The sequence below is a fragment of the Ctenopharyngodon idella genome, chromosome 15, assembly GCF_019924925.1.
Source record: "Ctenopharyngodon idella isolate HZGC_01 chromosome 15, HZGC01, whole genome shotgun sequence".
Classification (NCBI taxonomy): domain Eukaryota; kingdom Metazoa; phylum Chordata; class Actinopteri; order Cypriniformes; family Xenocyprididae; genus Ctenopharyngodon; species Ctenopharyngodon idella.
Window position 1 is genome coordinate 19,855,020 of NC_067234.1, and position 60,948 is coordinate 19,915,967.

General features: G+C 36.5%; 1 protein-coding gene across 1 annotated transcript; it reads left to right on the plus strand.

Moving 5' to 3' along the window:
- Positions 1–29,988: 29,988 nt before the first annotated feature.
- Positions 29,989–58,791, plus strand: LOC127495575 (TRPM8 channel-associated factor homolog). The gene is made up of 7 exons (XM_051862500.1): positions 29,989–30,509; positions 30,688–31,679; positions 31,772–31,866; positions 32,383–32,596; positions 32,690–32,929; positions 56,422–56,759; positions 57,102–58,791. The coding sequence occupies exons 1-7, from the start codon at positions 29,989–29,991 to the stop codon at positions 57,342–57,344; spliced, it is 2,643 nt and encodes an 880-aa protein (XP_051718460.1). The 3' UTR covers positions 57,345–58,791.
- The last annotated feature ends 2,157 nt before the right edge of the window (positions 58,792–60,948 follow it).

Genomic DNA, 60,948 nt, shown 5'->3' on the forward strand with positions numbered 1-60,948 from the left:
GCTAATGCAGTTACTAAACAGTTTTAACCTGATGAGGAAAATTAAGAAATAAACAGTAATAGTTTTTGAGTTTTACATACTTTGTGTTGAAAACATTTCTCCAATACAATTTCAAGTCATCTGCTAAGGATTTTCTATTAATAAAAACAGGATTAAATAAAGGTAAAGTTGATTAATTGGACAGATGGTGTGGCCAAAGCATGCCACTCCTGCCAATCTGATTTAAGCAGTACTATGCTTAATTAAGTAAATCTCTTTAGATTTCAAATAACGTTTTTGCTGTTTACTGTTCAGTATTCTATGCTCATGTTTTAGTTCTATTTTACTCATTTAATTAATAATATTTAATTGTGTATTTATATATCCTCCACTGTCCGTTCTGTACATCCTTTAGGCGTACAGATATAGTATAAATCGAGACATTCTACATCCCGCATACTGGCACTCATCCACTAACATACTAACAATAACCACAAAAATATTTTACTTGGGTATTATAAAAGCACAGTCTCTTGGAACTGTTAGCCGAACGGCTCTTTTTTAAGTGCTATTCTGTTACTCCTCAAGCCTTTAAGGATGGTACAGGTGTTATAAAAGCAAGCCCAGTTAAACAAATAATGTTTCGTTAAACTTACGAGTAAATATTTTGTGTCAGATAACTACTAGTTAGCAATAGTACATGTTAGTATGTTTTGTTTATTATTAGTGTAATATATGGGATAAGCAAGACAAGAAGTCTTGCTTATCCCAATTTCTTAGTTAAAAACTCAAATTTCTTAGTTGAAAACTCAACTAAACCGGACCTTTTTGTGTCTAAATAAACTCACCGGCCACTTTATTACGTACACCTTGCTAGTTCCAGGAGTACCATTCCTGAGAGATTTTGCTCCATACTAACATGATCGCATCACGTAGTTGCAGCAGATTTGTCGGCTGCACATCCATGATGCGAATCTCCGCTCCAGCACATCCCAAAGCTGCTCTGGATTGAGGACATTTGAGTCTAATGAACTCATTTTCAAGAAACCAGTTTGAGATGAGCTTTGTGACATAGGGTGTTATGCTGGAAGTAGCCATCAGAAGATGATACACTGTGGTCATAAAGGGATGCAACAATACTCAGATAGGCTGTGGTGTTTGAACGACGCTCGATTGGTACTAAGAGGCCCAACGTGTGTCAAGAAAATATCCTCTTCACCATTACACCACCTGCAGGATGGATCCATGCTTTCTTTTCTTTCTTTTTTTATGCTAGATTCTGACCCTACCATCTGAATGTCGTAGCAGAAATCGAGACTCATCAGACCTGGCAGCGTTTTTCCAGTCTTCTATTGTTCAATTTTGGTGAGCCTGTGTGAACTGTAGCCTCATTTTCTTGTTCTCAGCTGACAGGAGTGTCACTGGTGTGTCTTCTGCTGCTGTAGCTCATCTGCTTCAAGGTTTGACGTGTTGTGTGTTCAGAGATGCTCTTCTGCAGACCTCGGTTGTAACGAGTGCTTATTTGAGTTACTGTTGCCTTTCTTTCAGTCTCCTCTGACCTTTGGCATCAACAAGGCATTTTGTCCCACAGAACTGCTGCTCACTGGATATTTTCTCATTTTCAGACCATTCTCTGTAAACCCTAGAGATGTTTGTGTGTGAAAATCCCAGTAGAGCAGCAGTTTCTGAAATACTCAGACCAGCCCGTCTGAGAAACAACAACCAAGTCACATTCATAGTCACTTAAATCACCTTTTTTCTCCATTGTGATGCACAGTTTAAACTTCACCAGATCATCTTGACCATATCTACATGCCTAAATGCATCAAGTTGCTGCCATGTGATTGGCTGATTTGATATTTGTGTTAACAAGCAGTTGAACAGGTGTACCTATATATGTACTCATATGAGTATACACTGATCAGGCATAACATTACGACCACCTTCCTAATATTGTGTTGGTCCCACTTTTGCTGCCAAAACAGCCCTGACCCGTCGAGGCATGGACTCCACTAGACCCCTGAAGGTGTGCTGTGGTATCTGGCACCAAGATGTTAGCAGCAGATCCTTTAAGTCCTGTAAGTTGCGAGGTGGAGCCTCCATGAATCCGACTTGCTTGTTCAGCACATCCCACAGATGCTCGATTGGATTGAGATCAAACTTCAAACTCGTTGTTGTGCTCCTCAAACCATTCCCAGCAGAAAATTGCCCAAAGCAGGGATTCCTAGTCCTGGAGGCCCCCCAACACTGCATGTTTTCCATGTCTCCTTAATCAAACACACCTGATTAAGATCATCAGCTCAGTAGTAGAGACTCCAAGACCTGAAATGAGTGTGTCAGATAAAGGAGAGATGCAAAATGTGCAGTGTTGGGGGGCCTCCAGGAACGTGGTTGGGAACCACTGGCCCAAAGCATCACACTGCCTCTGCCTGTCTTCTTCCCATAGAGCATCCTGGTGCCATGTGTTCCCCAGGTAAGCAGCGCACACTCACCTGGCCATCCACGTGATGTAAAAGAAAACGTGATTCATCAGACCAGGCCACCTTCTTCCATTGCTCCGTGGTCCAGTTCTGATGCTCATATGCCCACTGTTGCCGCTTTATAGTATATAGTATATATTTATATTATAGTATTAATATTGTCATACATTGTAAATGAAACATTTACAAACATTGGACTTTAACTGCCTAGAATATTCAAAATATACCTTAATCATTCCATTATATTATTTGTCATTTTTATCATTTTATGGATTGTAAAACTGAAGAGAGAGGCAGATGGCGTTTAGAAATGATGCAGGCCAGATTCGAGTCTCACCGTCAAATCTACTATAAAACTGATTCAGTTCATATGCAGAAATTATACAGTCAGAAGGAAAACTTTTTATTCCCATCTCTGCAGGGTTAGTTCACCCAAAAATGAAAAAAAGTGTCATCAATTACTCACCCTTGTCTTGTCGTGTCTTGTCCTGTTTGCGGTCCCTGGTCTCTCCTAGTCTTGTCCTGCAAGCTGAGCTTCCCTGGCCGCTTTCTCAGTGCCTGTTTGTGCCCAGAGAGTCGCTCTCCCTGTGCTGTGTGATCCTGGCTGGTCCTCTCTGTTCTCCTCCAGTCTTGCGGTGCTCTTCCAGTACTGCTCCCCAAGTTACCTACGGTCATCCCTGGGTAGGACTCAGCGGCCGGTCTCTCAGCTTGCCTGTCATTGTGCCTCATCCCTGCCTACTGTTTGGACTGTTTTCCCTTCTTCACAATATCTTGTCTTGTCTGCTGTTCTGTTAATAAACCCCCCTGAACATTTATTCTGCATTTGAGTCCTCCCTCACAGATTCTGTGACAGGTTTACTCCAAGTTTTCTGAAGAGACATGATCACTTCATATAATGAAAAGATAAAAGTTATATATTTGTGATGAACAAATAAAGTTAGACAATTATATTAACAACCAAGCTGTTGAAATGGTCGGAAATTTTAAATATCTTGGATTTTTTTCTGGAGAATCATTTGAACTTAACTTGAAATATGGACTGTATCTATAAGAAGTCTATGCAGATACTGTATATTTTGAGGAAATTAAGTAGATTTGGTGTGAGTAAAGATGTGCTTGAAATGGTATATACAGATCTTATTGAGTGTCATGAGGTAAAGACAAATTTTCATGTAAAATATTTCATAATTCCTGTTCAGTTTCTTTGACAGAAGGCAATTCTTTTCCTTTTAATATAAAGTGAGGAATTACCCCAGAGTCACTGTCATATCACTGCTTTTGTGTTGTTGGCTTTAGAAATACTTGATATCAACATCAACATTTAGCAATTAGTAATTAACTGTGTTCAGAGGCAGATAACAAGAAACCAGTAAAAGAATGTGAAGATTTAGGTGGAAACTTTAATAGCTCATCATATAAAAAAAGATAAATAATAAAAATATTTTACAGAAATAAATGTTTAGTGAAATTATATATAACAATCTTTGTCACCCTCTACTGGTAAACAAATTTATAACATCTATCTCTTCTGTAGACAGACACTGTCTGTTTTGCACAATATATCTGTTGTCTATACTGTAAATATTCTCGTCGCTTTATAATACTAATATTGAACCACTGTACTCACATGAACTGATTTAAATATGTTTTTAGTACCTTTATGGATCTTGAGAGAGGAAATGTCATTGCTCCCTATGTAGGCCTCACGGAGCCATCGGATTTAAACAAAAATATCTTAATTTGTGTTCCGAAGATCAACGAAGGTCTTACGGGTGTGGAACGGCACGAGGGTGAGTAATTAATGACAGAATTGTCATTTTTGGGTGAACTAACCCTTTAAGGGACTGCTGCAGTAGCTAAAGTTTGTTGTTGGCAAGTCCATTGCCCGTCTTTTTGTACAAAAACAAAATGTCTCACACAATGTCATATGTTCACTCCATCACACATTATACAAAGCATCTATTAATCAAAAGCAAATCAAGGCCATATTCCCATCTTTATTCCAGGATTTGTGATATATGTTTTGACATAGTTTAAAAAAAATTTTTTCATGAGGCCAAATGTGCCCCTAATTAAAACCCCATGAAGAACATGCATGTTTATGAATATTAATGACCAGTGAATTCAGGTTGACTGGAACACTTTTTGCCATAGAGATGACTGGGAAAAAGTTTCCTGATCAACCTGAATATATGCCAAATAATGAATGTTTGTGTATCAAAATAAATTGTCCATTTATATCACTGATTATCATTGTATATCCAGGTACACAAGTCACACATGGTCAAAACAACGCATGGCAGAGAATAACAAAAGGTTGCAAAAATCTTTATTAGGCCACTGATTTTGGACATTATTTCTTTCATTTCCAGAGGGATGACCCCGTTTTAAATCTTCATAAGGTGAGGTAACAGAAGAACATATACATCATTGAAATGGCAGCTGCATTTTTTTTAACAATATGTTATTTATTTATTTTCCCATTTATTTGTTATATGCAGAGCTCTCTAATTCAATTCTTACTAGTGAAAATGCAATGATAATGATCTGATATAAGCATTATATAGCCTATAAGAAATAGGCCTAACTATTTTTGGTGTTGATTAAAATCATTATAACATTATAGCATTATTGATTATGCTTTATAGTCAAGAAATAGGGTTCAACGGGGCTGAAGGCGCGTTTGACTTTATTCTCTTTTAAACCACTAGATGGCACAAAAATTCAGCTAAGCACTAATTTGGCTGATCCTTGACACTTTCCGGACAGCAATGCAAAGTTGATTCTGCGCTCATTTTATCTAATATGTAATGTTTTTAAAAATGTTGAACATTTATGTAGCAAATGAGAATCGATCAAATTATTGAATATATTTTGTTAATGTTTTTCAGTTTTGTTCAAGGTAGGCTAATTAAAGTTTTTTTTTTTTTTTTTTTTCTCCATTAACGGAACTATGTATTTTGGGTAAAATAATAGTAGCCTATATAAGTAATAATATATTTTCTGTATTTTCAAAATGAACATATTTAAATGACAGTATATTTGTTGAACAAAAATGAATTATTTTATGTAGGCTAGGTATCAAAATAAACCAAATATAGTACAAACTTTGCTAAATTGATTGTTTTAATATCGGAGTACTGAAAAGCACATTTTTCTTAATGTGTGCATTTAGCCCCGTTGTGAAGGTACGCTATGAAAAGATAAATATTAAAGCGATATGCAGCTATTTTAAAATGGCAAAATACTTATTTTGTTCAGCATTACAAGAGTTTTACTTGCATTTTCCACTCACAAAATAATGCTGAGGCAATTTGGGCTATAGAGTGTGCGATATTTATCATCTACGAATTGTCATTTTAACGATATATGAGCTGACATTCGCTATCGAGTGAAGTAATGGTCATTTATTATTGTACATTTATCTTCCAGGTTCTTGTGGTGAATGGACAGATTATCAGTTAAACATTTATTTGTCCCCATTAAATGTAAAACTAAAACGACAGATTACATTGTGGGGTTAACCTGATGCAGCAATCCATTTGTTCATAACAGTAAAACATTTTTTTTTCTAAGCAAGGGCCTAATGGTTTCCACTGCATACACTGTACACTAATATTAATGTACCTTTAAGCTAAAAAATGTTGCCGTTGTATACTGTATGACATATTAAAATAATTCAAAATGTTTTATTTGCTTACAGAAAACTACTCCTCTGATAATTATTCAAGCATGTAGTACTTCTTGACCAAAGTGCAGCTAAAATGAAGTGCTTCTGTAACATTACTGTATTTATAGTGTATTAAAAGGTATACATTTAATCACTTCTGTGTTTCCAAGAAATGGACCTCTTGCCATTCTTAGATCTACCAGTTGAACTATAGGAATAAAACAGTAAAAAGGAAATAATAATAATAATTTAAAAAAAAAAAAAATCATAGTGAATGCACACAGTTTGTAGTCATTTTCCAATGTTTATTGATATGTCAAACTGTTTAAAGACAAACATAAGTGCCCAAGAGTTCAGAATAGCAACCTCTGTCACCCCGGTACTTCTCCAGTTTGTGCCACTATGAAGAAAAAAAGCAGTTGATTATTTAAAAAAAAAAAAAAGTATCTGCGTAGGGGCAAATCAATTATAGTGTATAGTGTTTCTTGAGACTTTAAGTCACAGTGTTTCTTTACTTCATTTAGTTTGAGTCTTTGCTCCTTCACTTCCGTCTGATCTAAAATGAACACATTAAGAACGTAGAATCAGTTTAAGGAGGTTAAATGCGAAGATTCAAAAGAACACTTAACACAAAAAACAAGGCATCAGGTGTCTGTCTGTGTGAGTATCAAAGTATCTTTGATCTGTAAAGGTCGGTTTTGTCATTTACTTGAATCACTTGTTGATATTAAAATGGCTATATTATGATGATTTATTCAATGTAATCTGCATATGTTATATACAAGGCTATTATAACTTACATGCATTTCTCATATACTGCTTATTAATTCAAAATATTATTGAAGAATCAAGAATAGACACCAACTTCTTTGTTCTTCAGTAACTTCACATTTTGCTCTGGATGGTTCTGGATCACTCATGTCTTCAATCTCCTTCAATCTTCAATATTGACTTGTTGTCATTAATAAAATAAGATCGCGTGGATGTTTGAATTGAGATTGCGATCTTTTTACGATTAATCGTGCAGCTCTAGTAATAAGATAACTAACCTATTCAATTAAAAACACATTCATTACACATCAAGGCATTTGAATTACAGGTTTTCTCTGAAATATAATAATTTTAACTAACCTTTTTCAATAAAAATGTTGACAAGATGTATGCAAGCGGTCCTCTGCCTAGATGCACCAGGATTGTCACGGCAACTCAAGCTCCCAACCGTCACTCAGAAGTTAGAAAATGCAGCTCTAATATACACTCGTTATGATATATTAGAGTCATGAAAAAACTATATAAACACACGTACATAAATAAAATAATTTAATATTTTTGTGATCTTAGCTGTATGGGATCACACTCTCCCAGACAAAGAAGATAATATTTCCAAATTTTCTTAAAACAAATTTACTCTTTGATTACTCTTTTCTCAGTATGCACATGCCTCACTTAATAATGTTGGGTTAAAAATAACCCAACAAGTAACCCAATTATGGGTTGGTAGGCTATAACACCTTCCCAGAATTGAGTTAAAAGCCTATACAAATATGGGCAGAATACACATAAATTCATAACAATAAAACCTCCAAGAAATAAACATAACTTTAATAAAAATATACAATGTACATTGTATGCATTGATCGAGAATTGCAACAGGAACTGACATCATCGTTCAGGGAAAAACTGGACGTGTAATACACAGGGGCGCCCCCAAGGGGTGGCCAGTGGTGACCATGGCCACCCCTGTATAAACTGTGGCCACCCCAGTATGATTTTGCAGTGGGTACTATTAATTTAAATGCATAATGTAAATTCACAAGTTCATGAAGTGAAAGAAAATAAAATGCCCCCAGAAAGACTGTAGATTGATTGGTGCCACCAGAGTAGCCTAGCTGTTTCACTGCCCCCAAGAGTCTAAATAGAAATGTCTACAGACCTGAATTTCAAATGTTATTAATAATTACTGTGAAGAGGCTAGGGGTGTGCAATATATTTAGTCTGCGATTTTATCATAATTGTTGTTTTAACGATGCACAATCGATCTGACATCCCTCTACGTGATGTTGTCGTGTAGATTAGACTAGTGTTGGTGCGCATTTACAGTGCACGCTTGACTTGTCCCCCTCAATGTCTATGGTGGTTACGGCCCTGCATTAAAATGTAATAAAATCAGGGAATATCAGGGGCACCTGTCACTCTGAGGGACCCCCTTGCCACATTCCACCTGCAGAGTACATCAATGCCAGACAGGCTCTAGTAAGTTTTAGAATATTTTAAATCCTAATGTTAATATTTCCTGTGTCACAACCATAATGTCAACACCCTCTTCCAAATTCTGAGAAAATTATGTGAAATTTTTAGATCATTTTATTCTCCTGAAGCATATTCTATTAGCATCAACAGAGAAAACAAAATGGTCACATGAACTCCAGTTGTTTTGTGAAAGAAAGGCCTAATGTGTCACCACCATAGATTTTCTTTCTGACGGTGGTGGCAGGACAATGACGGAGTTGACATGGGCGCTCGGGACTCTTTAGCTCTGCCCACGGCAGGCACGCCTCCATGAGCTTTTTTTTCGGAAAGACTCGGTACAACGTATCTATCTTTTATAAATGTGATAAAACTAAAGACATTTTAGAGATATGAAGGATGCAATACTACTCTACAGATACTCAAGATTAACATGAAATTGGTAGAAACTGTGTGTGTTACCTACCCTTTAAAGGGTTAGTTCACCCAAAAATGAACATTCTGGCATTAATTACTCAGTGAAAATTAATTTGTGTTTTTGGTGTCTGATGGTGTTGACACAATATAAGTGATGGCAAGGTAAAAAGCACATTTTGATAAAAGAGAGAAAAGTTGGGAGGTTGTATCAAAGCATAGCTCAATAGCTTAGTACATATATGTAAATGTAGTTTAATTTGTCTGAGTATAAGGTTTTATTTTTATTTTTTTCAATTTTGCACCCTGTTTTGTCCCACTTCTCAAGAATCAGTGATTATGTAAAGCTAGCACGTAGAAGATTAGATAAAATCATTCTCAAACAAAATCGAGCATTACATTTTCTGATGTGTTGATATGGAAAAATTCACATATTAATTCACAAGTTCTTAAAAAACGGAGAATATGGAGGGTTAGCTAAATTAACTCTCTTACGAAATACACCATTACAACATTTTTCTGATGTGTTAATATGGAAATATGATCCCAGGAACTTATGTGGTGTCATAACTTTACACACACACACACACACACACACACACACACACACACACACACACACTCTCTCTCTCTCTCTCTCTCTCTCTCTCTCTCTCTCTCTCTCTCTGTAGTTGTTTTTTTGTTTTTGAAACGAATGGCTGTGCTCTGTTTTTCACCAAATCATTTGCACACTAGTTTTTTTTAAAGCTCCATATGTAAAGTGGGAGGAGTTGGACCCAGATCGAGGGGGCAGAGATGGGTAGGTTTAGGGATATGTAAAGTGGGAGGAGTTGGATCTGGATCTGGATCCAACCTCGCCCCCTGGATCTTGTGTTCTGCAGTGAGGTCCATCTCACTGTTTGTGCCATCAGTGCATATTCGAGGTATCATTACTTTATTATTTTACAAGTCCTGAACAAACGAGAATGTAGAGGGCTAGATAAAATCATTCTCGAACGAAATCCAGCATTACAAAATTTTGTGATGTGTTGATATGGAAATATGATCCCAGGAACTTCGCACCCCAGGCAACTGTATGTGCTGACAGAGCATATGGCGGTGTCATAACTTTATTAATGCGAAGTTCCTTGGATTACTATACTGCGGTCAGGATTTGTAAAGTTTCCATTGATGCGTCGCAGTGTAGATAGACCGATGTCTATGGACCGCTTCAAGCTGTTGCGGTGCGGCGCGAAACAACAACGGTCACGGCTGTTGTTGACAACACTGTTAAAAAAAATAGCCTTAAAATATGAAATATGAGGAAAAATTGCTAGATTTATGTTGCAATATAAAAAAAAATATGTCGTCACCATGCGAAAAGGGTTCATTGCATCAGCTAAATCCAGCAGTAAATATTTAAGTAAATGTTACTTAAATAGTATGCTGGAAATGCATGTGTTTACAAAGCCTTGTCTAGATTACTCCCCAGATAGCATCAATGATCGAAATAATGTTGAATCAATGTTAATGTGTCAAAGTTAACTGCACTGAATCAATGTCACTTTTGCACCCGCAATTAATGTTGAATCAATGTTAAAATTTCAACAAAAAATCAATGGTAATGGCATTGAATCAGGGTTACAATGTGATGTTGGTTCAACATCATGCTTGCACTCTCAGAAAATGAAACACAAATACAACTGACTTAAAGCTACACAGCCTGAAATCAACTGAAGATAAAAGAAGACAATCAATCTCTCAAGAGTTCTTTTTGAGAATTAACAGAGGTTTAGATGTTGATGTTTTATTGAAAATGTTTGGTCACCATTTTGGTGGTCAGTGGTTCCTTTAGTTGGCAGTTTGACTTTTGGCTTTTTGTGTGAGTTTGTGAGAGTCATGAGTTGTATACTATGGTGGCTCCCAGCATGCATTGTGGCATGAAGGATGTCACCATTGTTGAGATTCATATGCTGATTCTTGATGTCTGTGTGTCTAAAGATTTTTTTTTTTTTTAATTGCACTTTAAAAGTCAAGGTTCAGAACGTCTGATCTGCAGCAAGAAAGTATTTTTGGTGAATGTTACCCATTAAAAACAAAAATGCTCTTTTGCTCAGGAGAGCAATTAGTAAATGACTTTGCTTTATGATGATGAAAACTACATCACTCTATCATTTTGTTTCTGGTTTTATTTGCAACAAATGATGTGTTTTGGCAAACACTGTTACAAAGACCACAAACCCACACAAAAAGCCAAGAGTCAAACTGCCAACTAAAGGAACCACTGACCACCAAAATGGTGACCAAACATTTTCAATAAAACCAACATCTAAACCTCTGTTAATTCTCAAAAAGAATTTCTGCTGAGATCTTGAGAGATTGATTGTCTTCTTTTATCTTCAGTTGATTTCAGGCTGTGTAGCTTTAAGTCAGTTGTAGTTGTGTTTCATTTTCTGAGTGTAAGCATGATGTTGAACCAACATCACATTGTAACCCTGATTCAATGCCATTACCATTGATTTTTTTGTTGAAATTTTAACATTGATTCAACATTAATTGCGGATGCAAAAGTGACATTGATTCAATGCAGTTAACGTTGACACATTAACATTGATTCAACATTATTTCGATCATTGATGCTATCTGGGTAAGGATAAGACGTGCAATATATTATTATACAAAATACGTTTTTGCTACAAATCCAAATTAAGTGAGCTACTCAAGTTATCCAAGTAAATTAACAAACAAATATTTATTTGTAAAAAATAATAATTTTTTTATGTTACACTTACAGCACCAATGATTCATTTTTATCAGTAAGTATTTCTGTTGTGTTTGTTTTATGTTTGTTCTGCGATTAGTATATAAAGCTTACAAAATCAATGAGCTTTTGCGCTAAACACGGAGACTGGAGCTTAAAAAAACGCTAGTGTGCAAATGATTTGGTTGAAAAGCAGAAATGGCACAGCCATTTCTTTCAACAAAAAACAACTAAAGTAAGTGTGTGTGTGTGTGTGTGTCAGTGTATTTCTGATGTGTTAATATGGAAATACGCTCCAAGGAACTTCGCATTAATACAGTTATGACACCGCCATATTCTCTGTCAGTACATAAGTTCCTGGGATCATAATTCCATATTAACACATCAGAAAATGTTGTAATGGTGTATTTCATAAGAGAGTTAATTTAGCTAAGAACCTTATACTCAGACAAAAAATAAACTACATTTATGTATCTTATGTACTAAGCTACTGAGCTATGCTTTGATACAATGAAAATATGTGAAATAAAATTTTTCTAGTCGACTAGTAGCCTAGTTGTTCATTTAAGCCATTAGTTGACTACACTGTAAAAAAAAATAAAAATCGTAAAAAAACGGTCAATGACTGTCCGCTACAGCTGCCAAACAAAAACCTTAAAATTAAAGTAAAATATTCTAATTTAAATAAAGTGTAAAAAACTTTAACAGAAATTTTCATTAAAATTTTTATACAGAAAAACACTGTTATTTTCAGGTATTCCCTGAATTATTACAATAAAACACCTTCACTGCAAAACATAATCTTAAAAAAAAAAAAAAAAAAGCAGTCAAATGACTTTTAGCAACAGCTGCTAAACAATGTCTGTAAAATAAACGTAAAACATCTTAATTTAAATAAAGTGCAAAACACTCTTACAGAAAAAACACTTGTTTTACAGATATATTCTAAATTGTTACTAACAAAACACATTCACTGTAAAATGTGAATCTCTTGCATTCATCCAGAAAAACCACACGTGAATGAATTTACATAACTATATATTATTGCTTCTGAAATAAAGCAACATACAGCACAACACCAATGTTTTCTGGCTCGTCCTGGACTGAAGCACAGGCTCTACTCTCCAGCACAATGGTGACCCACAAAACAGACGATACAGAAACCCTTTAAATCCCAACAGAACATAACAGATTTCTCAAGATCTCAGCATCTTCACTTATTACAATCCAGACTTTATTTCATACTGAAGTTCTTATTGAGAATTAACAGAGATGTTGATGTTTTATTGAATAAAATAATAAAGTTTGAAGTCACCATTCTGGTGGTCAGTGTTTGCTTTAGTTGGGCTCTTGACCCTTGACTTTTTAATATTAGTATTTCTCTGGTTGCTTTAGCTGTGTGTTTCTGATACATGTTTGTTATAGTAAAAAAAAAAAGAAAACAAGAAAAATTCAGATCAGATGGTGTTGATTACTTTTCAAGTGATGGTATATTGTAGTCTTTATAAACTGGTCTGATTCATTGATACGATGGCAAGGTAAAAAACACATTTTGATAAAAGAGAGAAAAGTTGGGAGGTTGTATCAAAGCATAGTTCAGTAGCTTAGTACATGTAAGATGCATAAATGTAGATTTGTTTGTAAGGTTTTTTTTTTTTTTTTTTTTTTAATTCAGTTTTGCACCCTGTTTTGCCCCACTTCTCAAGAATCAGTGATTATGTAAAGCTAGCACATAGAAGATTAGATAAAATCATTCTCAAACAAAATCAAGCATTACATTTTCTGATGTGTTGATATGGAAAAATTCACATATTAATTCACAACTTCTTAAAAAATGGAGAACATGGAAGGTTAGCTAAATTAACTCTCTTACGAAATACACCATTACATCTTTTTTCTGATGTGTTAATATGGAAATATGATCCCAGGAACTTATGTGCTGACAGAGCATATGGCGGTGTCATAACTTTATTAATGCGAAGTTCCTTGGAGCGTATTTCCATATTACAGTTTTTCTCGATTGTTTAAACATTTCTTGAAACTATGCCTCATATTCTCAAAACAGTAAACACAAATCCATAACATCTCACCCAATTCCCCAAACATCCTATTTTCAGGTCAAAATGAAGCTTTACACTCAAAACCATTCACTCTTGCTGAAAAACCAAACTTTGCCCTCAGACATCACACACAAGCCCTCAAAAACACACACACACTACAACATAGTCTTACACACTGGTGAGATAAATTCAAAACAATAGTACAAAAACCAATAATAAGTTGTCACTTGTAGTTCTCCCCCTCAAGGAACTTTTCACATGATGAACATGTGTATACATTTGCACATTTTTTATTCCTTAATGTAATGTACAGTACAATACACCAAACAACAAAAAATATCCTGCCCCAGCATCACATCTTTGGTCTGGGACAGGCCAGAGAATCTCGTCAACATCACAGGCTGTACTGGCCCTATCCAGGCAGCGGGGGGAAAATCCTCTTGCATGCCTGATCCACCCCTGGCACGCATCAACTGAAATGTCTAGTCAGGCTTCTTCCATTCCATCGTCTCTGTGTCCTACAAAAATACTGATTACTGTAACTGTAACACATCCTTTTTACAAAATGGAAGCAGACAGAAACTCTATCTGTATGTAAGGCACTTTGATGCATGTGTTGTAACACTCAAAAGTTACAGTAGAGTACACTGAGGTGCACCTACCTGTTTTCCTCCCTGAAGGTTCTCATGATCAAGGTGATGGTGAAGCAACTTAAGTTTAGCTGAACTCATTGCCCAGCCTCCCTCATAGTCATACCATGGTCAACTAGTGGCACGAATTTCATCTGAGACTCCTTGTCTCCTTGCACCTCATCCTTATCCTAGTCCTCCACTCTTTACCGCTCTTGCTCATCCTCTTCCTCCTCCTCTCTGCACTGTAAAACTCAATAAGTTCAGAATACTCAAAACATTTGAGGAAACTTATTACCTCAAAACATTTAAATTAACTAACTTATTTTTTTTAAGTTGGTAGAACTTAATTTTTTTGTGACAAGTGGGGCAGGGCCAAGAGCCATGGAGGTGGAGCAAGGCTAGTGTGGTGCACAGGTGTCTCTCATTAACAATCACATCACTGGCATTCCTTTGCTCCCACTCAAGCACATATAGTTAACTTACATAAACATCACATTCAGATCTTGGTTAAATGTTAGTCAACAAAAAACACATGCTATTACAACTATCAAAGAGACTGTCAATATATACTTGCATGTATGTAACCAAACAACATACAATATATGTGGTCTTAAAAGTTTTGCAGCCCATCCTCAACCTAACCACACGGTCTACTCTTCACCAGAATGGTAACCCTACAAAACTAACGTAACAGAACCCCCTGTCAATTCCAACATAACACAACATTAAACACTAACTTATGTCTCCCTATGTTAATCTTATGCAAAAACACACAAAATAACACTTCATTTCAACATTTACACAGTCTGATGCGAAGCATGCTGGGAATTAGAAATCTGCTGCAACTCAACTCAATCATATTAAGTTAGTGCCATAGTGCCATGGGCAAAACAATTTAGTTTACTTGAAATATGTCAGTGCTGTGAACTCAAAAGTAAAAGAAAGTTTTAAATACTCATAACAGTTAATTTAACTGAATTAATTTGTTTAATTTAAGTTTGTCCTACTCAAACGAATTAAGTATTTTGAGCGTTAGGGTTTACAGTGTGGTGTCCTCAACCTTTTCAGTCATGTCTCTCTGGATCCATTGTTCCAAAACTGAATGAACTGACTCGGGCTCTTTTATCTCTCTATTGAAGGTTCTGATTGGTGTGTGATAATTTTTGACTCTTAGTGTTTCCACATGGGTAACTGTGTGCTAATTGAGCTCAAGTTATGCTGACTTGAGTGAACAATATTGAATGCTAGTGCTTTCTAAATGACAACATGGTATAGGCAATGAGAAATGAAGGGATTTGTGTGTAGAGTTTTGCAGTGACAGTTCAACAAATCTGATTCATGTGTCAAAAAGGGGAATAGTGTTTATAGTTTAGGGAAATGGGTGTGCTTTTTGATAAACGGTGTTATGGTTTTGAAATTTTAGTTCTGTAACACATCAGAAATACACTGACACACACACACACTCTTTAATTGTTTTTTGTTGAAAGAAATGGCTGTGCTGTTCTCTGCTTTTCAACCAAATCATTTGCACACTAGCGTTTGTTTAAGCTCCAGTCTCCGTGTTTAGCGCAAAAGCTCATTGATTTTGTAAGCTTTATATACTAATCGCAGAACAAACATAAAACAAACACAACAGAAATACTGTAGCTACACACAACTCTACACACAAAACATGCACACAACATGCAAAACGCCACACAAATCTTTCTAAAACAGACACTTCATTCAAAATGATTTTTAACTATTCTAAAAATGGTATTTTTGTGTAGTAACTCTACACACAAACATAAAATGATTAGCCACATACAGTGTAAAACACTACTGTCTTGTGTCTTGTGTCTTTTGCTTGATCAGTGTGCAGTGGAGTGTACAGGAGTTTGTTATAGCACTCACATGTACATTTGCACAAATACACTGAAATGGATTTTACAGAGGTATTGAAGTGAACTGAATCAATATTGAACTGACTTGAGCTATATAATGACACTATTGGCTTGTTAGAGATGCTTTACAGCAGAATTTGAATTTGTTACTATTGTGAAGCTGCTGTGAAACAATCTATTTTATAAAGTGCTTTAGAAATAAAGTTGACTTTCTGACTTGGCTTATGCACATTCAGTGTGTGTGTGTATATGTGTGTGTGTGTGTGTGTGTGTATACATGTACACATAAATATATATTTTGATACGCTACTCCACATAAGAAGAATAGACATGCCAACTAGTTACTAACCCGATGCAGGCACATAGCTGAAGTGGACTGATATTGTCTTGGTCTAGAGCGAGGTTAGGTAAGGTGTGTTTACCTAACATGAAAATAAACAGGGCAGACAAAAATCTGCCCCAATGGCTCTCCATGAGAGCGTGCTGCAGTTCCATTTTTCACCACAGATTTACATTGGAAATTTGTGGGGAGCTGTAGAGCTAGGGAGAGCTCAGGGTCTGCCGCCCCGCTTAGTATGATGAATACATGCCTGCTGAATCCATATGCTTCATTTTAATATATCCTGCTCACTTTATGACTTAAAATTGTCTAGAAAATACGAAAGGAAATATCTGTAAACATTGTATATATGTATATTTACAATATTTTGATAATCTCAATATTTCGTGCAGCCCTATTTATGATCATACTTTGTCATTTTTAGTAGCAACTGGATTAATGGCTGTAATTTAACATACAATCAAGACTGCAAATATTACAGTTTACAGTTGAGCTTGTATTTTAAAGCAGTAGAAAGCACGTCATTTTCCCACTTTTATCCTTGTCACAGCAACAGGGACAAGGTAAAAAAGCAAACAAAATAATAGAGGTAAAAAGTGAATTTTGTAATTGTTTTCAAGTCTCTTGTTGAGTTTTTACGCAATACACACATATTTAACCTGTGATGGTGGAGAGAGAGACTGAAGGGTGCATTTCCTATTTTCTGTGCGCTCTTTTGAACCCATATCAGTGCATTGCCACAGTAGGATATCTGCTCCAAGTAAACTATTTAAGAGTTAGCCAACATTTTTCAAATGCACAAACCTTGTGAGCAAATTTGGTATATTACAGTTTTACACACATTTTCAAAACTTGGCCTTTTTTTCAAAACTTTACACACAAATCCAAGAATTGCACACATAAAATGCAAAATGCCTCACATTTCTTGCTAAATGAAGCACTGCATTTAAAAAATATCACAAACACATCTCAAAAGCAAACATTTGTCTTACGTTGCAAACACCTTTGCCATAATATTCTATTTTTGGATATATCATATACACACTTTTCAATTCAATTCAATTCACATTTATTTGTATAGCGCTTTTCACGATACATATCGTTTCAAAGCAGCTTTACAGAGAATGCATGTCAACATTACAATTTGGAGACTGCAGTTAGCTAATAATGTAATAATTTAGGCGATTAACATACAATCACTGTTAGCAATGTAATTGGAGGTAGAAGCAAAGAGCTCCTGGAAAAATGAATTACATATTAACAATAATTAGGATTTATAGAATGTGAATGTGCGTGTTGATCCAGATGTTGCATCTTCTGAAGTCATCGCAGGAGTTGGCGCCGTCTCTTCCAAAGTTTTAGTCATCTGAGGTCTTCTTAAGAGACTGGATCCAAACTGAAACTGATGTACTCTCTAGTCACCTCGGGACGGGTGTCCCGAGGTAAAACAGAAAAGCAAATGGAGAATAATTAGCATAGCTGCTGTTCATAACAGTAAGCAAAGATAGTCATGTGCAATTGATCTGATATGAGATGGATTATGTGAATGCTTGGCTGAAGAGATGTGTCTTTAATCTAGATTTAAACTGGGTGAGCGAGTCTGAGCCCCGAACATTATCAGGAAGGCTATTCCAGAGTTTAGGAGCCAAATGTGAAAACGCTCTCCCTCCTTTAGAGGACTTAGCTATCCTAGGTACAACCAGAAGTCCAGAGTTTTGTGATCTTAAAGAGCGTGAAGGATTGTAGGGCGATAAAAGGTCGGTTAAGTACACAGGAGCTAAACCACTTAGAGCCTTATAGGTCATTAGCAGTACTTTATAATCGATACGGAACTTAATAGGTAACCAGTGAAGAGATGATAAAATTGGTGTTATATGATCATATTTTCTTGACCTGGTAAGAACTCTAGCAGCTGCATTTTGTACCAATTGTAGCTTGTTTATTGAGGAAGCAGGACAACCAGCTAGTAATGCATTACAGTAATCTAGTCTAGATGTCATGAAAGCATGAACTAACTTTTCTGCATCAGAAACAGATAACATATTCCGTATCTTAGCAATGTTTCTGAGGTGGAAGAAGGCTGTTTTTGTAACATATGAAATATGATTTTCAAAGGACAAGTTGCTGTCTAATATAACACCCAGGTCTTTAACTGTCGAGGATGGAGTAACAGTACATCCTTCTAAATGCAAATTGTAGTCTGAGAGATTCTGTGTACAGGTTTTTGGCCCAATAAGTAATACTTCAGTCTTATCTGAATTTAATAGAAGAAAATTACTAGTCATCCAATGTTTTACTTCTTTAACACACTATGTCAGATTGGATAATTTAGAGTTTTCATCTGGTTGTGTTGAAATATATAATTGAGTATCATCGGCATAGCAGTGGAAACTAATTCCATGTCTTCTTATAATATTACCAAGTGGCAGCATGTATATTGAAAATAGCAGAGGGCCTAACACAGATCCTTGAGGCACTCCATAATTTACTATTGTTATCTTAGATTTTTCCCCGTTTAAATAAACAAAATTGTGACGGTCTGATAGATACGACCTAAACCACCGTAATGCCTGTCCCTGGATACCAATGTAATTCTGTAGTCGATCTAGGAGTATTTTATGATCTATAGTGTCGAACGCAGCACTGAGATCAAGTAACACTAGTATTGAGATACAGCCTTGGTCAGAAGCTAGAAGTAAGTCATTTGTAATTTTAACGAGCGCAGTTTCTGTGCTATGATGAGACCTGAATCCTGACTGAAATTTTTCATAGATAGCATTTTTTTGCAGGAAGGAGCACAATTGGACCGACACCACTTTTTCTAATATTTTCGATATAAATGGAAGATTTGAAATGGGTCTGTAATTTGCCAATACATTTGGATCTAATTGTGGTTTCTTAATGAGAGGCTTAATAACTGCTAACTTGAACGGTCTTGGAACGTGACCTAGAGATAAAGACGAGTTAATAATATTGAGAAGAGGCTCTTCTGCTACAGGTAACAATTCTTTCAGTAGTTTAGTGGGTATTGGATCTAATAAACATGTTGTTGGTTTAGACGCTGTGATAAGTTTATTTAGCTCTTCCTGTCCTATAGTTGTAAAGCACTGCAACTGTTCTTGAGGGACGATAATTGAGGCTGAATCATAAAACTTTGTCAAGGGTTGTACATTTACAACCGTATTTCTGATGCTTTCGATTTTTTCAGTAAAGAAATTCATAAAGTCATCGCTACTAAACTGTAATGAAATGTTTTGTTCTGGTGATGTCTGTTTTTGTGTTAATCTAGCCACTGTACTAAATAAGAACCTTGGATTGTTTTGGTTATTTTCTATGAGTTTGCGGAGATGCTCGGCCCTGGCTTCTTTTAGAGTCTTTCTATAACGGGACGAGCTGTCTTTCCACGCGATTCTAAAGACCTCTAAACGAGTTTGTCTCCATTTGCGTTCTAGATTACGAGTTTCTCTTTTGATAGCGTGAGTAATATTGTTGTACCATGGTACAGTATTTTTCTCTCTAACCTTTTTTAATCTCATCGGTGCAACAGTATCTAATGTACTAGTGAAAGTGGTGCACATACTGCTAGTAATTTTCTCAAGATCATTTGTGTGTTTGGGTACAATGAGCAGGTGAGACAGATCAGGCAGTTTATTTGTGAAATTATCTTTAGTTGTCGGAAGAATTGTTCTACCTAGTCGATATCGTGGCGCAATTTGACAAATATCAGCAGTATGCAGTACGCATGTTACAAGGTAATGATCAGTGATATCATCACTTTGCGGTAGAATTTCTATATCAGTAGGATTGATTCCATGTGATATAATTAAATCTAGTGTATGATTAAGACGGTGAGTGGGTCCAGTGACGTTTTGTTTGACCCCAAACGAGTTTAGTAAATCTGTAAACGCAGCCCCTAACGCATCATTTGTATTATCTACATGAATGTTAAAATCTCCAACAATCAGCGCTTTATCAACGTTGACCAATAGGTCTGAGAGAAAGTCTGCAAACTCTTTTAGGAAATCAACATAAGGCCCTGGAGGTCTATAAACAGTAGCCAAAGCAAGAGATAGTAGCGACTTTTTATTTATATCTGAGAGTGTAACGTCTAGCACGTGAATTTCAAATGAGTTAAACCTGTAGTTTGTTTTCTGGGTAACGTTAAGAATCTCTCTATAGATTGTTGCAACACCACCGCCACGGCCAACCGGACGGCATTTATTTTTATAACAGTAGCCAGGTGGACAAGACTCATTAAGACCGAAATAATCATTTGGTTTAAGCCATGTTTCAGTAAGGCAAATTACATCAAGACTATTATCTGTGATCATTTCATTTATAATAACCGCCTTAGGTGTCAGCGATCTAATGTTTAGTAGCCCTAGCTTTAGAAATTGTTTTTGTTCGGTAATTTTGCGAATTTCTGGTTTGATCACGATCAGATTTTTTCTAGATCCTTTATTTTTATAGTTGAACCTCACTATTCGGGGAATAGACACAGTTTCTATAGACTGTATTACACTCACATTTCTATCAATTAAGTGGGTAGAACACAGACTGTGATTTGAGGTTTGACTTACTAGTCATACGGTGCGAAGCGTCTTGGAGATGTTCTCCGACAGAAGATCAGCTCCGATTTTGCTGGGGTGCAGGCCATCAGCACGGAAGAGCCTAGGTCGCTCCCAGAAAAGATTCCAATTATTTATAAAGAGCAGCTTCTGTCCAGTACACCAAGACATTAACCATTCATTTAAAGCAAATAATCTACTGAACCTTTCATGTCCACGTCGGTACGTCGGAAGCGGTCCGGACACGATGATCCTCGTCGCGGGCGATGTGGCTCGTACCGTCTCGATCAGGCTCCTGAAGTCCTGCTTCAGCACCTCCGTCTGCCGCAGCCTGGTGTCGTTCACCCCCACGTGCAGAACAACAGCTCCGATGCTCTCAGCGCCATTCAGGATCGCGGGAACCTGCGCAGAGACATCGAGGACACGAGCACCAGGAAAACAGTGACTGCGCACCTTACCTTTGGTTGTGGTAGCGTGGACGTGACGGACGATGGAGTCTCCGATGACCACGGCGTCTCGTTCTGCTTCGCGAAGAGGGGAGAAGCGGTTATTTAAATCCTAAAGCTCTTCATTCATGAGCTCCTGTGTACATTTCTGTACAAGGTTGAAAGTAATTGGCAGAGAGATGTTGAAAAATTCACGGTAAACACGAAAACAAGACTGAAACCAAACTTTATTTTTTTATTGTAAGCATTTGTGGTTGTGAATGCAGTATTACACAGTATAAGAAAAGAAATACATCAACCATGTGTAGTTAGGCAGAAACAATGGCTGTGTTTGAAAAGAGAAATCAAGATACTACCTGTTAGAATTGTGTGTTTAAAAAATGTTTTATGAAATTGAGTCAAAGGCTAAGAATTAGTGTATGGTTTTGCAGATTTGGTCCGTGGTTCTGGTGTTTGAGTGTCAGATGTCTTAGACACACAGACATCAAGAATCAGCATATGAATCTCAACAATGGTGACATCCTTCATGCCGCAATGCATGCTGGGAGTCAGGAGTTGTATACTATGGTGGCTCCCAGCATGCATTGTGGCATGAAGGATGTCACCATTGTTGAGATTCATATGCTGATTCCTGATGTCTGTGTGTCTAAAGATTTTTTCTTTCTTTTAAATTGCACTTTAAAAGTCAAGATTCAGAATGTCTGATCTGTAGCAAGAAAGTATTTTTGCCAAATATGCTCTTTTGCTCAAGAAAACAATTAGTAAATAATTTTGCTTTACCGCGATGAAAACTATATCACTCCATCATTTTGTTTCTGTTTTTCTTTGCAACAAATGACATGTTTTGGTAAACACTGTCACAAAGACCAGAAACTCATACGAAAAAGCAAGAGTCAAACTGCCAACTAAAGGAACCTCTGACCACCAAAATGGTGACCAAACATTTTCAATAAAACATCAACATCTAAACCTCTGTTAATTCTCAAAAAGAACTTCTGCTGAGATCTTGAAAGATTGATTGTCTTCTTTTATCTTCAGTTGATTTCAGGCTGTGTAGCTTTAAGTCAGTTGTAGTTGTGTTTCATTTTCTGAGAGTGCAAGCATGATGTTGAACCAACATCACATTGTAACCCTGATTCAATGCCATTACCATTGATTTTTTGTTGAAATTTTAACATTGATTCAACATTAATTGCGGGTGCAAAAGTGACATTGATTCAATGCGGTTAACATTGACAAATTAACATTGATTCCACATTATTTCGATCATTGATGCTATTTGGGGAATCATTCAAAATTCTACAAAATCAGATGTTACCGAAACAGCCTGATGAATTCTTTACGCAATGTACTGCTCCCCCAATCCGACAGAGCAGCTGTTGAATGAATCAACTTATGATTCACTCAACTGAACTCTAAGTTCCATTTAAATGAATTTCTTGTTAGTTCTATTTCTATATATGTGGAACATGAAAAAGTTTGTGTTGGTGCGAACATTCAGTACGAGGTACTTCAATCTTAGTTCACCCAAAAATGAAAATTCTGTCATCATTTACTCACCTTCATGTTGTTCCAAACCCCTAAGGCTTTTGTTCATCTTCAGAACACAAATGAAGATATTTTTAATAAAGTCTCAGTGATTTTATTCACATATAAACATTAATCTACTCACACATCAGTTGTGGTAAACGGAAGCTCAAACGTGCTTGCTTAACGTGCGAGAACCAATGAGGTTCATTCTCGTGTATTACGGAGCATGTTTGAGCTTCCGCAAGAAGCAATGATGTTTGTTCTCACTGTTTTGGATATTGATATTGCTATTTACCTGTTTCAAAGAAATATTAATTTGCTTGCTTTTAAGATAATGCCATATATGCCTAAACATAGAAATTCTTAAATGCTATATGAGTGGAAGGTACCTAAAAAACTTAGTTGCATAGATGGTATATGGTATAAACAATTGTATTTGACTTGCTTTGTTTATGAAGTTGTGAAAAACAGAAACAGGTGTAAAATATGTGTGGGAGAAAATCGAGTTCAATGAACTCAATGTTTGTAACCAACAACAAAAGTTGGTGGGGGAAATGAATTTGGTAATCCCCAAAAAAGCAGTATAAAAAGACTGAGGAGTGAAGCACAGCTCAGATGCTGCCTGCATTAAGTGTGAAGGACATCTGATACTCTATCGACGGACACTTAACAGCATCTCCAATATTGCTGATTAGAGTTTGACTTTAGAGCTTTTAGTTTAGCTGATTTTAAGTTTTATTTTACTTTGCATTAACTGTTTTGTATTGTAACTAATACAGTAAGTGATTTCATTGTTACTATTGCCTTCCGTGAGACTTAGAACTACAAAACTGAGCTTCGATAAAGAACATCCACAAGAGAGTCTTCTACGTCATTCCTAAAGAGCTTCAACCTGCGGGCGGGTGAGTACTTTATGATTTAGGCTAGATTTGACTAACCTTACCCTACGTGACTAATCATAGGGTTAAAGGTGTAAGACAAAAAGGTCACACCGAAGAACATTACGCATCAAGCGTGTACGGTTGAGCTTCTGGTTATGTTCGCTGATCAATATTTATATGTGAATAAAAGCATAAATTAAATCTGTTTATCATATAAAGCGATCGTGTCTCTTCAGAAAATCTGGACTAACTCAAGTAGTTTTTGAGATCTCTTTATGAACGTTTTGAAGCGTCAAAGCGGTAGCTGCGTCGCTGTCAACTGAGGGACAGAAATCACTCAGATTTTATTAAAAAACATCGTCATTTGTGTTCCGAAGATGAACGAAAGTGTTATGGGATTGGAACAACATGATGACATTTTCATTTTTGGGTGAACTAACCCTGTAATAAATATTCTCTTTATTGAGACATGTTCTTTAAAAGCCCTTTTTAAATTTCCACCCTCATGCAGGAAGGGAACATAACAAAATACAAAATAAGCAAAAGTCAAATAATCAAAATCAAATCAAAATAATCAACTCCAAATGATATAACCAATTAACTCAACATAATGAGATCAATTAAATTAAAATTAGCAATCTGTTACAAATACACAAAAATACAAAATTAACTAAATCACATACATTACTTCCAAATCGATTCACCACTAATCATAATGATAATAATAATTGTAATAAACCCTCATGTGGTGCAGAGGAATCCAATGTCTAACCTTGATTTCGTTCTTCTGAACTTTTACTGAATCTTTCAGTGAACTGTTTAACAACTGTTCAGCAGCAGAGCCAAACGCACTAACACTCAAGACACTCCCCACACCATTCATCCCGTTACATCTCAGCAGAGGAGGGTTAAACAACAAACAGCATTACCAGCTTCACTTATTATAACCAGATTATTTGCACAAAGGTTCTTATTAAGAATTAACAGATGTATATGGATGATTTATTGAAGGTAATAAAGTTTGATGTCACCATCATGGTGAACAGTGTTTGCTTTAGTTGGGCTCTTGACCTTGACTTTTAATGTTAGTGTTTTTTTGGTTGTTGTCATTCAGTGTTTATAAAACAACTGTTATGGTGAATGATCTATTGGTTCTGTACTGATGATGATTTCATCAAACATCCATAGGTTTCATCCCAAAGTTTATGACTGATCAAAAGTATGGCTTATCGTTAAACATTGTTTTATAAACATTGAAACTAAAGCTTAGATCACATACATTTTTAAAAAAAAATATTTGTCAAAAACACTTTTTGAGCTGGAATAGGTCTAGACACAGAGACATCAAGAATCAGCGTATAAATCTCAACAATGGTGACGTTCATGCTGCAATGCATGCTGGGAGCCATCATAGTTTAACTCATCCATGGCAGCATTGCAGCATGAAGCATGTCACTGTTGTTGAGATTTACAAGCTGATTCTTGATGTCTCTGTGTCTAGACATGTACCAATTCAAAATGTTTTTTGCCAAATATGCTTAAAAAAACTGGTTTATAAAAGGGTTCATTTCTTGAGGCTTCACTTAATACCACCTGGTGGTCAAAGAATGTAAAACAATCAGATAGGTTATTACAGATGATCTGATGTGATCTGTGATACACTGTGTTTTGCACCAGTTAAGGCTTAGAAATAACAATGAAGAAAAAATCAGTTTCCCCATAGACTAATCTGTTTATATGAATATAATGTGTATTTACAATGATTGTATAACATAACTGTGTAATAAATGTATTGGTTTGAAATGAATGGGGCTATCAAATGTGTGTAGCCTAAATCAATTTTTTGGTCATAATAGGCAGGAGGGGCGATATTATTATTCTAAAACCACACATACAGTAATTCACATTTTTTTACAGAAAATTTACTGTATTTTTTATAAAATATTTTTTTCTGTTTTCTTAAATTACGAACAAATGTATGTAAAATTACAAAAATAATCAGTAATTAAATGGTAACAAAGTTAAATAATAAAACGGTCAAATGAATGGAAGCCAAAAAACCCTGTAGAATTAAAGTAAAATATCCTAATTTAAATAAACCAAAAAACACTGTTAGAAATTCATATTTTACAGTGTTTTGTTAACAACAATTCAGGATATACCTGTAAAACAGCAGTGCTTTTTCTGTAAGAGTGTTTGCACTTTATTTAAATTAGGATATTTCACATTTAAGCAGGGCTGAGCCTGGTTAGTACCTGGATGGGAGACCTCCTGGGAAAACTAGGTTGCTGCTGGAAGAGGTGTTAGTGAGGCCAGCAGGGGGTGCTCACCCTGTGGTCTGTGTGGGTCCTAACACCCAAGTATAGTGATGGGGACGCTATACTGTCAAAAAGCACCGTCCTTTGGATGAGAAGTTAAACTGAAGTCCTGACTCTCTGTGGTCGTTAATAATCCCTGGATGTCCTTTGAAAAGAGTAGGGGTGTAACCCCGACATCCTGGCCACATTTACCCATTGGCCTCTGTCCATCATGGCCTCCTAATCATCCCCATATATATACTGATTGGCCTCATCACTCTGTCTCCTCTCCACCAACAAGCTGGTGTGTGGTGGGTGTTCTGGCGCAATATGGCTGCCGTCGCATCATCCAGGTGGATGCTGCACATCGGTGGTGGTTGAGGAGATTCCCCCTTCCATATGTAAAGCGCTTTGAGTACCCAGAAAAGCACTATATAAGTATAAGGAATTATTATTATTATTATTATTTATTTTGCAGACTTTGTTTGGCAGCAGTTTTTTTTTCTTTATGTTTCGCAGTGAAGGTGTTTTATTATAATAATTTAGGGAATACCTGTAAAATAACTGTTTTTCTGTAGAAAAATTTTAATGAAAATTTCTGTTCAAGTTTTTTACACTTTATTTAAATTAGAATATTTTACTTTAATTTTAAGATTTTTGTTTGGCAGCCGTAGCTGACAGTCATTTTACAGTGTATATATGCACTGGGCACCCACCGGCAGAAACATAAAGACAATAAAAGTTCAAAGACAATATTATAAAGATGGAGGCACGCTTGTTTCTCTGACGCATAAGGTCTATATTATATGAAAAGCGGCAATTCCCTATTATTCATTATAGCTATTGTAATGTATTTACAAATATATTATTCTGAATATTTTCAAATATAGCCTACTGTTATATCATTTAATATATTGATCATTCATATAGGCCTATAGAAAACATATTTTCTTTCCGTAAGCGTAAGCTGGGCGTATACGGTATGATTTTAGCTCGCAGGCGATTATTTACTCTCGGGAGAAATCTCGTGGAAATGGTCGCGGCTCGCATCGTTACGATAATTTTTAAACATGTTTGAAATTAATATTAATTTTAATATAATAATAAGATTAATATTATTACAGCCCATATGGCTGTCTGCACACAGTTACCTGGGGTGTGAAGTTCCTGGGATCATATTTCGATATGGATTTCGTTTTAGAATGATTTTATCTAGCCCTCCATATTCTCGATTTTTTAGGAACTTCCGAATTTATATGACACCGCTAAAATGTTTTGTGGGCGCACACAGGTAAGCTACCTGGGGTGTGAAGTTAGGATCATATTTCCATATCAACACATCACAAAATTTTATAATGCTGGATTTCGTTTAAGAAAGATTTAATCTAGCCTTCTACATTCTCGTTTTTTGAGAACTTGTAAAATAATAAAGTAATGATACCTCGAATGTGCTTTGACTGCACAAACAGTTGCTTGTTATGCCATTTTATTACTTTATTAGAATTTGCAACAGATTAAAGATATATTGGCTTCATCGCTTAACTTATTGACTAAAATATCTAAAGCGAGCACGTAGACTAGATAAATCAATTCTCCACTGAAATCCATATGGAAATCCATAATCATATGGAAATATAATCCCCGCCCCTCAAGCAAATGTTGAACAAAATATTATAAAAAGCGAGCACGTACCCACAGAAAGCCACGTTCTCGTGATCTTGCGCAACGTTCCCTAAAAGTTCTGTAAATGTGACGAAAATTCCGAACCTTTACAGAACATTAGGGACATTCTTCCTGAAGGTCCACATCGTGACCGTCTCGGAACGTACTGGGAACGTTACTAGACGACGTCCTTAACACCAGTGGGGACGTTCTGAGAATGTTCTGGGAACGTAAAATTTCTAGCGGGGTAACCTGTAACCTGGTAACGTTCCCAGAACGTTCAGAGACGGTCTGTATTTTCTCATGGTATGGCATTGTAAAGTTTCCCTCTTTTAATACTAAAATGGTGCATGAAAAACACAAAAATTTATTATACAACAATTTATTATAAAATACAGTAACTCTCAATAACAGTAACACATTCAATCTGCTTATATGTAATGAAGACTGCAGTTAAGGTCATTATCAGTCTGTCACTGCAGGAGAAGTCTTTCTTCTTTTTCCCCGGAGTCCAGTTAGCAGGACGTCCTGCTGCATCTGTAAAATGAGGGGAAACCATAACTGAACATATGTTATTGGGTCATTTTGCGCTGTGCTGAAAAAAAAAAAAGATAAAATTGTTGTTAAAACAATGTTTTCTGGTTGCACTTTATTTCAAGCGTGGGTATCTGCAGGTCGGAGTAATGGGCGAAAGGGAGGGGGCGTTTGAACGGTCTGTTAGAGTGTGGGGTAGGGTTAGGAGTGTACTTACAGTGTACTTACCTATGAAAGTACTCAGTAATATAAACTAACTACATGGGTTAAGTTTAGGTTTATGTGGAAGAATGATAAAAAGGCTGCCAAATAAAAATACCATTAAACTACTCTTTAGTTCCATGAAATTGACCTCAAATCAAAGTACTGAGACTTGAATTGAATTGAGCTCACCTCCTACATAGAAGCTCTGTGACACGTCTATAGTCACTCCACCATTTGCCTGCAAAAACACAACGGTGTCTTGAAGGTGCAATAAGTGATTTCTGAGAAACGCTGCTGAAAGTGGATTGGAACGAGCACCAAAACACACTTGTAGCCAATCACCAGTAAGGGGGCGGAGCTATCAAGGGGTGTGATCCTTTTGGGTAGGGGCATGTTTGTTTTGGTTATTTTAAATATCAACATTACTGTACCTTTAATATACACAGGCTACTGTAACCAAACTTGCTGCTTGTTGTATGTAAGTAAAGCAAATGATACAACTTTATAATGCAATTCCTCTAATAGACAACTACAGATAACCACAATAGAGATTCACCTTCTCACACAGATGTTCCCACAAATACAAGGGGCTGTGGAAACAAACACCTGAAAAACACAATGTATTACCATTCGTAAATAAATAAGTCAAGAGAAATACATCTACTACACTAAACTTTCAAACTTGCATTCAAAACTTTCATTCAAAAAGTTAGTAAGGTAATAAATTAATACTTTATGCATTAAATTGATCAAATTGACTGTAAAGACATTTATAATATTACAACAACAACAAACAAAAAAATTCTATTCCAAATAAATGCTGTTTTTTTTTTTTTAACTGCTTTTGAACCCTGAAAAAAAAAATCTATCACAGTTTCCACAAAAATATTAAGCAGCACAACTGTTTTCAACATTGATAATAATTAGTAAGAAAAGTTTCTTGAGCAGCAAATCCACATATTAGAATGATTTCTGAAGGATCATGTGATCATCATTATGAACAAACAAAATGAAAAAAATAGCATTTATGGGCATGCTCCTAGGGTGTGCTCCTTATGGGCCATAGTCATAGCCACAAACATATTCACACAATAGTTACTGGTTTATCTACAGATAAAGGTGAGTGTGTGTATATTACATATATATCCACAATTGGGATGGGATGTAAAGTTTAAATTGTTTATATCAGATTTTTGTATATTATACAAAATAATTATTTTTGTATTTTTCTAAATATATGCAACTTATTTTTTTTTTCTCTTCTCATTTTCTGTCTTTGTGTAGGACTGAAAACCAATCGGTATCATTTTTCTGCATGCACAAGCTCTGGTTGAACAAACACAGTGTTCAGACCCTGTACATCTGATTGTTAGTTAAGAGTGATTGATTTGAATTCTCTTACTAAACATAACTAGTCCACCATGGCACGTGAACAGGACTACTGCACTCTCATGTCTGGGCTGCAGGAGCTTGATTTCCAAGCGGAAGCAGTGCCCAGCGATCTCGTACTAATAGGTGAACATGCCTTTCCACTTGCCATGAATCCAAGAGGTCAGGTGCTGATGGCTGCATCTCATTACGGTCAGGGACGTATAGTGGTGTTGGGGCATGAGGAATACCTAACACGCTTTCCTGGCCTCATAAAGAATGCCGTAATGTGGCTCATGCAATGTACTGGTGATTCCGGCATTGTAGGGATCAAGGGGAGTTTACGTTCAGTGGCTGACAACTTGAACTGCTCCCCTATCAAGACAGAGCTAGGAGACTTTCGGGATGGATTAGCTATATATATCACAGATGCTTACAGTGTCGAGACCTGTGCAAAGGATCTGATTGCTTTCCTCAAAGCTGGAGGTGGTTTGATCATTGCTGGCCAAGCCTGGAGTTGGTCTTATGACCATCCACAAGAAAACACTATAAGGAACTTCCCAGGAAACAAGGTGTGCAGTGTTGCAGGAATTTATTTCTCTAAACACCCAAGAGAAGTTGGCAAATTTCCTGTTCCAAGAAATATCCCTTCTAATTGGCTTGCTTTATCGTAAGTTCAGAATACAATTTTTGCTTTTTACCCATTCTTTAACAAACCATGCGTTTCACCATCTGTCTTGTCTTTTTTTCAGAATAGGCAAAGACTTCAAAGATGATCTAGAGTTCCTGCTACAAGGTGTGTCCGAGTTTGACACCAAAGGTAGGGATATAGCATCTGAGGTGATGGTGCACGGACCATTAGCATTTCCCATTGCGGTCACTCCGGCTGGAAAAGCATTCATTGCTGGTGCCTATTATGGACAAGGTCGAGTAATTCTGGTATCCCATGAATGGTACCTGAGCCGGGACTCTCTGTCCACATTCATGATCAATGCAATCAAGTGGCTTGATGAGGGTCAGACGGGTGCTATTGGGATCCTACCCAAACTCAAAGCAGCCCACGCAGTACTGAGCAAATCAGGTTTAGATTGCCAGATGACTGGCTTCAGAGAAGATCTAAGCGTCTACGTCTGCACTTCTTACAGTGATGCCCAGTGTGCAGAGATCCAAGAATTTGTTGCTGAAGGCGGAGGTCTTCTGATTGGGGGTCATGCCTGGTATTGGGCCCAGACCCACCCTGGCTGCAATGTGTTGACCGAATGCCCAGGAAATCACATTCTTAACAAGATGGGATTGAGCCTCTTAGGCAACACCTTGGGTGGAGGGTTATATAAGGCCCCAGAAATAGAGCATTGGTGTAGAGAGGGGTACTACTTTCGTAGCATGCTGCAGCGCTTTGTCGAACATGTAAGGCAGGGGCAAGAACTGACTGATCATGAACAGGGCTGCTTGAAGCAGCTGGGCTGCGACTGTGCAAATTACCTTCGTATGTGTTCTTATGACAGTGCCGCCTACACTTCAGTGCTAGCACTTCTTACTGACATAGTGAAGGAGGTAGGAGTTCCACAGGTGTCCAGTAATTGTCCTGTTAAGAGTGCCAAAGACCGCCTGATGCTCCACATTGCGACTGAGGTATACAAAGTGTCACCCAATCCTGATGCCCTTCTTCCATACATCATCAAGGACAGACCCGACTTGCCCACTGTGTCTAATGCAAGAGTTCGGATCAGTGCAAACACTGAGGGTATGAAAGGTTTCTTGCCAAATGCAGAAGGAAAATGTTATTCCTTGTTTAAGTTTTACAATTTCTGAGCACTGTAAAATTACTTGTTTCAGCTCATAAAGAATGGATAAGCACAGGCTTATATCTTTCTCCTGGTATGAAGACGTTCATAACAATACCTCCAGAGATTGTTGGAAAAAATTGGCAGGTAATCAATAAAGTCGATATACAGACTTCAATACTAAGTCCGTACTGAAATTTTAAAAATGTTACGCTTTGAGCGCTGTTGAGCGGATTCGTAAACACCTCTGATTGGCCATTGTGTTCACGGGCTCAACATATATGTCTGTGATTAGCTACAATGATCAACGCACGGCTATGCACAGGTAGACGCCTGCTTTAAAATGCTTTGTGTGTATCTGTGTAAGTGCTCAGTGAAGAGTGACACTGATGACTATTTACAAAAAAATTTTGAAGCGTTGATCATTGTAGCCAGTCAGAGACATATCTGATGAGCGTGTGAACACGGTGGCCAATCAGAGGTGTTTACGAATCCACTCAACAGCGCTCAAAGCGTAACATTTTTAAAATTTCAGTACAGACTTGGTACCGAAGTCGGCACTTTTGACAACACTAATATACATTGCATGTCACTCTAGATACAAATTTATTGCTCATAGGGCTTGGAGAGCATGTTTTTAACATGAGAATGTACTCTATATAGGTGCAGCTTGGTTGCCAGACAGATAACATTGATAGAGCAAACATCCTGAAACGTGCTCCTGTGGTCCATGAGCGATTCCACTTGGACAAAGAAATGGTCCAGGTCAGGAATCTGTGGGGAGGGCTCATCTACCTAATTGCACCTCCTCAGAGCAAAGTGGATCGGGTGGAAATTGTCGTGCAGGTCTCAGTACAGGCTCCATACTTCAAATCTGGTAAGAATTCTGAATAATGTTCAGTGAGCATCACAGTAAGGTTTCTATTCAGAACATTTAAAGGTGTGTGGTAAAACTTGTTTTGTCCCTCAGGAGAGACAAGTGTAGCTGACTGGGTGAGCAGGATCCGTTCGGCACCTGCCCCCTGGGCAGAACTTGAGTTTGAGAATATCATCATCACATTAGAATCCCAGTTTATAAGGAATCTGGACCGACCTGATGAGGTGGCTAAACTTTGGGATGCCATAATGAGAAGCATAGCTGACCTGGCAGCAAAGCCTGCCAAGTTTCCCCGCAAGGAGCGGTTTGTTGCAGATGTTCAGATCTCTAGCGGTCAGTGGTACTATTGCTGGGATAAAAAAACGTTAATCATCACAATTACAACAGAATCATGGCATTATTATTAATTATATTCACACAATCCTAATGATAACACTGTTCCTTCTATTCCCCCCTCAGGTTTCATGCATTCTGGATATCCCATCATGATGCATTCCAAGTCTGCCCCAGAACTAATAAACATAGAGGAAGCCTATAAAAGTGGTCTTTGGGGACAAATTCATGAGTTGGGTCATAACCAGCAGCGTGGAGTTTGGGAGTTCCCTCCACACACCACTGAGTGCACCTGCAACCTGTGGTCAGTGTACATACATGAGGAAGTGCTGCGAATGAATAGAGCTAATGCTCATCCCGACATGATTCCAGAAAACCGCCAGGCTCGTACCAAGAGGTATTGCAATGGTGGTAAGGATTTAAATAGCTGGAGGGTGTGGACGGCACTTGAGACTTACATGCAGGTAAACAGACTGTGAATATTGTTTTAGCAGATTGTTTAAAGGTGCAGGTGATCTGGGAAATGCTAACATTAGCCTGTTAGCATTGAAATTTTAAAGCAAGAATGGATTATTTGTGAGCCTTGGAAGTAATGATTTACTCTTTTTTTCAGTTAATTTTTAATAAGAAATTTGTAATTTAAAACACAAAACAATAAAATCATAAAAAAAAATTAAATATAAAAATGTTATTTTATGTAATTATTATAAAAATATAATTATATAAATATAAAAAATATATTTATACCTATTTTTGTGTAGTCTTCCATCATCTCTCTAACCTTTTTTTTCTTTTTTTTTTTTCAAGCTTCAGGAAAAATTTGGCTGGGATGCTTTTAAGAAAGTTTTTGCCGTCTACCATGATATGAGTGGAGTGCCAAATGATAATGCAGGCAAGATGAATCTGTATGCTGAGACCTTCTCCAAGGTGGTCAACCTGAATTTGTGTCCCTTCTTCAAAGCGTGGGGTTGGCCCATCCAGCCCAGCACAGAAGAGAAGATCTCTCATCTCCCTGAGTGGAGTGACCATCCTATGGTCCAGTACGCATAAGAACGTCTCAGATAGCTTTTAAAATTTGTAATTGAGGGGTAAGATTAAGTATAAAAATTATATATGCTTATCTGGAGTTTCATGGACATTATTGTATTCATGAGCAATTGATTCATACCAATGTGAGGCACAAACTTAGAAATATAATTTTAAAAAATATGAATATTCTTGCTTTTAATAAAATGTGGCTATAGGGTAAGTGGGTTAAGGTTAAGTACAGTATAACCTGAACATGCATGTTAAAAACACAACATATACATAAAAACTAAAAAGTAAACCTTGGCCTGGTCCAGTTTAGTGCTGAAGGGGAAAATATATTTAGTAGTTTTTGTTTACATGTCACTTATATGCCCCAGTGGTCTTTTGACTTTATACTGTCTGTTATAGAGGCCTTTCATGGTGTTTGCTTTCACACTGTTCCTAGATTTTCATTTCGAAAAACAAGAAGAAAAATGTTTTGTACAAGTTTAAATGTGTTGCAGCAAAGAATGATGACTACTGACGACAATGTAGCAGTCGCCTCAATGCTGTATTGTTTTGTATGATAACATGTTCTGCCACATATATTTGGAATCATGCAACTGTCAAATTAAAGTGATCCTGGGACACTCCTGGGTGAAGTGTGAAAAAATATCACATACATTTAACAATATAACCAATGTCTCTCTGCATACATATAATAAACTCACATAAAGTGATACATACTATAGCTAATCTCAACTGCTTGATTGTTTATATCATTATTAAATGTGTAAACTATAACATCGCTCAGCTCTAAACTAAATCTGGACAATTAGGCATCAAAGTACTATAAACATTAATATCAGGAATTACCATAATGCTGCTTACAATGCGTATTGTAAATAAAACACTATACACATACAATTGACTTGACTTTTGATGCAAAAATATGTAAGACAAAAATTTCTGCAAGCTCTGAGACCTCTAAAATGAAAAAGTATTCAAATCATAACAATGCTTTCTTTTCAAGATACAAACATTTTTGATATATAAGTGTTTCATTTCTGCCAAGGAATATCAATATGAGATGTGTCACAAAATGAAAATTTACAGAGTTTCAGTAACAGTACTAGCTACATTAAACTGCTATACTTAATGTTGAATATAATGTATAATAATGCAATTGGGCAATATGTGTGATAATGCCAAATGTCTGATTTTTACCAGTAAAAAGGGCTTACATTATATGCATAGTAGCTACAATTCAGTATTTTCAGGTTCAGAATCATGAATATTTTTATTCTGGTGTCACCATTGTTTTACTGCTTTAATAAGTTCTCTCTTAGGTTTCAGCTATCCTAATTTTAATTTCATGTTAAAATTCAGTTTTATTGTTCAGTGACACACCCAATTTAGACCGTCAGCCCTCTAGGGAGCAATGTTGCATTCCTCTCATCTCTGCCTTTACACTGATGCATCTTCATCTATTCATCAACCCAGCAAACACGGCCACTTCCAGCCAATGATTCATCAGTACATATCAGCTGATCTGCTGGTCCACCTAGTATAAATCCAACAATGTGTTTATCTTTCTTTCAATCTGTCCTTTGGAATACATATAACTTTGTCAAATTGTTAGTAAGCTATACCTTCAGCTAAACTCTCTCCATATTTAAAAAAAAAAAAAAAAAAATACAATGAATTAATATGCAGCTGGCTTCAGAAATGCTTTCCATCAAGAAGACTATGTTTCTATTTGTAATTACTGGTAACTGTTCAGAGGAAAAATACAAGAAACCAGTCAAAGGATGTGAAATTTTAGATGGAAACTTTATTACAATTATATAAAAAAATAGGTTAAAAGTATTTTACAGACATACATTTTCAGTAAAACGTCTTTGTGGACTTCTGCTGATAGACAGCATCTGGTAGACACATTTACAGCATCTATCTCTTCTGTAGACTTTCTGAGTTTACTAAAAGTAATAAAAAATACTGATAAATGAATCACTTTCTTCACAATGTTTATGGCTTATTTTATGTTTTAGATTCGTCACTTTTTATAGTGAATATTGTAATCAATTATTTATTTATTTTAAAATTGAGTTTAAAATTACACAAGTTAGAAAAGTTCTTATGTAAGTTCAGGTCCTGTAATTGATCATTGTGGGAAACTGTAATTGAGAATAACAGACCCACAAAAAGATAAAAACAAGAAATTGGTGTGAAGTCACAGATTGCTGTGTGTCTCTGTGTCTTCAGTCTCTGTAGCTCCTTATTCACCATCAGCTGATCCTGAGGAAACTGGACTGACGTCTAAATACTGAGAGTCCTACAATAAAACACACAGACAGTCACATATGAGTATGAGATATTACTGCTGTCACATCACATCAGGAGATCATTTCAGAAAAAACACAGCCAGAGATATTAGTATTTCATTTTAGTCAGAGATATGAATAGAAAAAAAAAATCTGCTGATAGATTAATAACAGTAACCAATAAACAACTGTCTCTTAAAAAAAGAAAACTTAAGAAAACTCCAAACACAGTGAACAATTTTAGAGATGTCCAGTCATTCCTAATGACCAAGTATTTAGGAGATCACGGATTTCTATACTTTTTTAAACTACAAGTCAATCTATTGAACCATTTACACAGATTTTGATCTATGAGACCTAATAGGATTTCTTATCCTGTGTCCCTTCTGGTAGACAACATTCGTATTATGGCCTTCATCACTCATTCCAATTGATATTATGGCTGCTCATTTATAAACTGCTAGTAGTGAGAAAAAGAAATGAATGGCAAAACTGTACAAATACAATTTTCAGCACCTTCAGTGCTTGACCTCTATAATTATTCCAACTTTATTGACTCTATTGACTTGCTTCCTGTTCCTGTAGGCATGTCTTCATTCCCATTGGCCAGAGATGTTGTGCTGTCTCAGCTGCGTTCCAATCCAATTTTTTTTGCCCTTCCCTCGCTAACTTTGACTTTGATGTATGTCCTTACTTACATTGCACAAGTGCACACTACTGGCGGAAAACTTGAAATAAGTTGAATTGGAAAGTCCTAAGCCCTTGATCACTTGGAATCTGCTGGTGTTTATTTATTATTTACATTTTTCCCCTAATTAATTTGTTTGATGCATCATACTATATGCCATATATGCCATTTGGTTGGGCTGTTGTAGAAAATACATAAAATTACCCAATTAAAATAGTAAAACAATATACTTTATTGTTCATCTTAAGGTAGTAAAAAAAAAAAAAAAAAATGTGGTTAAATCTCAAAATAATAAACAAGTCTCAAAATAATATAATAAATAATATATAAATATATCCTACACTAGAGTTATGTCGGAAAGAGTTAAATTAAGAACATCTGCTGACATCACAATCGTGTTGCCCTGTGATTTATGGAGCTATCTGGTGTACATATGAGTAGACTCACTTCCTCAGTCAAAATCGAGGGGTCGAGGGTCTGTTAGATATTGGTTATTGTTCAGCAGTGTATTTGATTTCTTATTAAAAGCAAACTGATTTCAAATTAAAAGCAAGAGATGAGATTAAAAAAAAAGTCAGATAAAAAGTGGTATTACACCCAACATTTCTGTCCCCCTCACTTCTGAAGTGATGGCTACACCCCTGCACAAACCCTGCCACATTTCAGTGAGGATGTGGATGTGTGTCACACCAGACGCTCCAGACGTCCAGGCTGAGCACTAAACAGTGTGGTTCGGATCGAGGCGTCTCATAGTGCTTGATCGCAGGCTGATTCTCCGATCTCCTGCAGCCCTGACGAGGATCACAACATTGTTTATTTGTGGCTGGTCAATAGCAACACGTCATAATAAGTCACCTGATCCCTTACTCTGTGGTCGCATTTCAGGCACATCCACACAGCTGGACTTTCTCTGTCAATTTCATCCTCTAAGATCTGGTTTTCAACAGGTTTGTCCGGCTCACAGAGCTCCAATGCTCATTCAGACTGGCTTTCTTCAGTAAGCTGCGCTCTATTTCTTTACGGGTGTGAGTGCAGGAAACCCCTTACAAAGCAACAGGAGAATCATGTGAGGTTTCATGAATAAAATCACTGGAAGCGTTTCATTGTTCAGGGCAGCTGTCATACATGTACCCGGTGTCTCAAATCTACTGCTGTCTACTCCAGGACTTCTGTCTTTCCCCTTCTTTTTATCCAGTTTGGTTTATATAGGAGCACCTGAGTGGGGTTTGAAAACATGTATATTATCAGCACATCAGTCATAATAGTATATCAGTAGTAAATTATTAGCTGACAACAGCACATGCATGAGCTAATGTAACCGCTGAATGTTTTGGAAACACAGTTAAAGCAGCCAGAAAAAATCTAATGTTAAAATGTCAAGAATCAAGAGCCCATCTAAAGCAAACGCTCCATAATTCAATTCAAACTTTATTATTTTCTATAAAACACCCACGTAGAAGGCGACGTTCTCGTGACCTTGAGCAACTTTCCCTAAAAGTTCTCTAAATGTGATGAAAATGAACCTTTACAGAACATTAGGGATGTTCCTAAAAAGTCCTTTTTTGGTAATGAAAGTGCTGCAGTTCAAGGTTCCTTATATGACTTTAGGGGGACTTTCCATTTTGTTTAATTTTATGGTCACATAAGAAAGCTACAAAGAGGATATTTGCGACATTAACTGAACGTTCCCACGCAGTCCTCTGTTGGTCATTTAATAACGTTCCAGATATGAGTTTAGGGCGCGCAAGAACGTTACAAAGAGGACATTTGGGAAGTTATCAGAATGTCTTATAGTAATAATCCCCCAAACATTAAATTGACCATTAAAACAGACATGTTGATCTGCTTTAGCAAAGCAAAAATGTTTCACTCAAACATTTGCAATTTCTGATAAAGAAGCATCTCAACAAAAGTCCAGGATCAAGAGCTCAACTAAATAAGCATACGCTGATCTCCATGATGGTGACCTCAAAAGAAACATTTTCAATAAGATATCAACATCTAAACCTCTGTTAATTCTCAATAAGAACTTCTGTAGATGTGTAACAGAAATAAAATCAATCTGGTTAATAATAAGTGAAGCTGGTAATGCTGTTTGTGGAGCTGTTTAATCAGATCTTCAGAGATTTAATGTTTTCTTTAATGTTTTCAACTTCAGTTGATTTCATCTAAGGCTGTGGCTGAAGTCAGTTGTAGTTCTTGTGTTTCTCTTTTCTTCAGCGATTCTACTTGTTAACAGCACATGTTCATCATTAAAGCTTAATCATCCCTTAATTAATCACTTAATTATATCATTAACTGTTAGTGCTGGAGCTAAACTCTGCAGGAATGTGGATCTTGAGGTCCGGATTTGAGGACCACTGGTGTATAGTAATACTTGTAAATAAGTATAAATGGGGCTATAATTCATTATAAGCATGGTCTTCATAGAAAGTGTTACCGATATTTTTAATAAAGTCTGAGTGATTTTATTCACGTATATACATTAATCTACTCACACATCTGTTGTGGTAAAGGGAAGCTCAAACGTACTTGCTTAATGTGCGAGAACCAATGAGGTTCATTCTTGTGTATTACGGAGCATGTTTGAGCTTCCGCAAAAGAAGCAATGATGTTTGTTCTCACGCATCAAGCGTGTACGGTTGAGCTTCTGGTTATGTTCACTGATCAATATTTATATGTGAATAAAAGCATAAATTAAATCTGTTTATCATATAAAGCAATCGTGTCTCTTCAGAAAATCTGGACTAACTCTAGTTTTTGAGATCTCTTTATGAACTTTTTGAAGCGTCAAAGCGGTAGCTGCGTAGCTGTCAACGGAGGGACAGAAATCACTCAGATTTTATTAAAAAACATCATCATTTGTGTTCCGAAGATGAACGAAAGTGTTATGGGATTGGAACAACATGAGCGTGAGTAAATGATGACATTTTCATTTTGGGGTGAACTAACCCTGTAATAAATATTCTCTTTATTGAGACGTGTTCTTTAAAACCCCTTTTTAAATTTCCACCCTCATGCAGGAAGGGAACATAATAAAATACAAAATAAGCAAAAGTCAAATAATCAAAATCAATAAGGCAAATCAAATCAAAATAATCAACTCCAAATGATACAAGCAATTAACTCAACATAACGAGATCAATTAAATTAAAACTAGCAATATGTTACAAACACACAAAATAAACTAAATCACATACATTATTTCCAAATTGATTCCACACCAATAATAATAGCAACAAACCCTCAAGTGGTGCTGAGAAATCCAATGTCTAATCTTGATTTTGTTTTTCTGAACTTTTAGTGATTCTTTCAGTCAACTGTTTAAACACAGAGACATCAAGAATCAGCGTATAAATCTCAACAATGGTGACATTCATGCTGCAATGCATGCTGGGAGCCATCATAGTTAACTCATCCATGGCAGCATTCATTGCAGCAAGAAGCATGTCACTGTTGTTGAGATTTATCTGCTGATTCTTGATGTCTCTGTGTCTAGACATGTACCGATTCAAAATGTATTTTGCCAAATATACTTAACCCCTTAACTGTCACGGTCCCACTGGCCGGACACCTCCCAACCATCACACCCATGTAGGCCCCACATGGTTTAGCCCACTATGCAGTGTGAACACTACAGGTTGTTAAACGTAACACTGAATTGGTGTTGGAGTTAATGAGCTAATTAGGTGATAACGAGCAGAATCACAGAAGGACAGAGGAACAACAAGAACTATGACTTCAACCACAGCCTTAGATGAAATCAACTGAAGATAAAAGACATTAAATCTCTCAAGATCTGATTAAACAACTCCACAAACAGCATTACCAGCTTCACTTATTAGTATGTACACCGATAACAGGGACAACACAACGGTCCGCAAGTGGCACAGGCCTAAAACATTTTGCCTTTTCTGCAGGCACAATTTATAAAACACATTTGTTACAAAAAAAAAAAAAAAAACTCTGATCAAATTTGGTTGCTCATTGTTGATGATTTTATCATCATGAAGTGTTTTTATTCAATGACCTCTGAATGTTGTATTTCTTCCATGTTGTTGTAATCCCATGATAATGCATAAAATCCTGTCCTGCTTTGATATTTTGAAAGTTTTATCATGGCGCAGAAATTACTCAGACTATTCTGCATATGAACCTCAACAATGGTGACAAAATTTTCAGATAAACAGATTGACTCTAAGCATCACAAAACAAGCTACTAAAGTCACAAAAAAGATTTTTGTTTATTGTCACCATTGTTGAGGTTCATACGCTGATTCATGATGTCTGTGTGAGTCTAAAAAAAACACTGCTCAAAACTCTATCTGTATAATAAAACTTAAAAAAAAACAAAAAAACAAATCTAACCGTTAATTAATGCAAAATTAACAGTTAATACATTCAGAGTTTAGTTTCTGGAGAAAATCAGTAAACCAGGATACTCCATGAGGATTGCACCATCACACTTTGTCACTTTAGTGATATACCATCACTAAAGAACTGAATTTTTCTTGCATTTTTTGTTATAACAAGCATGTTTTGGAAACACAGTTAAATCAGCCAGAAAAAATCTGATGTTAAAATATCAAGAATCAAGAGCCCATCTAAAGCAAACGCTCCATAACGGTGAATTCAAACTTTATTATTTTCTACAAAACACCCACGTAGAAGGCGACGTTCTCGTGACCTTGAGCAACTTTCCCTAAAAGTTCTCTAAAGGTGATGAAAATGAACCTTTACAGAACATTAGGGATGTTCCTAAAATGTCCTCTTTTGGTAATGAAAGTGCTGCAGTTCAAGGTTCCTTATATGACTTTAGGGGGACTTTCCATTTTGGTTAATTTTATGGTCACATAAGAAAGCTACAAAGAGGATATTTGGGACATTAACTGAACGTTCCCACGCAGTCCTCTGTTGGTCATTTAATAACGTTCCCGATATGAGTTTAGGGCGCGCAAGAACGTCACAAAGAGGACATTTGGAAAATTATCAGAATGTCCTATAGTAATAGTCCCCCAAACCTTAAATTGACCACTAAAACAGACATATTGATCTGCTTTAACAAAGCAAAAATGTTCTACTCAAACATTTGCAATTTCTGATAAAGAAGCATCTCAACAAAAGTCCAGGATCAAGAGCTCAACTAAATAAGCAAACACTGATCTCCATGATGGTGACCTCAAAAGAAACATTTTCAATAAGATATCAACATCTAAACCTCTGTTAATTCTCAATAAGAACTTCTGTAGATGTGTAACAGAAATAAAATCAATCTGGTTAATAATAAGTGAAGCTGGTAATGCTGTTTGTGGAGCTGTTTAATCAGATCTTCAGAGATTTAATGTTTTCTTTAATGTTTTCAACTTCAGTTGATTTCATCTAAGGCTGTGGCTAAAGTCAGTTGTAGTTCTTGTGTTTCTCTTTTCTTCAGCGATTCTACTTGTTAACAGCACATGTTCATCATTAAAGCTTAATCATCCCTTAATTAATCACTTAATTATATCATTAACTGTTAGTGCTGGAGCTAAACTCTGCAGGAATGTGGATCTTGAGGTCTGGATTTGAGGACCACTGGTGTATAGTAATACTTGTAAATAAGTATAAATGGGGCTATAATTCATTATAAGCATGGTCTTCATAGAAAGTGTTACCGATATTTTTAATAAAGTCTGAGTGATTTTATTCACGTATATACATTAATCTACTCACACATCTGCTGTGGTAAAGGGAAGCTCAAACGTGCTTGCTTAATGTGCGAGAACCAATGAGGTTCATTCTTGTGTATTACGGAGCATGTTTGAGCTTCCGCAAAAGAAGCAATGATATTTGTTCTCACGCATCAAGCGTGTACGGTTGAGCTTCTGGTTATGTTCGCTGATCAATATTTATATGTGAATAAAAGCATAAATTAAATCTGTTTATCATATAAAGCGATCGTGTCTCTTCAGAAAATCTGGACTAACTCTAGTTTTTGAGATCTCTTTATGAACGTTTTGAAGCGTCAAAGCGGTAGCTGCGTAGCTGTCAACGGAGGGACAGAAATCACTCAGATTTTATTAAAAAACATCATCATTTGTCTTCCAAAGATGAACGAAAGTGTTATGGGATTGGAACAACATGAGCGTGAGTAAATGATGACATTTTCATTTTGAGGTGAACTAACCCTGTAATAAATATTCTCTTTATTGAGACATGTTCTTTAAAACCCCTTTTTAAATTTCCACCCTCATGCAGGAAGGGAACATAATAAAATACAAAATAAGCAAAAGTCAAATAATCAAAATCAATAAGGCAAATCAAATCAAAATAATCAACTCCAAATGATACAAGCAATTAACTCAGCATAACGAGATCAATTAAATTAAAACTAGCAATCTGTTACAAATACACAAAAATACAAAATAAACTAAATCACATACATTATTTCCAAACCGATTCCCCACCAATAATAATAGTAATAAACCCTCAAGTGGTGCTGAAAAAAAACAATTTCTAATCTTGATTTTGTTTTTCTGAACTTTTAGTGAACCTTTCAGTTAACTGTTTCAACACAGAGACATCAAGAATCAGCGTATAAATCTCAACAATGGTGACATTCATGCTGCAATGCATGCTGGGAGCCATCATAGTTAACTCATCCATGGCAGCATTCATTGCAGCAAGAAGCATGTCACTGTTGTTGAGATTTATCTGCTGATTCTTGATGTCTCTGTGTCTAGACATGTACCAATTCAAAATGTATTTTGCCAAATATACTTAACCCCTTAACTGTCACGGTCCCACTGGCCGGACACCTCCCAACCATCACACCCATGTAGGCCCCACATGGTTTAGCCCACTATGCAGTGTGAACACTACAGGTTGTTAAACGTAACACTGAATTGGTGTTGGAGTTAATGAGCTAATTAGGTGATAACGAGCAGAATCACAGAAGGACAGAGGAACAACAAGAACTATGACTTCAACCACAGCCTTAGATGAAATCAACTGAAGATAAAAGACATTAAATCTCTCAAGATCTGATTAAACAACTCCACAAACAGCATTACCAGCTTCACTTATTAGTATGTACACCGATAACAGGGACAACACAACGGTCCGCAAGTTGCACAGACCTAAAACATTTTGCCTTTTCTGCAGGCACGATTTATAAAACACATCTGTTACAAAAAAAAAAAAATTGTGAGAAAAAAAACTCTGATCAAATTTGGTTGCTCACTGTTGATGATTTTATCATCATGAAGTGTTCTCATTCAATGATCTCTGAATGTTGTATTTTTTCCATGTTGTTGTAGTCTCATGATAATGCATAAAATCCTGTCCTGCTTTGATATTTTGAAAGTTTTAGCATTGTGCAGAAATTACTCAGACTATTCTGCATATGAACCTCAACAATGGTGACAAAATTTTCAGATAAACAGATTGACTCTAAGCATCACAAAACAAGCTACTAAAGTCACAAAAAAGATTTTTGTTTATTGTCACCATTGTTGAGGTTCATACGCTGATTCATGATGTCTGTGTGAGTCTAAAAAGCACTGCTCAAAACTCTATCTGTGTAATAAAACTTAAAAAAAATAAAATAAAATAAAAAAATCTAACCATTAATTAATGCAAAACTAACAGTTAATACACTCAGAGTTTAGTTTCTGGAGAAAATCAGTAAACCAGGATACTCCATGAGGATTGCACCATCACACTTTGTCACTTTAGTGATATACCATCACTAAAGAACTGAATTTTTCTTGCATTTTTTGTTATAACAAGCATGTTTTGGAAACACAGTTAAATCAGCCAGAAAAAATCTGATGTTAAAATATCAAGAATCAAGAGCCCATCTAAAGCAAACGCTCCATAACGGTGAATTCAAACTTTATTATTTTCTACAAAACACCCACGTAGAAGGCGACGTTCTTGTGACCTTGAGCAACTTTCCCTAAAAGTTCTCTAAAGGTGACGAAAATGAACCTTTACAGAACATTAGGGATGTTCCTAAAACATCCTCTTTTGGTAATGAAAGTGCTGCAGTTCAAGGTTCCTTATATGACTCATTATGTTGAATTAATTGCTTGTATCATTTGGAGTTGATTATTTTGATTTGATTTGCCTTATTGATTTTGATTATTTGACTTTTGCTTATTTTGTATTTTGTTATGTTCCCTTCCTGCATGAGGGTGGAAATTTAAAAAGGGGTTTTAAAGAACACGTCTCAATAAAGAGAATATTTATTACAGGGTTAGTTCACCCCAAAATGAAAATGTCATCATTTACTCACGCTCATGTTGTTCCAATCCCATAACACTTTCGTTCATCTTCGGAACACAAATGATGATGTTTTTTAATAAAATCTGAGTGATTTCTGTCCCTCAGTTGACAGCTACGCAGCTACCGCTTTGACGCTTCAAAAAGTTCATAAAGAGATCTCAAAAACTAGAGTTAGTCCAGATTTTCTGAAGAGACACGATCGCTTTATATGATAAACAGATTTAATTTATGCTTTTATTCACATATAAATATTGATCAGCGAACATAACCAGAAGCTCAACCGTACACGCTTGATGCGTGAGAACCAACATCATTGTTTCTTTTGCGGAAGCTCAAACATGCTCCGTAATACACAAGAATGAACCTCATTGGTTCTCGCACGTTAACGTTTGAGCTTCCCTTTACCACAGCAGATGTGTGAGTAGATTAATGTATATACGTGAATAAAATCACTCAGACTTTATTAAAAATATCGGTAACACTTTCTATGAAGACCATGCTTATAATGAATTATAGCCCCATTTATACTTATTTACAAGTATTACTATACACCAGTGGTCCTCAAATCCGGACCTCAAGATCCACATTCCTGCAGAGTTTAGCTCCAGCACTAACAGTTAATGATATAATTAAGTGATTAATTAAGGGATGATTAAGCTTTAATGATGAACATGTGCTGTTAACAAGTAGAATCGCTGAAGAAAAGAGAAACACAAGAACTACAACTGACTTCAGCCACAGCCTTAGATGAAATCAACAAGTTGAAAACATTAAAGAAAACATTAAATCTCTGAAGATCTGATTAAACAGCTCCACAAACAGCATTACCAGCTTCACTTATTATTAACCAGATTGATTTTATTTCTGTTACACATCTACAGAAGTTCTTATTGAGAATTAACAGAGGTTTAGATGTTGATATCTTATTGAAAATGTTTCTTTTGAGGTCACCATCATGGAGATCAGCGTATGCTTATTTAGTTGAGCTGTTGACCCTTGACTTTTGTTGAGATGCTTCTTTATCAGAAATTGCAAATGTATGAGTAAAACATTTCTGCCTTGTTAAAGCAGATCAACATGTCTGTTTTAAAAGTCAAATAACTATATTAAAATGGTTTAAACAGCTGCTTTTTCTGTAGGTTTGCTTACTTTTGGATTTGAAACATTATTTGAGAAGAAAATCAAACTCAGCCGATGTGATAAAAACCCATTCCCAGTACATTCAGAGATGGTCACGATGTGGAGTTCTTTTAAGGTTTGGGGGACGTTATTTGGTGGACCTTCAGGGAACATTCAGGACATTCTGGGAAGGTTTAGGGGACTATTACTATAGAACATTCTGATAACTTCCCAAATGTCCTCTTTGTAACGTTCTCGGGCGACCATTAACAACTGTTCAGCAGCAGAGCCAAACACACTAACACTCAAGACACTCCCCACACCATTCACATCATCCCGTTACATCTCAGCAGAGGAGGATTAAACAACAAACAGCATTACCAGCTTCACTTATTATAACCAGATTATTTGCACAAAGGTTATTATTGAGAATTAACAGATGCATATGGATGATTTATTGAAGGTAATAAAGTTTGATGTCACCATCATGGTTTTGAGCTGGTATAGATCTAGACACAGAGACATCAAGAATCAGCGTATAAATCTCAACAACGGTGACGTTCATGCTGCAATGCATGCTGGGAGCCATCATAGTTTAACTCATCCATTGCAGCATGAAGCATGTCACTGTTGTTGAGATTTACAAGCTGATTCTTGATGTCTCTGTGTCTAGACATGTACCAATTCAAAATGTATTTTGCCAAATATACTTTAAAAAAAAGTGGTTTATAAAAGGGTTCATTTCTTGAGGCTTCACTTAATGAACCAGTCAGGCACAAGCGAGGCTTCGGACGTCATCAATGACGTCATTGGTCTAAAGCTATACAAGCGTCCATACGCGCGATTTCTCGACACACGCTCCGAAGCCTCGGCACAGAACGTAACATCACTACTTCAAAGGTTTTCTGGTATGTGTGATTTTTTGGGGGGGTTACCATTGCGCTGAAGATTAGAGCCTGTGGTTAGGTTGACCATTGACCAAACTTCACTTTTAACACTATGATAAAGCATTTATAATGTAAATAATTAAAAAATGTTAGTAATGGAGTACGTTATATGTTTCTTTACGTGTGCTTATTTTGTATGATTAAATATCTGCAATATATTACACGTGCCGCACTATATTTGATCATAGGCTGTATAAATCTATATAGCCTATTATGAAGTGTATTACTGAATATAAAATTACATACACTATGATATATTAGTAAATATATTGTCACATATTTTTAAATAGCCAAATGTTAGGCTATATGAAAAGCGGCAATTCCCTATTATTCAGTATAGCTATTGTAATGTATTTACAAATATATTATTCTGAATATTTTCAAATATAGCCTACTGTTCTATAATTTAATATATTGATCATTCATATAGGCCTCTTTCAATATCAGAAAGCACGGCTCTTCCACTAAACTTTTGAAGAATTTTTGTTGTGCAGCCGTTTAAGTGGAGCGCAGTTTCTGTGATCCATGGTAGTAATTTACAGTGTAAAACACTTTGTATGAATACTAATTGTTAACCCCAAGTAAATAGTGTGAAACGTGAATCAAGATAACCTAGGATTCCATTTACTTGGGGTTAACAATCATCCGGTAAACTATTTAAAGTTTGAAAAGCCCTCATGTTTGTTTTTCATTCTAAAGAAAAGAGAAGTTCATACATTTTTAAAAACTTTTAACTTTCCCTTCTTTTTCTTACCATTAACATGGAGATCCCAGTCAACAGAGCCGGCCAACTGTTGTGGAACATTCTAAAACAATAGAATATTACGTTATTCCTGGAAAAGATGTGACAGATTTAACAACACACCATCTGTATAAGTAACTTATGTCTTTATGAAAGCCTTATAAAACTAAACTGGTTTTTGATCAGCTTCCATTGTCCTGGGGTGATTCTGCTTGTCAATGGGAACGCAGGGGCACCGCGATGCGACCACAAAGGGCACTTTCACTTTCGCAATCAAAAGGGCAGGGGCTTTACAAAACAATAGGGACATTCCTAAAACGTCCTGTTTTGGTAATGAAAGTGCTACAGTTTAAGGTTCCTTATATATCTTTAGGGGTACGTTCTTTTTTGGTTATTTTATTTTCACATAAGAACGTTATAAAGACATTTGGGACGTTAACAGAACGTACCAACACGGTCCTCTGTTGGTCATTTAATAACGTTCCCGATATGACTTTAGGGGGACATTCTGTTTTGGTTATTTTATGTTCGCGCGAGAACGTTACAAAGAGGACATTTGGGAAGTTAACCGAACGTAGTAATAGTCCCCTAAACATTCCCAGAACGTCCTGAATGTTCCCTGAAGGTCCACCAAATAACGTCCCCAAACCCTTTAAAAGAACTCCACATCATGACCGTCTCTGAATGTTCTGGGAACGTTACCAAGTGACATCCTTGACACAAAATATCCTAAAGGATTCCAGAAAGAAAATTGTACAGGATTCTAATTAGAATTTCTATCAGAATTATAATTTCTTGGATTTGGTTCATATTCTGTTCATTTTCTTTGCATCATCTTGTTTACTGAGACAATGTACACTGTAAAAAAAAAAAAAAAAACCTTCAAAAGGGTGAAATGCATGGCATTAAAAACATAATTAAAAAAAAAAAACATAAAAAAAAAAAAAGATCAATGACTGGCAAAAGCGGCTACCAAACAAAAATTGTAAAATTGAAGTAAAATATCCTAATTTATATTCCTTTATTATTGTTCATTTTGATTTCATGGTGACCACAGTAAAGACATATACCCTGTTGTTATGCTTTGCTTGTTCCAGACTCGCAGTGAAGCTGAAACACCTGCAGGGGACTCCAGCGTTTTGACTGACATCTACATATCTGTGGAGAAAATCATTGATGGTGCCATTTCAGTTGAAAGACAAAGACAAATAAGCATCTGCAAATAGAGGTAGGCACCTTTTTCTAGACTCGGGGTCAGGGTTAGTGTTGTCCACCACTACGCTCTGGCCTTCCTTCAGAGAGCGTTCACAGGCTGACACACAATGCTGCCAGGAGCCAAGCATGTCCTAGAGTTTATGTCCATTATACACATGTAGAACCTTCAAATCTTCTAAACCAGAAATGCTCAATCCTGCTCTTGGAGATCTACTTGTCTGTGGGTTCTCTGTTGTGTTAGCTATGTCACTCAACTCACCCTGTTCACATATGCATAGCCTTTTGGAATGACATGTGTCTGGAAGAACGTGGATTTGCCTGCTGCAAAAAATAAAAACACAGGGGTTCCCACTGCTACAATGACTTCCTGTTTGGTAGATGTGAGGGAGGTGTCATGCAGGAGGATCATAAAGACGCATTTTAGAGTCTAATTTCCTCTGGACAATGATACAAAAACACAAAAAAACATTATTACAGATGCTTAGTACAGTAATGTCCAAATGTTTGGGGTCAGTGAGAGTTTTTTTTTTTTTAAATGCTTTTAAAAGCAGTCTCTCATGCTCACCAAGACTGCATTTATTTGATCAAAAATACTGTAAAAACAGTAATATTGTTAAATGTTATTACAATTTAAAATAACTGTTTTTTATTTAAATATATTTTGAAATGTAATTTATTTATTTTATTTATTTTATTTGAATTTTCAGCATCATTACTCCAGTCTTCAGTGTCACATGATCCTTCAGAAATCATTCTAATATGCTTATTTGCTGTTCAAGACGCATTTCTTCTTCTTATTATTTTTAGTGTTGAAAACAGTTGTGCTGCTTAAAACTTTTGTGGAAACCATAACATGTTTTTCAGGATTTTTCATTTTCATTTTCAGCGAAAACTCAAGATCTTTGCAATTTAACGTTGCAAAGGCCTTTAGATTAGACTGACCAAATATGATGTTGATCTGATTAAAGCTCTAGGAGGAGTTCGTTAAAGTACAATGTGTGGAAATGGCAAAAATTGCACAAATTTTGCAGAGAAAATTCTAAATATCTGCTGTTACATGTGTGTACAGAATTTCATACCTGTACATGAAACATAGCGCAAGGGGCACTTCATTGAAATTTTGTAGGTGGCGCTATCGAGCCATTTTGCCACACCTAATTCTGAAACCCATAACAGACGTAAATTTTCACCACTTCTGATCCGTGTGCAAAGTTTCATGAGTTTTTGTGCATGTTTAGGCCCTCAAAAAGCAATTAATTTGTCAGAAGCGTAAGAATAATAAAGCTACAAGCAGCGATGAAAGGGCCCTCGCACCCGGGCTTACCGCCACCTGGTGGCCTTAGGAAAACTGAACAGTGGGTGATATTCATTTAAGCGGATAAATAGAGGAGAAATATGGCAAAATCATTTTGATGCACCACAGTTCCTGCTGCCAGCAGGTGGCGCTTTGACTATTATGAAACATAGCCAAGTAGATGTCTTCAGGCCAGGACTGTTATCAAACATGTGAATTTTGGAGTAGATCAAACATTATATGTCTGAGTTACAACAGCTTCCTCTTTCATGGCGAAACATCAGACTTTTTTAGGCCGCCACGGACACGTCCTTCAACGAAAAATCAAGACCTTAGCAAGTTAACGTTGTTAAGGCTTCAAGATTAGACTGACCAAATATGATTTTGATCTGGTTAAATCTCTACGAGGAGTTAATCACAGTGTAAAACATGACATTTCCTGTTGCCAGCAGGTGGTGCTATGACTGTAACTGAATATTGTCATGTAGATGCCTTCAGGCCAGGACTCTTATCAAACACGTGAAATTTGGGGCAGATCGGACACTGCATGCCTGAGTTACAACAACTTCCTGTTTCATGGCGAAACATCGAACTTTGTCAGGCTGCCACGGACACGCCCTTCAGCGAAAACTCAAGATCTTTGCAATTTAACGTTGCAAAGGCCTTTAGATTAGACTGACCAAATATGATGTTGATCTGATTAAAGCTCTAGGAGGAGTTTGTTAAAGTACAACGTTTGGAAATGGCAAAAAAGCCAAAATTTTGCAGAGAAAATTCAAAATATTTCACTTCCTGTTGGGTTTTCAGATTTTGCACCCAGGGACTTTTTTGTAGGTATTGTGCTGTTATATGTGTCTATCGAATTTCATACCTGTACGTGAAACGTAGCACGACAGGCACTTAATTGAAACTTTGTAGGTGGCGCTATCGAGCCATTTTTGCCACACCTAATTCAGAAACCCATATCTGACGTAAATTTTCACCACTTCTGACGCGTGCAAAGTTTCATGAGTTTTCAAGTATGTTTAGGCCCTGATTCATTTCGGAGAAGAAAAATAATAGACTGAGCAATTACAATAGGGTCCTCACACTGTCGGTGCTCTGGCCCTAATAACCATACATGAATACACTGCAGAAAATTTCTAAGGGAAACAAAAACATCCGAAAAGTTTACAGGGTCAAACTCTGGCAAACTGAACTAAGCAGGTTTCCAGCCCAAGAAGTATTCCTCTGGGGTGTCAAACTGAAGAGCAATGTTGAGGGCAAACTGAGGGCACAAGAGATAAGAAGAAGAAGAAAAAACCCTGTAAAGCTGTGTTTTGCCAAAAGCCCATACCATTGTACAGTTTCCCTTTTTTGTTATACTAAAATGGAGCATGAAAAGCACAACAATTACACATTATTTGCATCAACAATTCATTATAAAATACAGTAACTCTTAATAACAGTAACACATTCAATCTGCTTATGTGTAATGAAGACTGCAGTTAACGTCATTATCAGTCTGTCACTGCAGGAGAAGTCTTTCTTCTTTTTCCCCGGAGCCCAGTTAGCAGGACGTCCTGCTGCATCTGTAAAATGAGGGGAAACATTACTGAGCATATGTTATTGGGTCATTTTGGGCTGTGCTGAAAATGAAAAAAAAAAAAAAAAAAAAAAGAAGATAAAATTGTTGCACTATATTTCAAGTGTGGGTATTTGCAGGTCGGAGTAATGGGCGAAAGGGAGGGTAGGGTTGGGGGGGGGGGGGGGGGGGGGGTACTTACAGTGTACTTACTTATAAAAGTACCCAGTAATATAAGTTAACTACATAAAAAAGGCTTCCAAATAAAAATACCATTAAACTACTCTTTAGTTCAATGAAATTGGCCTCAAATCAAAGTACTGAGACTTGAATTGAATTGAGCTCACCTCCTACATAGAAGCTCTGTGACACGTCTATAGTCACTCCACCATTTGCCTGCAAAAACACAACGGTGTCTTGAAGGTGCAGTAAGTCATTTCTGAGAAACGCTGCTGAAAGTGGATTGGAACGAGCACCAAAACACACTTGTAGCCAATCACCAGTAAGGGGGCGGAGCTATCAAGGGGTGTGATCCTTTTGGGTAGGGGCATGTTTGTTTTGGTTATTTTAAATATCAACATTACTGTACCTTTAATATACACAGGCTACTGTAACCAAACTTGCTGCTTGTTGTATGTAAGTAAAGCAAATGATACAACTTTATAATGCAATTCCTCTAATAGACAACTACAAATAACCACAATAGTGATTCACCTTCTCACACAGATGTTCCCACAAATACAAGGGGCTGTGGAAACAAAAACCTGAAAAACACAATGTATTACCATTCGTAAATAAATAAGTTAAGGGAAATACATCTACTACACTAAACTTTCAAACTTGCATTCAAAACTTCCATTCAAATAGTTCGGGGTCAGTAAGGTAATAAATTAATACTTTTATTCAGCAAGGATGCATTAAATTGATCAAATTGACTGTAAAGACATTTATAATATTACAAAAAAAAAAAAAATTCTATTCCAAATAAATGCTGTTTTTTTTTTTTAACTTTGCTTTTGAACCCTGAAAAAAAAAAAAAAAAAAAATCTATCACAGTTTCTACAAAAATATTAAGCAGCACAACTGTTTTCAACATTGATAATAATTAGTGAGAAAAGTTTCTTGAGCAGCAAATCCACATATTAGAATGATTTCTGAAGGATCATGTGATCATCATTATGAACAAACAAAATTAAAAAAAGGAGTATTTATGGGCATGCTGGGTGTGCTCCTTATGGGCCATAGTCATAGCCACAAACATATTCACCCAGTAATTACACAGAGCTAATAAGGAAAGTCATTTGAGCTGGTTTATCTACAGATAAAGGTGAGTGTGTGCATATTACATATATAGCCACAATTGGGATGGGATGTAAAGTTTAAATTGTTTATATCATATTTTTATATAGTATATTATACAATATAATTTTTTTTAACAAAATTTTTGTATTTTTCTAAATATATACAACTTGTTTTTTTTTTCTCTTCTCATTTTCTGTCTTTGTGTAGGACTGAAAACCAATCGGTGTCATTTTTCTGCATGCACAAGCTCTGGTTGAACAAACCCAGTGTTCAGACCCTGTACATCTGATTGTTAGTTAAGAGTGATTGATTTGAATTCACTTACTAAACATAACTAGTTCACCATGGCACGTCAACAGGACTACTGCACTCTCATGTCTGGGCTGCAGGAGCTTGATTTCCAAGCGGAAGCAGTGCCCAGCGATCTCGTACTAATAGGTGAACATGCCTTTCCACTTGCCATGAATCCAAGAGGTCAGGTGCTGATGGCTGCATCTCATTACGGTCAGGGACGTATAGTGGTGTTGGGGCATGAGGAATACCTAACACGCTTTCCTGGCCTCATAAAGAATGCCATAATATGGCTCATGCCACGTACCGGTGATTCCGGCATTGTAGGGATCAAGGGGAGTTTACGTTCAGTGGCTGACAACTTGAACTGCTCCCCTATCAAGACAGAGCTAGGAGACTTTCGGGATGGATTAGCTATATATATCACAGATGCTTACAGAGTCGAGACCTGTGCAAAGGATCTGATTGCTTTCCTCAAAGCTGGAGGTGGTTTGATCATTGCTGGCCAAGCCTGGAGTTGGTCTTATGACCATCCACAAGAAAACACTATAAGGAACTTCCCAGGAAACAAGGTGTGCAGTGTTGCAGGAATTTATTTCTCTAAACACCCAAGAGAAGTTGGCAAATTTCCTGTTCCAAGAAATATCCCTTCTAATTGGCTTGCTGTATCGTAAGTTCAGCATACATTTTTGCTTTTTACCCATTCTTTAACAAACCATGCGTTTCACCGTCTGTCTTGTCTTTTTTCAGAATAGGCAAAGACTTCAAAGATGATCTTGAGTTCCTGCTACAAGGTGTGTCCGAGTTTGACACCAAAGGAGAGGCTATAGCATCTGAGGTGATGGTGCACGGACCATTAGCATTTCCCATTGCGGTCACTCCGGCTGGAAAAGCATTTATTGCTGGTGCATATTATGGACAAGGTCGAGTAATTCTGGTATCCCATGAAAGCTACCTGAGCCGGGACTCTCTGTCCACATTCATGATCAATGCTATCAAGTGGCTTGATGAGGGTCGGACGGGTGTTATTGGGATCCTACCCAGCCTCAAAGCAGCCCACACGGTACTGAGCAAATCAGGTTTAGATTGCCAGTTGACTGGCTTCAGAGAAGATCTAAGTGTCTACGTCTGCACTTCTTACAGTGATGCCCAGTGTGCAGAGATCCAAGAATTTGTTGCTGAAGGCGGAGGTCTTCTGATTGGGGGTCATGCCTGGTATTGGGCCCAGACCCACCCTGGCTGCAATGTGTTGACCGAATGCCCAGGAAATCACATTCTTAACAAGATGGGATTGAGCCTCTTAGGCAACACCTTGGGTGGAGGATTATATAAGGCACCAGAAATAGAGCATAGGTGTAGAGAGGGGTACCACTTTCGTAGCATGCTGCAGCGATTTGTCGAACATGTAAGGCAGGGGCAAAAACTGACTGATCATGAACAGGGCTGCTTGAAGCAGCTGGGCTGCGACTGTGCAAATTACCTTTGTATGTGTTCTCATGACAGTGCCGCCTACACTTCAGTGCTAGCACTTCTTACTGACATAGTGAAGGAGGTAGGTGTTCCACAGGTGTGCAGTAATTGTCCTGTTGAGAGTGCCAAAGACCACCTGATGCTCCACATTGGGACTGAGGTATACAAAGTGTCGCCTAATCCTGATGCCCTTCTTCCATACATCATCAAGGACAGACCCGACTTGCCCACTGTGTCTAATGCAAGAGTTCGGATCAGTGCAAACACTGCGGGTATGAAAGGTTTCTTGCCAAATGCAAAAGGAAAATGTTATTCCTTGTTTAAGTTTTACAATTTCTGAGCACTATAAAATTACTTGTTTCAGCTTGTGAAGAATGGATAAGCACAGGCTTATATCTTTCTCCTGGTATGAAGACATTCATAACAATACCTCCAGAGATTGTTGGGAAAAATTATCAGGTAATCAATAGTCTATATACATTACATGTTTCCAATAAAGGAATAGTGTTGTTTGTAATATACTTGTCATTCTAGAAACAAATTTATTGCTCATAGGGCTTGGAGAGCATGTTATTAACATGAAGAGATACTCTATATAGGTGCAGCTTGGTTGCCAGACAGATAACATTGGTGGAGCAAATGTCCTGAAACGGGCTCCTGTGGTCCATGAGCGATTCCCCTTAAACAAAGAAATGGTCCAGGTCAGGAATCTGTGGGGAGGGCTCATCTACCTAATTGCACCTCCCCAGAGCAAAGTGGATGGGGTGGAAATTGTCGTGCAGGTCTCAGTACAGGCTCCATACTTCAAATCTGGTAAGAATTCTGAATTAATGTTCAGTGAGCATCACAGTAAGGTTTCTATTCAGAACATTTAAAGGTATGTGGTAAAACTTGTTTTGTCCCTCAGGAGAGACAAGTGTAGCTGACTGGGTGAGCAGGATCCGTTCGGCACCTGCCCCCTGGGCAGAACTTGAGTTTGAGAATATCATCATCACATTAGAATCCCAGTTTATAAGGAATCTGGACCGCCCTGATGAGGTGGCTAAACTTTGGGATGCCATAATGAGAAGCATAGCTGACCTGGCAGCAAAGCCTGCCAAGTTTCCCCGCAAGGAGCGGTTTGTTGCGGATGTTCAAATCTCTTGCGGTCAGTGGTACTATTGCTGAGATAAAGAACCATCACAATTACAGAATCATGGCATTATTATTAATTATATTCACACAATCCTAATGATAACACTGTTCCTCCTGTTACCCCCTCAGGTTTCATGCATTCTGGATATCCCATCATGATGCACTCCATCTCTGCCCCAGAACTAATAAACATAGAGGAAGCCTATAAAAGTGGTCTTTGGGGACAAATTCATGAGTTGGGTCATAACCAGCAGCGTGGAGTTTGGGAGTTCCCTCCACACACCACTGAGTGCACCTGCAACCTGTGGTCAGTGTACATACATGAGGAAGTGCTGCGATTGAATAGAGCTAATGCTCATCCCAACATGACTCTAGAAAACCGCCAGGCTCGTACCAAGATGTATTGCAATGGCGGTAAGGATTTAAATAGCTGGAGTGTGTGGACAGCACTCGAGACTTACATGCAGGTAAACAGACTGCGAATATTGTTTTAGCAGATTGTTTAAAGGTGCAGGTGATCTGGGAAATGCTAACATTAGCCTGCTAGCATTGAAATTTTAAAGCAAGAATGGATTATTTGTGAGCCTTGGAAGTAATGATTTACTCTTTTTTTCAGTTAATTTTTTAAAAAGAAATTTGTAATTTAAAAAACAAAAAAATAAAATCATGTGAAATAAATATAAAAATGTTATTTTATGTAATTATTATAAAAATATAATTATATAAATATAAAAAAATATATTTATACCTATTTTTGTGTGATCTCACATCATCTCTCTAACCTTTTTTTTCTTTTCTTTTTTTTCAAGCTTCAGGAAAAATTTGGCTGGGATGCTTTTAAGAAAGTTTTTGCCATCTACCATGATATGAGTGGAGTGCCAAATGATAATGCAGGCAAGATGAATCTGTATGCTGAGACCTTCTCCAAGGTGGTCAACCTGAATTTGTGCCCCTTCTTCAAAGCGTGGGGTTGGCCCATCCAGCCCAACACAGAAGAGAAGATCTCTCATCTCCCTGAGTGGAGTGACCATCCTATGGTCCAGTACGCATAAGAACGTCTCAGATAGCTTTTAAAATTTGCAGTGCCGGTTTTATTGTAATTGAGGGGCAAGATTAAGTATAAAATTATATATGCTTATCTGGAGTTTCATGGACATTATTGTTTTCATGAAAAATTGATCCATATCAGTGTGAGGCAAAAAAAAAAAAAAAAAATCTTGTTTTAATAAAATGTGGCTATAGGGTAAGTGGGTTAAGATTAAGTACAGTATAACCTGAACGTGCATGTTAAAAACACAACATATACATAAAAACTAAAAAGTAAACCTTGGCCTGGTCCAGTTTAGTGCTTTAGTAGTTTTTGTTTACATGTCACTTATATGCCCCAGTGGTCTTTTGACTTTATACTGTCTGTGATAGAGGCCTTTCATGGTGTTTGCTTTCACACTGTTCCTAGATTTTCATTTCGAAACACAAGAAGAAAAATGTTTTGTACAAGTTTAAATGTGTTGCAGCAAAGAATGATGACTACTGACGACAATGTAGCAGTCGCCTCAATGCTGTATTGTTTTGTATGATAACATGTTCTGCCACATATATTTGGAATCATGCAACTGTCAAATTAAAGTGATCCTGGGACACTCCTGGGTGAAGTGTGAAAAAATATCACATACATTTAACAATATAACCAATGTCTCTCTGCATACATATAATAAACTCACATAAAGTGATATATACTATAGCTAATCTCAACTGCTTGATTGTTTATATCATTATTAAATGTGTAAACTATAACATCGCTCAGCTCTAAACTAAATCTGCACAATTAGGCATCAAAGTACTATAAACATTAATATCAGGAATTACCATAATGCTGCTTACAATGCATATTGTAAATAAAACACTATACACATACAATTGACTTGACTTTTGATGCAAAAATATGTAAGACAAAAATTTCTGCAAGCTCTGAGACCTCTAAAATGAAAAAGTATTCAAATCATAACAATGCTTTCTTTTCAAGATACAAACATTTTTGATATATAAGTGTTTCATTTCTGCCAAGGAATATCAATATGAGATGTGTCACAAAAATGAAAATTTACAGAGTTTCAGTAACAGTACTAGCTACATTAAACTGCTATACTTAATGTTGAATATAATGTATAATAATGCAATTGGGCAATATGTGTGATAATGCCAAATGTCTGATTGTTACCAGTAAAAAGGGCTTACATTATATGCATAGTAGCTACAATTCAGTATTTTCAGGTTCAGAATCATGAATATTTTTATTCTGGTGTCACCATTGTTTTACTGCTTTAATAAGTTCTCTCTTAGGTTTCAGCTATCCTAATTTTAATTTCATGTTAAAATTCAGTTTTATTGTTCAGTGACACACCCAATCAAATCTTGAAATATTGTAAATTCTTTATTGAGCTGTATGTACAACAAAGTTATTGAACATTGTTAATGTTTTGGAAATAAATCTGAATTGAATTTCAGTTTCATTTTTAATTTTGTTCCAAATATTGTGATACGTATCGTATCGTGAACCCAGTATCACGATATTTATCGAATCGTGAGCTGAATGTATCGTCACACCCCTAGTAAAAAGCCATCAGCCACATGAAAATTAAATGCCACTGCAAAAACAAATGTGCAATTGGCTGTTCATTTGCTATCTTTTTGATATTAGTGAACACCTATACTTCTAATAAGGCATGTCATTTTCAGCATATCAAATCTGCTCAGTTACTTGCACTGCATAGGGAGAACCATCCCAAATATCATATTTACAGCACTTATTGAACATGCCAAAATTTATCCTTGCAAAACTGCTAACAGAGTTAAAATATTTGCAAAATAAAGAACATAAACACGTTATTACTGCAATTATTAGTGCTTGCAATGATCATTTTATGGTCTGATATCATTCTCATCAAAATCTTATGTATTATTATATAGATAACCTTTTATAGCCTACTTTTGTTACAGTATTCCTGTGATTCTACACATACAATTCATCATTGCTGTTAAACATTTTGAACAACTGAAAGTCACACAGACATCAAGAATTGGCATTTGAATCACAACATTGGTGACAATCAAAAGCTTCATGCTGATTGGGTACCAGCATAGTACTAAAATCATCCATGACTCCCATCATGCATTGAATAAATTATGCAGCTGAATTGCCTGGTTATTTTCTTAATCAAAACACTGTTATTTTACAGTTATTTCCTGAATTATTATGATCAGTTACCTTCCCTTTAAAAAAAATCATAAAAAAAAAAAAAAAAAAAAAAAAAAGGTCAATGACTGGCAGCAGCGGCTGCCAAACAAAAACCATTCAATTAAAGTAAAATATTCTAATTTAAATAAAGTGCAAAAAACTTAATTTTTAAAGTGCAAAAAACATAAATTTTCTTTAAATGTTAAAAACACTGTTATTTTACAGGTATTTCCTGATTTGATTCAAATGACTGGCAACAACAACTTAAACACTAACAGATCTCTCAAGATCTCAGCACTTATTACAGTCCAGACTTTATTTCTTTTATACAAAGATTTAGATGTTGATGTCTTATTTAAAAAAAAAAAGTTTGATGTCACCATTATGGAGGTCAGCGCTTGCTTTAGTTGGACTCTGGACCCTTGACTTTTTCATGTTTGTTTTTCTCTGATTAACTGTGTGTTTTTAATGCATTTTTGTTATGGGCAAAACTCTAGTCAGGTGTTTTTGCCTGCTGGTTAATAATTCTCATGAAGTGGTTTGATGCCCTGAAATCACATAGTGTTAAATTTCTGAGAATATGATTTTTATGGCTTACTGTAACTTTGTGACAGAGTAGAGTCACAGTATTAGTCATATTTTAAGTCATTATGTCAGAATTTTTTTTTTTTTTTTTTTTTTGGAGCCCAGAGATATCAATAATCAACATATGAATCTCAACAATGATGACAATCTACAAAGCTTTTTCATGACTTTAGTAGCTTTTTTTGTGACCTTCAGGATTTTTTTTTTTATTGTCACCATTGTTGAGATTCATACGCTGATTCTTGATGTCTGTGTGAATCTGCTGACACTGACAAAACTTTTTCTGTGTAATGATGTAATAAAATTGTTTATAGTATTAAGGAGAAATGAAGCTTATGGGCAGCTATCTAAATATAATAACCCCATGATATTGAGTAATAAACAAACTAATAAGCAAATGATTTGAGCAGATATTGCTTGAGTTAGTAAAAGAAGGTTTTGATATATGAAGAGCTAATCATATTGTAGAATGCTTTGCCATGCTCCTATCCTATATAAACTGTTGTATTTTTGCTGGTGGGATTCTCCGGCCGTGATTAAAGCACATTCTAAGGCATAGTCTGGAGTCTGTCTGGTTATTGCTGTGCAGCAAGTTAGGGAACACTAAAGACCTTATTCCCAAGTGATAGTGTTCAAAAGGGTCAAGAGGTTGACCGACTTGAAGCCAGTTGTCGACTAGTAGAAGCAGTGCTAGAGTATAAATATTTTTGAGTGTCGCCAGTAGACGCTCGGGTGTCAACTAGGAGACATATAAACTTAAGTCAGGTGTGTAGGGGAAAATCTACCACAGTATCAAACTGCCAAAGTCATTTCAGTAACGAGGCTTCATTACTTCA

Bases quoted from the DNA above. Each gene is read 5' to 3' on its own strand.
- LOC127495575 (XM_051862500.1), top strand. From the start codon at position 29,989: ATGGCACGTGAACAGGACTACTGCACTCTCATGTCTGGGCTGCAGGAG. The intron at 32,597-32,689 runs GTAAGAATTCTG...TTTGTCCCTCAG, and splicing joins GGCTCCATACTTCAAATCTG to GAGAGACAAGTGTAGCTGAC. The intron at 56,760-57,101 runs GTAAACAGACTG...TTTTTTTTCAAG, and splicing joins CACTCGAGACTTACATGCAG to CTTCAGGAAAAATTTGGCTG.